At 34.8% G+C, this 62636-nt stretch overlaps 1 protein-coding gene across 1 annotated transcript; it reads right to left on the reverse strand.

Moving 5' to 3' along the window:
• Positions 1 to 27083: 27083 nt before the first annotated feature.
• On the reverse strand, positions 27084 to 60522 carry LOC143237597 (homeobox protein engrailed-2b-like). The gene is made up of 2 exons (XM_076477033.1): positions 59847 to 60522; positions 27084 to 29334 (listed from the first exon to the last, which is right to left on the reverse strand). Exons 1-2 carry the CDS (start codon positions 60292 to 60294, stop codon positions 29021 to 29023), a joined length of 762 nt encoding a protein of 253 aa, XP_076333148.1. The 5' UTR covers positions 60295 to 60522; the 3' UTR covers positions 27084 to 29020.
• Positions 60523 to 62636: the final 2114 nt, after the last annotated feature.

Genomic DNA, 62636 nt, shown 5'->3' on the forward strand with positions numbered 1-62636 from the left:
TATCTTTACTTCACTTTGATTACTTCACATATACAATCAATATATCGATAAAAAGCAGAATAATAAGGTATTGCGTTTAATAATAAAAAAGTATATTAAATAACTCTTCATTGTCCAACCTTATTTTTAGTCAATAGGGGGCTCTGTATAATGCAGATGCCTTGCAATCGTCTGTTAAGAGTTGAGCACAAATGTACACGATGGGCTCTCTGCACTCAGCCCAGCACGGGCGTAAAATATATGATTTCTCGCGTTGTATAACCGGAGACATATCGTTGTGCCACTGGGGGTGCTGAGTTATGATTGGAGGGCATTTTTTATTCTATTATAAAAAAAACTGATAAATCATTATTTAATGTGATGAAAAAAAAAAATGTTCACGTATCAATAAACATTATAATTCGAAGTACTACTCAAGTCCCTGCATAGATTATGACTCGGATGATACATTTTTTCCAGACAAAATAAGACAGCATTAGGTTAGGAGTGGTGTTTTAATATTCTGAGTGCTGAATGTTGCTCGTCACTTTCTTAGTGTAATGTTACACCGTAGCATATCTGCATCTTGTCCACCATAGAAACTCGAACCCTAAATTTTAACGTCGAACTACGTAAATGCATTACACATCTCCAGAAGATCTTTTTATAGGAAAGAAAAACGACACTATAGTGAGAACAACATATATAGGACATTGTTCCCATCTGTTCCTTGATTACTTTACAACCGCAAAGTTAAAAACAGACATAGCAAAGAAATTACCTTAAAGTTGTCACTCGATACATTAACTGTCGGCTGTAGGCAAAGGAGGTTTTATTCTGTTTTTTTGTTGAGTTTTTTTTATAACGTTTTATTTGTTGTTGTTACCTTTGAGAGAAACTAGCAGCGCCCCACAACGTCACTTTGAAATAATTATACGACGTGTAAATTGTGAATGTCTAGAACTGCCCCTGGTATAAGTTGTATATATATTAAATAAACTGAGCACGTTTTAATAGTTCTTCTTATATTGCCCCTCAGTGGCTCAGCGGTATGTCTGCAGACTTACGACGCTAAAATCCGGGTTTTGATACCCGTGGTGGGCAGAGCACAGATAGCCCATTGTGTAGTTTTGTGCTTAATTCAAAACAACAACAACATCTATTTATATTCTAGTATTAGACTCTTTGCTGCATAAATAATTACTCGCATTTTAAATTTAATAAATAAGTCCAAGAAACTGTTTTTTTTTTTCCAACAGAGATGATATTTATTTATAAATCAAATAGAAATATGTTACAAAGGTGTCTGCATAAATTGGCATATTTTAGAATCAAGCCACACTTAACCTATATGCTGTGTCTACCAAGTGAAATCGAACCTCAGATATCAGTGTTATAACTATGTAAACTATCTGCTATCCCGGCCATTGTCAGGTGGTTAGGAATGCTCAACTTTCAATCTGAGTGTCTCGGGTTACAATCCCAATATGCTCACCCTTTCAGCCGTGGGGAAGTTATAATGTGACGCACAATACCACTATTCGTTGCTAAAAGAGTAGTTCAAGAGTTGGCAGCGGGTGGTTATGACTAGCTGGCTTTATTCTAGCCTTTCGCTGTTAAATTAGGGATGGCTAGCGCAGATAGTCATAGTGTAAGTTTGCGTAAACTTCAAACCAAACTACAATTAATAAATAGTTTAATAATGGAAGAAAATATTACGAAAATTCTCTAGGAAATAAACGTTTTCACTGTGCTAATTTACTTCAAGCACAAGCTTTGGTAAAATAAACAGACGATAAGTTCACACCTACATTACGTAGAACACGTTATAAGTTAACCCTTATATCTTTACAGTTCACAACCAGAAGATAGAATACGTTGAGTAATTTTAAGTTTTTTGCCTACTGCAAAACTCATTGCAAAGAAATGACTAAAGAACGGAACGAAATATCTCATTTTCAACATAAAATACATGTAAAAGTAGTTGGGGAATTTTACCTGTAACCAAAGGATGCCGTCGTTTGATAACATGAAGGAGAAGGAAGATCAAAGACTACCGCTATTCTTTTAAGGTCTGGAGCTCACGTGCCGTCATAGTTCTACTAAATGGCGTCAGAGGGCAGATAGTTCCAAAATGTGTTATTTGAGGTAGAAAGTTTGAAAATGTGCTACTAGGGGCGAGTTTACACGGTGTACTTAATAATTTAGAAATATGCTAGTTTATCTCACGATTTACGTAACTATTTTTCATATTATCTTAAAATGTTCAATCTATATATATACATATATATCATAGGCATGAAATCAACTATATGACTACACATATACCAATTTATCTTGCAAATACGTAGGCCTAAAAAAACTTTATATTTAACATTTACAAGTACCATCACTATTGATCTAGGTACAAAACAACGTACAACAAAAGAAATTTCATTACTCATAAAATTGTCCTTTTAGATTCTGTTTAGTAGCTTTCATGATAAAAATGTTTTCTCATCTTTCCCATCTCTCAAGTTCATCATAAAAAGTTATGCCGTGTCTATATTTGCATCACCTTTAACCATTAATGATACCCTAAACATCGACCCCAAACTAGGAACAACAAACGCGGTAGGATACATTAAATATGTCAACATCAGCTCTTCTTTTAACCTTCCGAGTTAGACACTAATTCGATAATGTATCACGATCGAATTATACTGAAAAAAAAAATCGTTTAAAAAATACTAAACATGATATTAAACACAAACAACTGCAGAATAATAAACATATATTGGCGTGAATTATCTATACTGAACTACAATGTAATTGACTTATAACCGAAGTTTGTTTTTTGCTTACAATATTACATAAATGAGTTAGTGTATTTTTTCTAACATCATGAACAGATGTGAAAATACATTAAAAATTTCTTTCTAAACAAGTACATGCGCTATCAGAACATTACAATTATTATACCTCCACGTGGATTACACTTTTCTTGAAGAAAAAAATTATCTTTTGATTCACAGGTTTCCCGGCGCACCTTAATGATAAAGCAGCATGTCTGGGCACTTACAGCTATACAAAGCGGGATTCAATACCCATGGTGGGCAGAGCACAGATATCACTGATAGCGCTGTGTTGCTTTGAGATCAGCTACAAACAATCAGTTTATTTACAATTCACTAGCGAAGTACTAATATTAATTAAACTTGAGGGACAAAAACCTGAAATATATTTATTGAGTCATGCGGACGTTTTGTGAATACACTTTAAATAAGTTTGAATGAAAAATGCACGAACCTGGGATCCGTACGTACCTAAAGTAAAATGTACAAACTTCTGTTTATTGGTGAGTAAAGACAAACTTAAGCAATTCGAAACAATCGAATACTTTATTATCTATGTGAGATATTGTAAATTTTATACAACAGATTTGAACACTGGGTATGTTTGTGAAATCTTTATCCTATATATAAACAACTTATCTTATTTGGATTATATAAACGAAATACTAGTCGGAACAACATGATCATGTTGAAAAGTCAAACGTATTTATTGTATCTAAAATAATCTGTGAACGAGCGTACAAAATGTGTCAAACTTCAAATATGCATACACTTCTCAAGGTGTATACACTACGAGTATAATAAGAAACTTGAAGGAACTTATCCAGTGTTACTAGGACTATACGCTCTGACTCATCTGACAAGATAACTTGACTGAACTTTGAATCATAACTATCGATGCATTTGTATTAAACGAATGACTGGGGTTCCTGTTTGTAGGTATGTTTTTAACTAGTTTAATTATTTATATTGAAAGGTTTTGTTTCTTTAAAATGAGTTGTTTATGACTTAGCGGAAGAAGTTACACTGACCAATCAGATCTTGTTTGTTTGTTTTTCTTATAGCAAATCCACATAGGGCTATCTGCTTAGCCCACCGAGGGGAATCGAACCCCTGATTTTAGCGTTGTAAATCCGGAGACATACCGCTGTACTAGCGGGGGGCCCAATCAGATCTATCAACGGTATAATTTTTAAAGTTGTGAATTTCGCACAAAGCTACACAAAAGCTGCCTGCGCTAGCCATCCCTAGTTTAGTAGTGAAATAATAGAAAACTAGTCATTACCACCCCCCGCCAATTCTTGACCTACTCTTCTACCAACGAATAGTAGGATTAACCGTAACGTTATAGTGTCCCCATGGCTGAATGGACGAGTACGTTTGGGGGGACAGGGAATTCGAACCCGCGCCCCTTAGATGGGAAGTCGGGCGCCATAACAACCTCCATGTTGAGCCAAAAGTTGTCATATCCAAAGAGATGCTGTATGTCTTTGACGAAACTTAAAATAATAAGTGTCGCTTCTTTTTTCACTTTCTTCACACAACAGCAGGAAAAAGTTATTGTTTGAAAGTTTACATTGAATGGTATATTTGTTCTATAGTTGGTCATTAACCGTTTGCTGAAGCATAAGAGCAATGTTACTGTACTTAATTGATGTGAAACAATTTCTTATGGACTTTATTAACAATTTGGAATTATACGCTCTCTGGTGCCACTGTATGTATGACGTTGCCTTACTCCAAGTTATTGGAGTAGTACCACAAAGGAAAAGCTTTGATCTAGATTCATGCCTTCAGGCGTTAGCGTACTCCGATTACTTCCATAAAAACTTAGGCATACTTTGATTAAAAGTTAGGCCCCCTAACTACTTTTTTGAACCTAAATACTAAATAGTAGCTTTTCTGTGTAACTGTTTTTTGTTAATTTAGTGGAAAGATAGATAAAGGCATCTGCCCTAGCTGTCCTTATTCAGCAGTTTAGAACTAGAGACAAAGCATCTAGTCATCACCACATATCGTCAAATCTTGAGCTACTCTTTTCACGAGGAATATGGAAATTGATCATAACATTGTAACACCCCATTGGCAGAAAGAGCGAGCATGTTTAGTGTTACGGAATTCAAACCCCCAACCCTCAGATTAAGAGTCGAGCTCCCTAATCACCTTGCCATATTTGTAATACCTACTTTATTAGGCACCCTGAAATCCTAGAAACTTGAAGTTTCACAACTAATTTTGGTGCAAGAATAGTTTTCAATCTTGTGTTTAAAATCTTTTTGAATTAACAGGTCACGAAAAAACGATACGTTTTAAACTTAACACTTATTCTGCCACTTTACTACACGTGTGTACTCCAATTATGCAGACTTCCAGAGACACGGTATTTAAAAAAGCTTTAAAAGAATTGTTAATTTTATCATTTCTTCAGTATCAGTTATAGTGCAACACTTTGTTGTGATATTAGGATACAATGTGTTGTGGTTATAATGCTTTATTCTGCAATAATATTATAGAACAATATTTTCAGAAACGGGATCGCCCTATAATTGCAAAATCGCAATAATATGAACCACAACAGTGAACATTTATTTAATTGTAACAGTGTTAAACATGAATTAAACGTGTCTGTAAACATTTTCAAATTGTTAGTGTATAAAGGTTGTTGCTAAAATAAACTCAGTCGGTAGAAAGTTATCACTAGTTTTCGAACTAAACAACTTCTATAATTGGAAACTTTTTATATAAATATAAGTATTTTAAAACTTATACTCTTTTTAGATTTCCAAAAGAGTTTCAAAATAAAGAAAAATTGTCTTCGATATGTTATTTACGGAGCACATTTCAGAGAATTATAATAAATATCAGAACACGTTGTTTAAGAACAAAAATTGCCTGCTCGTAATAAAAACTATATTGTTTTAAGAACAGTATGATGTACCGTAAACATCTTTTAATAGTTTTACGTAAACAAATTTTAAAAGATCTTTGTAAACACCATGTAAACAATACATTTATTTTTAATACAACATCAGTGAAAATGAAGGAACAAATGTGACTGTTTGACTGAAAACAAAAACAATGCCAGTATAATCAGTATCTGTAAAAGTGCAATTCAATTTGTTTTGAAAGACCTAAGAAATTAATCTTGAACCTTTTAAATTTTGTCATTATCAAGTTATATATTATTTTAAATCAGACACGTTACGTCATCATTCAGGTCTCGTAAATGCTTTGGACTCATCGATGGCACTCGTTCCATTTAATCTTCTCAAACAATGACATACTCAATTTTTTAAAGAACACGAAGCTCCCCCTATAGGGCTGCAATCGCAGTTTATTGGATACAGAAGGTAATTGTTTCTTTTAACACGCTTCAAACCCCATTCAGTTCTAGCACATCCAACTTGGATGTTGTCAGTTCTTGTAGGAATGAAAGGTAATGTTGATTTGACAGACCGGTCGTTGTTGTTACAAGCTAAAAAATAAAGGATTTGCTTCCTGGTGATCTTAATTTTACCTAATACGATATTGAAGACCTTCCCTGAACGACCTCTCCTGGTCAGGTTCACAAAGAAATAAAAAAGTAACTGACCAATAGCTGACCACATATTTGAAGGTGACTGTGTAATTGAGTGTAGGAATGTAGAGGACGTGCTTAGATGTTGGATTATATGAATATAATCAGTTACATCTTTCTTTCTTTGTGAACCTGACGATGACCGAAGAAGATCGAAACGTTCTTTGCTCCTCTACTAAGAGATTTCTATACTCATACCAGCTATTTTTACTTACAATCGTCCTTCTACTGTTAAAAACGACCAATTGAAAGCATTAGTGGAAAGAAACACGTGCCAAGCTCTTCGAGAAATAGAACAAGAATTGTGTGTTGGCATTTTCACAATTTCGGATCATGTCGAGCATTTTCGAAAGTTAGAAACCTCTACAAGTAGGTTTCATGCTAACTCTGTAAGAATCAGTAAACTCGCCGTGTCGAATTGTACTTTGTGTTGGTTTCGTGCAACAGAAATAACCCATTTCTTGATTTTATTATGACCTGCCGCGAAGAGTGGGCTCTTTACGAGAACAGAAAGTAACCTTTACAATGGTTCAACCGTGACGAGACTTCAAACCATTTTCTACAGCCAAAGTTGTACCAACAGAAGGTTATGATCCCTGTATAATGATCTGTGGACGGTATTGTCCATTACAGTTTGTTCAACCAGGACCAGAATATTACTACAGAGAGTGACTGTCAAGAAATGGAAGAAATCCATAGAAAGTAGCGTAAAAAATGTCAACATCAGTAAATCTATTTTTAATACCAATCTTACTTAATAATAATATTTGTCCACACGTTACTCATATGACACTCCAGAAGCTCAACGAATTGGGCTATGAAACATTGCCTCATCCTCCTTACTCCCTAGACGTGTCGCACACAGACTACCACTTTTTCGATCATTTGAACAACTTATTGAAGGACAAACGATTCAACAACTGAACAGCAGCAGAGAATGGCTTTAAAAAATTTTTGAGTTCTAGAACTTCAGAGTTTTATCGTCATGATAAAAATAACTTTGTTTATCATTGACAAATAGGTTTTATTTTGATTAATAAAATTGATTTCGGTTTGTTTTATTTTTTAATAAAGTAAAAATTTAAAATACATCATTATTTTTTGAAATAACGAAGATATTAACAAGCAATTTTTATAAAACCGTCATCATCTCGTGAACTGGACTAGGATAACAAAGCAGGACGTTTAATAGCTCATAGCACTAAAATCTTGGTTTCCAAAACTACTTTCGGGTTTAAAACGAATAAAAATCGTTCCAAGCTAACTATCATTCGATTATGACGATCGTTTTAAAACGACCTTAAAACAATATCTCATGTCTTAAAGACATGCCCCCCCAGTGGCTTAACAGTATGTCTGCGGACTTACAACGCTAAAATCCGGGTTTTGATACCCGTGGTGGGCAGAGCACAGATAGCCCATTGTGTAGCTTTGTGCTTAATTCAAAACAACAACAACATCTTCTTATATTTTAGTATTACTCTCTTTGCTGCATACATAATTACTCGCTTTTTAAATTTAATAAATAAGTCCAAGAAACTTTGTGTTTTTTTTCAACAGAGATGATATTTATTTATAAATCAAATAGAAATATGTTACAAAGGTGTCTGCATAAATTGGCATATTTTAGAATCAAGCCACACTGAACTATATGCTGTGTCTACCAAGTGGAATCGAACCTCAGATATCAGTGTTATAACTATGTAAACTTTCTGCTATCCCGGCCATTGTCAGGTGGTTAGGGACGCTCAACTTTCAATCTGAGTGTCTCGGGTTACAATCCCAATATGCTCACCCTTTCAGCCGTGGGGGAAGTTATAATGTGACGCACAATACCACTATTCGTTGCTAAAAGAGTAGTTCAAGAGTTGGCAGCGGGTGGTTATGACTAGCTGGCTTTCCTCTAGCCTTTCGCTGTTAAATTAGGGATGGCTAGCGCAGATAGTCATAGTGTAAGTTTGCGTAAACTTCAAACCAAACTACAATTAATAAATAGTATAATAATGGAAGAAAATATTCCGAAAATTCTCTTGGAAATAAACGTTTTCACTGTGCTAATTTACTTCAAGCACAAGCTTTGGTAAAATAAACAGACGATAAGTTCACACCTACATTACGTAGAACACGTTATAAGTTAACCCTTATATCTTTACAGTTCACAACCAGAAGATAGAATACGTTGAGTAATTTTAAGTTTTTTTCCTACTGCAAAACTCATTGCAAAGAAATGACTAAAGAACGGAACGAAATATCTCATTTTCAACATAAAATACATGTAAAAGTAGTTGGGGAATTTTACCTGTAACCAAAGGATGCCGTCGTTTGATAACATGAAGGAGAAGGAAGATCAAAGACTACCGCTATTCTTTTAAGGTCTGGAGCTCACGTGCCGTCATAGTTCTACTAAATGGCTTCAGAGGGCAGATAGTTCCAAAATGTGTTATTTGAGGTAGAAAGTTTGAAAATGTGCTATTAGGTGCGAGTTTACACGGCGTACTTAATAATTTAGAAATATACTAGTTTATCTTACAATTTACGTAACTATTTTTCATATTATCTTAAAATGTTCAATCTATATATATACATATATATCATAGACATGAAATCAACTAATTCTATTTCAGTACAGCTTGACTTTAGGATTTACATATGTGAAGATTTACATATATATAGACATGAAATCAACTATATGACTACACACATACCAATTTATCTTGCAAATACGTAGGCCTAAAAAAACTTTATATTTAACATTTACAAGTACCATCACTATTGATCTAGGTACAAAACAACGTACAACAAAATAAATTTCATTACTCATAAAATTGTCCTTTTAGATTCTGTTTAGTAGCTTTCATGATAAAAATATTTTCTCATCTTTCCCATCTCTCAAGTTCATCATAAAAAGTTATGCTGTGCCTATATTTGCATCACCTTTGACCATTAATGATACCCTAAACACCGACCCCAAACTAGGAACAACAAACGCGGTAGGATACATTAAATATGTCAACATCAGCTCTTCTTTTAACCTTCCGAGTTAGACACTAATTCGATAATGTATCACGATCGAATTATACTGAAAAAAAATCGTTTAAAAAATACTAAACATGATATTAAACACAAACAACTGCAGAATAATAAACACATACATTGGCGTGAATTATCTATACTGAACTACAATGTAATTGACTTATTATAACCGAAGTTTGTTTTTTGCTTACAATATTACATAAATGAGTTAGTGTGTTTTTTCTAACATTATGAACAGATGTGAAAATACATTAAAAATTTCTTTCTAAACAAGTACATGCGCTATCAGAACATTACAATTATTATACCTCCACGTGGATTACACTTTTCTTGAAGAATAAAATTATCTTTTGATTCACAGGTTTCCCGGCGCTCCTTAATGATAAAGCAGCATGTCTGGGCACTTACAGCTATACAAAGCGGGATTCAATACCCATGGTGGGCAGAGCACAGATATCACTGATAGCGCTGTGTTGCTTTGAGATCAGCTACAAACAATCAGTTTATTTACAATTCACTAGCGAAGTACTAATATTAATTAAACTTGAGGGACAAAAACCTGAAATATATCTATTGAGTCATGCGGACGTTTTGTGAATACACTTTAAATAAGTTTGAATGAAAAATGCACGAACCTGGGATCCGTACGTACCTAAAGTAAAATGTACAAACTTCTGTTTATTGGTGAGTAAAGACAAACTTAAGCAATTCGAAACAATCGAATACTTTATTATCTATGTGAGATATTGTAAATTTTATACAACAGATTTGAACACTGGGTATGTTTGTGAAATCTTTATCCTATATATAAACAACTTATCTTATTTGGATTATATAAACGAAATACTAGTCGGAACAACATATTCATGTTGAAAAGTCAAACGTATTTATTGTATCTAAACTAATCTGTGAACGAGCGTACAAAATGTGTCAAACTTCAAATATGCATACACTTCTCAAGGTGTATACACTACGAGTATAATAACAAACTTGAAGGAACTTATCCAGTGTTACGAGGACTATACGCTCTGACTCATCTGACAAGATAACTTGACTGAACTTTGAGTCATAACTATCGATGCATTTGTATTAAACGAATGACCGGGGTTCCTGTTTATAGGTATGTACTAGCGGGGGACCCAATCAGATCTATCAACGGTATAGTTTGTAAAGTTGTGAATTTCGCACAAAGCTACACAAAAGCTGCCTGCGCTAGCCATCCCTAGTTTAGTAGTGAAATAATAGAAAACTAGTCATTACCACCCCCCGCCAATTCTTGACCTACTCTTCTACCAACGAATAGTAGGATTAACCGTAACGTTATAGTGTCCCCATGGCTGAATGGACGAGTACGTTTGGGGGGACAGGGAATTCGAACCCGCGCCCCTTAGATGGGAAGTCGGGCGCCATAACAACCTCCATGTTGAGCCAAAAGTTGTCATATCCAAAGAGATGCTGTATGTCTTTGACGAAACTTAAAATAATAAGTGTCGCTTCTTTTTTCACTTTCTTCACACAACAGCAGGAAAAAGTTATTGTTTGAAAGTTTACATTGAATGGTATATTTGTTCTATAGTTGGTCATTAACCGTTTGCTGAAGCATAAGAGCAATGTTACTGTACTTAATTGATGTGAAACAATTTCTTATGGACTTTATTAACAATTTGGAATTATACGCTCTCTGGTGCCACTGTATGTATGACGTTGCCTTACTCCAAGTTATTGGAGTAGTACCACAAAGGAAAAGCTTTAATCTAGATTCATGCCTTCAGGCGTTAGCGTACTCCGATTACTTCCACTAAAAACTTAGGTATACTTTGATTACAAGTTAGGACCCCTAACTACTTTTTTGAACCTAAATACTAAATAGTAGCTTTTCTGTGTAACTGTTTTTTTGTTAATTTAGTGGAAAGATAGATAAAGGCATCTGCCCTAGCTGTCCTTATTCAGCAGTTTAGAACTAGAGACAAAGCATCTAGTCATCACTACCCATCGTCAAATCTTGAGCTACTCTTTTCACGAGGAATATGGAAATTGATCATAACATTGTAACACCCCATTGGCAGAAAGAGCGAGCATGTTTAGTGTTACGGAATTCAAACCCCCAACCCTCAGATTAAGAGTCGAGCTCCCTAATCACCTCGCCATATTTGTAATACCTACTTTATTAGGTACCCTGAAATCCTAGAAACTTGAAGTTTCACAACTAATTTTGGTGCAAGAATAGTTTTCAATCTTGTGTTTAAAATCTTTTTGAATTGACAGGTCACGAAAAATATGTTTTACATTTACAGGTATGTACATGTTACCTTAACACTTATTCTGCCACTTTACTACACGTGTGTACTCCAATTATGCAGACTTCCAGAGACACGGTATTTAAAAAAGCTTTAAAAGAATTGTTAATTTTATCATTTCTTCAGTATCAGTTATAGTGCAACACTTTGTTGTGATATTAGGATACAATGTGTTGTGGTTATAATGCTTTATTCTGCACCAATATTATAGAACAATATTTTCAGAAACGGGATCGCCCTATAATTGCAAAATCGCAATAATATGAATCACAACAGTGAACATTTATTTAATTGTAACAGTGTTAAACATGAATAAAACGTGTCTATAAACATTTTCAAATTGTTAGTATATAAAGGTTGTTGCTAAAATAAACTCAGTCGGTAGAAGGTTATCACTAGTCTTCGAACTAAACAACTTCTATAATTGGAAACTTTTTATATAAATATAAGTATTTTAAAACTTATACTCTTTTTTAGATTTCCAAAAGAGTTTCAAAATAAAGAAAAATTGTCTTCGATATGTTATTTACGGAGCACATTTCAGAGAATTATAATAAAAATCAGAACACGTTGTTTAAGAACAAAAATTGCCTGCTCGTAATAAAAACTATATTGTTTTAAGAACAATATGATGTACCGTAAACATCTTTTAATAGTTTTACGTAAACAAATTTTAAAAGATCTTTGTAAACACCATGTAAACAATACATTTATTTTAATACAACATCAGTGAAAATGAAGGAACAAATGTGACTGTTTGACTAAAATACAAAACAATGCCAGTATAATCAGTATCTGTAAAAGTACAATTCAATTTGTTTTGAAAGACCTAAGAAATTAATCTTGAATCTTTTAAATTTTGTCATTATCAAGTTATATATTATTTTAAATCAGACACGTTACGTCATCATTCAGGTCTCATAAATGCTTTGGACTCATCGATGGCACTCGTTCCATTTAATCTTCTCAAACAATGACATACTCGATTTTTTAAAGAACACGAAGCTCCCCCTATATGGCTGCAATCGCAGTTTATTGGATACAGAAGGTAATTGTTTCTTTTAACACGCTTCAAACCCCATTCAGTTCTAGCACATCCAACTTGGATGTTGTCAGTTCTTGTAGGAATGAAAGGTAATGTTGATTTGACAGACCGGTCGTTGTTGTTACAAGCTAAAAAATAAAGGATTTGCTTCCTGGTGATCTTAATTTTACCTAATACGATATTGAAGACCTTCCCTGAACGACCTCTCCTGGTCAGGTTCACAAGGAAATAAAAAAGTAACTGACCAATAGCTGACCGCATATTTGAAGGTGACTGTGTAATTGAGTGTAGGAATGTAGAGGACGTGCTTAGATGTTGGATTATATGAATATAATCAGTTACATCTTTCTTTCTTTGTGAACCTGACGATGACGGAAGAAGATAAAAACGTTCTTTGCTCCTCTACTAAGAGTTTTCTATACTCATACCAGCTGTTTTTACTTACAATCGTCCTTCTACTGTTAAAAACGACCAATTGAAAGCATTAGTGGAAAGAAACACGTGCCAAGCTGTTCGAGAAATAGAACAAGAATTGTGTGTTGGCATTTTCACAATTTCGGATCATGTCGAGCATTTTCGAAAGTTAGAAACCTCTACAAGTAGGTTTCATGCTAACTCTGTAAGAATCAGTAAACTCGCCATGTCGAATTGTACTTTGTGTTGGTTTCGTGCAACAAAATGACCCATTTCTTGATTTTATTATGACCTGCGACGAAGAGTGGACCCTTTACGACAACAGAAAGTAACCTTTGCAATGGCTCAACCGTGACGAGGCTCCAAACCATTTTCTACAGCCAAAGTTGCACCAACAGAAGATTATGGTCCCTGTATAATGATCTGTGGACGGTATTATCCATTACAGTTTGTTCATCCAGGGCCAGAATATCACTACAGAGAGTGACTGTCAAGAAATGGAAGAAATCCATAGAAAGTAGCGTAAAAAATGTCAAAATCAGTAAATCTATAAGTACCAATCTTACTTAATAATAATATTTGTCCACACGTTACTCATATGACACTCCAGAAGCTCAACGAATTGGGCTATGAAACATTGCCTCATCCTCCTTACTCCCTAGACGTGTCACACACAGACAACCACTTTTTCGATCATTTGAACAACTTATTGAAGGGCAAACGATTCAACAACTGAACAGCAGCAGAGAATGGCTTTAAAGAATTTTTGAGTTCTAGAACTTCAGAGTTTTATCGTCATGATATAAATAACTTTGTTTATCATTGACAAATAGGTTTTATTTTGATTAATAAAATTGATTTCGATTTGTTTTATTTTTTAATAAAGTTAAAATTTAAAATACATCATTATTTTTTGAAAAAACGAAGATATTAACAAGCAATTTTTATAAAACCGTCATCATCTCGTGAACTGGACTAGGATAACAAAGCAGGACGTTTAATAGCTCATAGCACTAAAATCTTGGTTTCCAAAACTACTTTCGGGTTTAAAACGAATAAAAATCGTTCCAAGCTAACTATCATTCGATTATGACGATCGTTTTAAAACGACCTTAAAACAATATCTCATGTCTTAAAGACATGCCCCCCAGTGGCTTAACAGTATGTCTGCGGACTTACAACGCTAAAATCCGGGTTTTGATACCCGTGGTGGGCAGAGCACAGATAGCCCATTGTGTAGCTTTGTGCTTAATTCAAAACAACAACATCTATTTATATTCTAGTATTACACTCTTTGCTGCATAAATAATTACTCGCATTTTAAATTTAATAAATAAGTCCAAGAAACTTTGTGTTTTTTTTCAACAGAGATGAAAATTTTGAAAATGAAAATTTATTTATAAATAAAAAGAAATATGTTACAAAGGTGTCTGCATAAATTGGCATATTTTAGAATCAAGCCACACTGAACTATATGCTGTGTCTACCAAGTGGAATCGAACCTCAGATATCAGTGTTATAACTATGTAAACTTTCTGCTATCCCGGCCATTGTCAGGTGGTTAGGGATGCTCAACTTTCAATCTGAGTGTCTCGGGTTACAATCCCAATATGCTCACCCTTTCAGCCGTGGGGAAGTTATAATGTGACGCACAATACCACTATTCGTTGCTAAAAGAGTAGTTCAAGAGTTGGCAGCGGGTGGTTATGACTAGCTGGCTTTCCTCTAGCCTTTCGCTGTTAAATTAGGGATGGCTAGCGCAGATAGTCATAGTGTAAGTTTGCGTAAACTTCAAACCAAACTACAATTAATAAATAGTATAATAATGGAAGAAAATATTCCGAAAATTCTCTAGGAAATAAACGTTTTCACTGTGCTTATTTACTTCAAGCACAAGCTTTGGTAAAATAAACAGACGATAAGTTCACACCTACATTACGTAGAACACGTTATAAGTTAACCCTTATATCTTTACAGTTCACAACCAGAAGATAGAATACGTTGAGTAATTTTAAGTTTTTTTCCTACTGCAAAACTCATTGCAAAGAAATGACTAAAGAACGGAACGAAATATCTCATTTTCAACATAAAATACATGTAAAAGTAGTTGGGGAATTTTACCTGTAACCAAAGGATGCCGTCGTTTGATAACATGAAGGAGAAGGAAGATCAAAGACTACCGCTATTCTTTTAAGGTCTGGAGCTCACGTGCCGTCATAGTTCTACTAAATGGCGTCAGAAGGCAGATAGTTCCAAAATGTGTTATTTGAGGTAGAAAGTTTGAAAATGTGCTACTAGGGGCGAGTTTACACGGCGTACTTAATAATGTAGAAATATACTAGTTTATCTTACAATTTACGTAACTATTTTTCATATTATCTTAAAATGTTCAATCTATATATATACATATATATCATAGACATGAAATCAACTAATTCTATTTCAGTACAGCTTGACTTTAGGATTTACATATATGACTACACATATACCAATTTATCTTGCAAATACGTAGGCCTAAAAAACTTTATATTTAACATTTACAAGTACCATCACTATTGATCTAGGTACAAAACAACGTACAACAAAATAAATTTCATTACTCATAAAATTGTCCTTTTAGATTCTGTTTAGTAGCTTTCATGATAAAAATGTTTTCTCATTTTTCCCATCTCTCAAGTTCATCATAAAGAGTTATGCTGTGCCTATATTTGCATCACCTTTAACCATTAATGATACCCTAAACAACAATTTCAAGACATATGAAAGAAATCAAATGTCGTTCTCTATCAACTAAGCAAGTACATCTTATTTGGAGCAAAACCCACAACAATCGTTTAAATTTTGCTTTTTGCAATAGAATATTGATTTTTTTATAAAGAAACGAAACTATCAAATAACATTGGAGAAAACATAGCATCAATAGTTGATTGCTTTGAGACTACGAGAAATGGGTCTGATGTTAAAATCTTATTATAAAAATGATTCGAGTGTAAACAAATAAACAATATTTACAAACATACATTTATTTTGTCAATGGCCCGACATGACCAAGCGTGTTAAGGCGTTCAACTCGTAATGCGAGGTTCACGGGTTCGAATCCCGGTCGCACCAAATATGCTCGCCCTTTCAGCCGTGGGGGCGTTATAAGTTAGATCAATCCCACTATTCGTTGATAAAAGAGTAGCCCAACAGTTGGCGGTGGGTGGTGATGACTAGCTGCCTTCCCTCTAGTCTTACACTGCTAAATTAGGGACAGCTAGCACAGATAGCCCTCGAGTAGCTTTGTGCGAAATTCAAAAAAATATAAAACAAACAGAAATAGGCTAACAGTGCTCTAACCTCAGAAGTGGCGTGGGAATTCTCTTGCGAAAATAACATTTAAGTAATGTCTACGTACACGAATCTTATGCTTTAATTCAGGCTTAATAGCGTCCCTCTAGTGTTACATTTAAATTTTTAACACCTTTACATCAGACAACCACAAAGTAAATGATATGTTTAGTGTGGAAAAGGTTAGAAGTTGTTGAAATTATAATAATTATGGACTATTATCAAACCAAGTGTAATTAAAAGTTATCTTTAATACAATATTTTAAAGTGTTTCTCTAGATAATGTGGAGAACGCACAATAGATAGAACTGTTTAGCTATCTTCACTGGCAACAGGTTTAGGTGCCAGACTTAAAATCCTTGGGCCCAAGCTATGTCCCACTGCGATTGTTAAACACCACAATAATCGATTAGTATATTCCTTGAGTTGGCGATGAGTGCTGTTATCTAGCTGCTTTTTCTCTACCCTGTCAGTCAAAATATAAATATATTTAATGGAGATAGACCTTGGATACAGTTTGGCGCGAATGTAAGAAACAAACGCATCATATGTATCAGTGTTAATAACGAAAAACTAAGTAACACAAGGAGATACATGTGAAAAAAACCTTTATTATGGCATGAACGCCTTTTGAAAATTGACAAAGCATAATAGAACCAATAAAATTTGTTATAACCCATTATATTAGGCCTATTATATTCTTAGCATTATATTCTTAAACTAGTGCCTTCGAACTTTCAGCAATTAGAAGAGCATACAGTAATAGTGTCTCAACAACAGCATGTTCATCATATCCTTAACACACCTTACCAGCCTTCTTTACATTAAGTAAGGTGTGCCCAATCGACACGTTGTTGTTAGCGATATGATTTCAACTCGTAACATGTAAACTTGAAGAATTTGTAACAAAATGATAATTAAATGTTATCAAAATCATTCCATAGGGACAGAAAGGAAGCCATGGGAGGTGGGGAATGTTTAGCTAGAGACCCCCTCCGTCACCATAATATAAATGTTGGCTCTAAAAAATAAAAAAAAATGAAAATTTCCCGACCAGTTTCTGCAACTTTAAAAGCAAGATATCTTTATCAACCAGACTTATATTTTGATTGATAGGATAGAGAAAAAACAAATATATAACAGCACCCACCGAATTCTCTTAGTATACTCTATTCGAATTGTGGGATTTAACTGCCATTTTTATAACGCACTTATGAGAGGAAGCGATACTGTGACAGCAAACTTCCAGTACGGTAAATACTGTACCGCTTCTGGCTCAGAGGTTTATGATAACGAGATCCTATTGTACATAGTACGTCGACATTTAACTCATTTCGACAAGTTATCTTTAGTATTTAGGTAAAAATAAAAATAAGGAACCAACGCTACGTTTTGTCCACTATCAGGAAAAATAGTAGATTAGTGACAATAGTTTATATCTGTACAACATGAGACATGAAATATAACTTTCATTCCTAATACTATAGTTTCGTTTGTTTTAGAATTTCGCGCAAAGCTACACGAGGAAAAGCAGCTAATGATCATCACTCACCTCCAACTCTTCCACAAACGAATAGTGGGATTTACAGTCACATTATAATGCCCTTACGACTGAAAGAGCGAGCATGTTCGGTGTGATCGGGATTCGAACCAGAGCCCTTCGGATTACGAGTTGAGTGCGTTAACCATTTAGTTCTGCCGGGCCTGCTTCACTTCCATATGCAGCAACAGTAAACATTATACTGTTAATATTAAACCTAAAATTCCCGATAGATAAGGTAGTTAAACAATTATATTTGTTGTGTGTTCTCCACAGTATCTAAATGAACACTTTAAAATATTGTATCAAAGATAACTTTTAATTGCACTTGGTTTGATAATAGTCAATCATTGATATAAAAGTCTATAATATTATAATAATGTCTAAGACTTTTAACTATTTCCATATGTAGAGAGATTATATGCTTTGCTGTTGTATTATTTAAAAGCGTTAAAATAAGATATGTAAAAGTCTTAATTTGTATTTATAAGTTTTGTCAACCATTTACTTTTACTTAAAAAGATGACGCCCTCTATATATATTCTTAAAAGCACCACGAAGGATGAAACATTTAATGTCACATTTGAAGGCAGACACTGCAAACGTATGCTTATGAATATTGTTTACCGTACCTTGTTTATACTTCTGTAAAATCTATAATACGATTTTCTACGTCAAAGACATTTCTAGTAGTCTCAAAGCAATCATTTCCCTCGACAACCTTTTATACCACAATAAGAAACAATAATATTTTATTTTTATCACAAGAACAAAATTTCAAAGATTTTCGATTGTTCTCATATCACAATCTCTCCACGTCAGGTATCCCCCTAATAGCCCTCATCTTAAACGTTTCAACACCAGATATCAACCTAATAGCCTTCCTTTAGAACTTTTCCACAACAGGTATCAACCTAATAGCCCCTTCTTTTGAAATTAATTTTCCACACCGGTGATCAACCTTAAAACCCTAATCTAAAACGTTTCAACACCAGATATCAATCTAATAGCCTTCCTCCAAAACCTTCCCAACAGTTCAATGTCCTTGAGGTAAGAAGCCCGATGATCGAAGACAATACTCCCAGCTCGTGCTATAGAACGACTTTTACATCGAACTTATAAACAGTTTCTCAGACCTATATGTAATGTTTCTATATATATATACATATTTTTTTTCATGACACTATTAAAGCTATTCTTAACAAATTTAAACTTTTAATTTAATGGCGCTGTACTTCCAATCTGAGAGTCGCGGGTTTGCATCCCTGTCTTATCAAAATGCTTGTACTTTCAGCCGTGGGACATTATAAAATAACAATCAATCCCACTATTCGTTGGTAAAAGAGTAGCTTAAGAGTTGGCGGTGGGTGGTGATGATTAGCTGACATTTCTCCTGTCGTACAGTGCTAAATATTTCAAGTAATGATAACACGAATGCATTATCTAATGTTTCTTGTAATTAGAAACCATAAGTTTTTTATTTGCCAAAATCATCAAGTTGTGTAAATATTTTTTCTAACGCATTAATATAATTATCAAAAAGTAACCGACTTACCATTATTTTATCCGTAATTTATAAAGATATCCTGCTTTTTTTTCATATAGTCATTTATCTCTCCAGTAACTAATTTATTCATGCAGCTATATGGATAATTTTTATCAAGCCTTTTATGTGGCACTTTATCCAGTGCTTCTTAAAAGTCTAAATTATCCATACCAATACTCTCATCTGTAAAAGTAATAACAATTTTTTATAAATGTGAACAGTTTCATAAATCAAGATTTTCCTTTCGTGAAATCCAACAATATTTTAAACTGTGTTAACTTACTTTATAAACTACCGTTAATAAATAGGACTTTCAAGAGTATTTCCCTTCACTGACCTAAGATAACAGGTCTCAAATAACCTTGATAAATTTTATCACTACTATGACGTTACAACTATAGGTGCATAACTGTCTAGAATTTTATCTTATATATATGATGTTTGAATCACACAAGTATCAGTGATGTAATGTGTACTTTGAAAAAAAAAAAAACAAGGCCAAAATGCAAGATAAATCTTGAGAAAAATCTTGACATTGGATTTATAGAAAACGTGGGAACAATAAAACATTTGCTAAGCCTTAACAACTGGTTTGGTATTTTGGATTCTACTTTGTATTAGGTAATATAAATAACAGAGATAAGTGTAATTTTTATACACTGTTCAACTTCAGTAACAATGAGAGGAAAGTACAAGACAGTTTACATTATGTGACATTAAGGAAGTGGGATTCCTTAAATAAAATCAAACTCACAGATACCGATTAAACTTCAGTAAACTGTAACTGGAACATCCAAGATATAAGGGATCCCCGCTGGGTTTTTTTGTAAGCCTTATCATCCACTCTTTAACACTCACACACTTATATATATATATATACATGACTTGAAAGAAATAAAATTATTGTATATTCTTACTATTTTCGCAGCAGTCAGGTGGTATTTCTGATTCTCATGATTTAAATGGCTTCTTCGAGTAAAATGGAAATATTTTCTATGTTTTTACTTTGTGTTTATTTTCTGTCTCAGCAAAAGATCCTCATTGTTGAATCGAAATCGAGTCGTGCATGCCCTACAAGGTAGGATTGAAAGATGTTTGAAATAACGATATTATTTAGAAATAAAGCAACTGACTTATACCATCATGTAAGAGGATTAAGTTACGTTAGTCATTTATTTTGATATAATTGTATTGAACTGAACATGTGATGAAAATAATAGACGTCTCTGAAACACTACATGTAGCACTCAATTGTACAAATAACGAGTGACCTCGTTCATATAATAATTAATAACATTATTATTTCATTATTAATAATGATTTCCGAGTGAATGTAAAGCGTGTATCTAACAACATATTATCAACACTATGTCTGCTATATTTAGTACCGACGAGACCTTTCGCAAATACCTGAGTTCTTTTAGGCAGTATGTAATACCATAGGTGAAGAAGGGTTAAAACACTATTTTCTATTACTCTAACTGTGTGAGGTTGACAAAATGGTGAAGTATTATTTTCATTAGTCATGTTCTCGAAACACAACTAGCAAGATTAAAAAAACCTTTAACACGGTTAACATATTTTCATGAAACACAGTGAAAATCTGTCAGATACTTAATGTGTCTTGCTTGAAATAATGTTACAAATAATGAGGCTTCTCTATGGTTGAGAATGAGGGATTTCAGAGACTCTTAACACGTCTTATACTAAAAGCACTATTACACATCTCGAAGTATTTCTCAAATACTTTAGGAATCTTTAAAAAAACACGATTATCATTTATTTACAATAAGCAACCAATGTTTATCATTTATTTACAATAAGCAACCAATGTTTTTAAGCATTTTAATTAGAAATGAAGAAACTTTTGTTCGTCATTAAGCAAAAAGAAGTCGAGATCTCCAATTTCAACCTGATCTCCCTTTAGCGAAACGTTGGCTTTGATTTGGTTTGGTTGGTTTTGAATTTCGCGCAAAGCTACACGAGGGCTATCTGCGCTAACCGTCCCTAATTTAGTAGTGTAAGACTAGAGGGAATGCAGATAGTTACCACCACCCCCCGCCAACTCTTCGGCCAACGAATAGATAGATTCACCGTCACATTATAGCGCCCCTACGGCATGTTTGTTGGGGATTCGAAACCGCGACCGTCTGATTACGAGTCGAGTTCCTTAACCACCTGGCCATGCCAGGAGCGAAAAGTTAGTCGGGTATTTTGCATTTCAACTTTGTCTCTCTTGCTAAACTTCACTCAATTATCCGTCACCTCAATTTGCTCTCACTAACGGAATGTTACTGAGGTATCTGTCATTTCAACCTTGGGTTCCTAAGTCAACTGAGGAGCCTCCCTTTCCCTTGTGGCTTAATGACATGTCTGCATATTTGTAACACCAAACATTAGCTTTCGATGCTTGTCGTGAGCACAGCGCAGATATTCTATGGCGTACCTTTATGTTTAAGTACAAACAAACTCATTCGATAAACATTATTCAGATAGCGTTTTTTCACCAGGCCTTACACCCTAATAACAGTTTGCTTCCTTTATCATCAAGAATAAAGTGGCGTTCTATATCACCAAATGGCTATCTTTCTCGTTATTAGGCTTGACTTGATTCGCCAGTTATTCTGAGTGATAATAAATTTAATTCAAATAAAATAAAAAATGTAAAAGAACAATAAATAATCGGTGTTAAAAGTAAAATTAAATAAATAATCAATGTTTAAAGTATCTTATTAATTCTTGTTGTACAAATCTGTTTTGTAAATGACTTACATAAAATTGATAACCATAACGACTTAGCTATGGAACCTAATTCACACCATAAGACTTAGCTACTGAACCTAATTCACACCATAAGACTTAGCTAGTAAACTTAGTTCACACCATAAAAAATATTGTACACGAAAATTGATGATAAAAATAGCACCAGCTTAGTTTAACCGTTTGGGTGAGCCCTTGTAGTGAGTAAAAGGTGTCGTCGATATTAAATATGATATATGTAATGTGGTTGATATATCATAAGATATTTGTCTGTACTTTCCCTCACATTTTTAAGTAAGTACTAAAGAAATCAAGTATTCTAATACTTAATTTCAAATATATGTGAATCTTATTACTTGTAGCTTGTTACTGATGTTTTCGTATTTTAGGAAAACGACAGAATCAGCAGAAATGATCCCAATAGGAAAGCTTACCTTCCATGTAATTCAAAGTGGTTGTGTTAATATTGTACGAAAGTATCCTGGATTCTTCCGTAAGAGAATGAAACTGAAACTATTTTTAACCAGGAGAGGTCGTTCAGGGAAGGACTTCAAACTCTTATTAGGTAAAATTAAGATCACCAGGAAGCAAATCCTTTATTTTTTAGCTTGTAACAACAACGACCGATCTGTCAAATCAACATTACCTTTCATTCCTACAAGAACTGACAACATACAAGTTGGATGTGCTAGAACTGAATGGGGTTTGAAGCGTGTTAAAAGAAACAATTACCTTCTGTATCCAATAAATTGCGATTGTAGTCCTATAGGGGGAGCTACATGTTCTTTAAAAAATCGAGTATGTCATTGTTTGAGAAGATTAAATGGAACGAGTGCCATCAATGAGTCTAAAGCATTTATGAGACCTGAATGATGACGTAACGTAGCTGATTTAAAATAATATATAACTTATTGATGACAAAATTTAAAAGACTCAAGATTAATTTCCACGGTCTTTCAAAACAAGTGGATTTGTACATTGACAGATACTGATTATACTGGTATTGTTTTTGTTTTTGGTCAAACAGTCACATTTTTTCCTTCATGTTCATTCATTTGAATTAAAATAAATTTATTGTTTACATGTTTTTACATAGATTTTGTTTTGTTAAATGTTCAGAATTTTTCCCACTATTTTAAATGATGTTGTATTAAAAATAAGTTTATTGTTTAGATGGCTTTTACGTGAATATTTTAAATAAATTAATGTAAAACCATTAAAAGATGTTTACTGTACATATTGTTCTAAAAACAATATAGTTTTTGTTTACAAAAAACGTTTCTTTTGTTCTTGAACAACACGTTCTAATATCTATTACAATTCTCTGAAAGTCTCTCCGTGAATAAGATGGTGAATATAGTTTTTATTTTCTTTACATAATTTTTTTGAAAATCTAAGAAGAAAATACATTTTAGAATACCTATATTTCTTCAAAGAGTTTTCAATTAAAAAAAATGGTTAGTTTGAAAACCAGTGATAACTTTCTACCGACTTATTGAATTTTAACAACAAACCTTATAAAATAACTATTTGAAAATGTTTTATTCATGTTTAACACTGTTGCAATTAAATAAGAGTTCGTTGTTGTGTTTTTCTGTTTCTTTGTGATTTTCTCACAAAGCTTCTCGAGGGATATCTGTGCTGGCCGTCTTTAATTTTCTAGTGTAAGACCAGAGAGAAGACAGCAAGTCATCAACACCAACAACCAAATGCTGGACTACTCTTTTACCAACAAATCGTGGGATTGACCTTCACATTATAACGCCCCCATAGCTGAAAGTTGAGTATCTTTGGTGTGACGGAGATTCGAACCCGCGACCCTCAGATTATGAGTTGAGTGCCTTAAACTTCTGGTCATGCCTGGCCTCACTGTTGTCATTGAAACTATTATTATTTTGAAATTATAGGACGATCCCGTTTCTGAAAATATTGCGCTATAAAATTACAATAGAATATAGCACTATAATCACGATGCAAAACATCAAACTTTAATATCGATACAAAATACTGCACTTTAATTGATATTGAAGAAACAATAAAACTAACAATTCTTTAAAACTTTTTAAATGTTATATTTCTGGAGGTCTGCAGAATTGAAGTAAGCACCTAAAGTGGCAGAATAAGTGTTAATTTAACACTTACATATTTGTAAGTTTAAAGAGGTCTTGGTGACCAATTAACTCCATTGGCATTTTAAACAATAATTTTGTGAACTATTTTAGCCCTAGAATTAGTAGTGGAAGTACACGTTTGTTGGAATACAGGATACCTAATAAAGTAGGTATTCAACATAAACTGATACAATAAAACTATCAACGATATTCCAATACTACTAATTACTTCTGAGGTTTCCAAAGTGGTCAGGGGTCTAACTTGTAATCAAATCATTTTGACTCTGATAGCAAGTAAAATACTACTGCACAATGAGCGATATCCCCTAAAACTCGGATCACGTGACATCATACCATGGAGAAGCGCCAGACAGCATTTAATTCCAAATTGTTTGATTTAACAAAAAAGTTTCAATGTTTTATATTTGTTTGCTTGTTTTTGAATTTCGCACAAAGCTACACGAGGTCTATCTGCTCTAGCCGTCCCTAATTTAGCAGTGTAAGACTAGAGGAAATTCAGCTAGTCATCACCACCCACCGCCAACTCTTGGGCTATTCTTTTACCAACGAATAGTGGGATTGGCCGTCACATTATAACGCCTTAACGGCTGAAAGGGCGAGCATGTTTAGTGCGACGGGAATTCGAACTCGCGACCCTCAGATTACGAGTCGAGCGCCTTAACCCACCTGGCCATGTAGGGCCTGTTTTATATTTTATGGCTAATTTATACTGAGAGGTTTGTCATGTTTGAAGTAAACAGTTGTTTTCTTCATGTAAAATTGCCACAGAATTCGTGGGAAAAAAAAATCAACAATGGTTTCCAAGCACCAGTTTCTATTGTTGTGTATAGTGAAGTGTCACATCAACAATGGTTTCCAAGCACCAGTTTCTATTGTTGTGTATAGTGAAGTGTCACATCCCTGACACTCTCCCCTCCCTGTTGCACCAACGGAGTAACTCAGTTAAACAGTCATCTCTGTTCAGATAATACAAAAACAATCATCCCTATACTTTCAGATTTCTCTTCCCAAGACCTTACATTTCAGCTACAAGACTGTAGTTGAAAAAGTTGTTTGAAGTCAGTTTTTCTGTTCCTGAAACATTTTACAGTTTGGTATAACAAATAAAACGTTTATATTCTTTAGACATTTCTCCATACCTGTAAAGTAAAAGTTCGAATATTTCCAGATTACTTTTAAGGCAGCTTAGAGACACGAAATAATATTTTGTACATCAGCATTCAACAATAAGAGTAGTGACGTCAAATAGTTTCTAATAAACCTCTTAAATAAATAAATTGGGATTCATTTTTAATCCAGATTTCCTGAAGGATTGTTTCACCCACCGACAGTCCTATGGTTTGGTTTAAATATTGCAAAGAAATGGTTTATTAAGAATGTTCGGATTTACAATGCTAAAATCAGGGGCTCAGCAGATAGCCCGATATGGCTTTGCTATGAGAAAACACATGCTAAGAAATATTATTTTCTCCATTTCCTCTGTTTTCCAATGTTACCAATAGCAGAGCAAAACCGTTGTTGCGAATTTATTTTTCATAAATGTAGATCGTTTGTTTCTATAAATTGTAATGTTCTTTCATGATGTATAAGTTTGGTTTGGTTTGAAGTTCGCACAAAGCTACACGAGGGCTACCTGTCCCTAATTTAGCAGTGTAAGGTTGGATGGAAGGCATCTAATCATCATCACCCGCCGCTAATTCTTGAGCTATTATTTTACCAACGAATAGTGGGATTTACCGTGGGTTATAACATTCCCCACAGCTGAAAGGGCGAGCATGTTTGGTGTGAAAGGGATTCGAACCCGCGATCCTCGAATTACGAGTCGAGTGCCTTAACCACCTGGTCATGCCGGGCCCCCTTCATTCTAACTCGGTTATGTTTGCAAGGGCAAAATATTTTGATCAGTTGTCGCAACTTTTCGTCTTGATTATTATTTTAATTGAATTAGAAACAAGATTTTATTTGAAGTTTCGTGTGAATTCTGTTTGTCAGGAAAGCTATCAACACACGTACAAAGTCTTAAGCCATTATACCATTCAGTTATTTCAGAATATACATCGGCCCGGCATGGCCAGGTGGCTAGGGGAGTTCTTCAATTCTCACTGCCTCCACCACGTCTTTTTCACTAGGCAATTTTCACTTCATGTTTTCTTGAATGAAAATTAGGATCAGTTCGTTTCTAAGAGCATTATCCATGTAAAATACTTTTCATCTGTGATTCCTTATAATGACTGCAACCAATATTTTATGTTTGTATTTTACACTATTATAAACTATTTCCTCTTTCTGAATCTATGGTGAGTATGGCTTATTAGGTACTGTATGACTTTCAATGCATTATACCTAAATTATGGGAAGGTAAACTGCGCTTTGGGTTGGTTCTTTTTTCCTGACGTCTGTACGTGGGACGTCACAGAAGAAGTAGTTAATACTATACATTTAAATACATAAAAAAACCTTTTATTCATCTGTATTTAAAGTTTTCTATACGAAAAACTATCTTAAAAACCATTAATAATATCTTCCATTATATAAACATAAGAAACTGTGAAAACTGATTTCAATTATATTTATTTATATCTAACGTTAACTGATATGGTACAACTGATAGTTACCAAGGAAAAAGAAAATAAAAATGGTCACCCAGTGAGGAAATTGACCAAAGACTAAAAAACGTGGAGATGGAATCCAGGCATTTGGTCCATAGGCTCTTCCTTTCTATTCCATATATATATATATATAGAGAGAGAGAGAGAGAGAGAAGGATATAACAAACTAATGTAAAATTGTCAGAGGTTTGGATTTGCTGTTTTTAACGAGGTCCTTCTTTTTTATTTGTTTTAATTTACTTTCTCTAGTATTAATATTCTATATATATATATATATATATACACCAGGAACCAATTATAATTTGTTCAGAGATATGATTGATAAAATGAAACAATATAAAACCTTAAGACATTTTTAAATACTCTTTGTTATTGTTAATTTAAAACCGTTAAATAAAAACACCCATACATAACTGTAGAGGACTGACTTCGGTTCTTCCAAAACTGAGAATATTTTTTAATCACAGAACTTATATTTATGTTTCTATGTATGTGTTTTTTATTTTACGCTAACACTAACAAAGCGTTTCTAATTTTTTATTACTATTTTATTTTTATTTCTTAATTTACATACATATCAAAAACACCTTTCTGTTAACAATACTTTCCAATGTTCACTGTAGCTGCATATTGTTAACAAACAATTAAATTGCACGTAGTTTTTATTGTTTTATAAACCTGAGTAATGAAAACACCGGAGAACATAAACGTATCTTAGCTTCTTCTTTCGTGTATTTTAGTGTTTATGAAATAACAAATAAAATGTAACACACGGACAACACATAGTATCGTTATTCAGTGTTTACTTCTGTAAACTTAACGTTTAGTCGCGTTTAATTTACACGTTCTCCTTAAATAAGGACAGCACAGCGTAAGATAAAGTGGAATTTATTTTTAACACTATAGATGGCGTCTTTTGGTGATAAATTGCCTTATAAAGTACTACCCTGTTTTATGTTCTCTATATATATTATTTACAACCGATATTTTCATACGCACTCAAACACTTCACTGTAGCCTTAATATTTTAATAAAAATAGTATAATATAAATATTATTATTACATAGTAAGTTTTATTTTGGTCTTGGGTATAGAGTAGTAAAGAATTAATTAAGCGCCATCTCGTACTAATGACAACTTATCACGCTATTCTGGGCAGTCAGAATGTATTATAATTCTTGTCTAATTTTAATATTCAGTGACATATTTCAATATACTAGACAATAAATAATATATGTCGCTTATATGTGTGCATGAAATTTTAGTTAATGTACAACCTATATAATTTAACATCAAAATCTTAATGGAACTAACCCTAACTCAGGTTTACTTCATCTTCATAATTTTGGTTTTAAATTGAATTAGACATATCGAAATATTTTTCCTTGTCAACATAATTTGAGATGAATAATGTATTTAAATACAGAGTAATATGTAAGGTCAAGTAATATGTTGTAATTATTAAAGCTTCTAGGTCATCAAGTGTAAGTTCAAGTAATGCATTGCGATCACTTCTATAACATTAAATGTAAGGTCAAGAAATGCGACGTGATAATTAGAGCTTCTAGGTCATTAAATGTAAGGTCAAATAATGTGCCGTGATTGTTAGAGCTTCTAGATCATTAAATGTAAGGTCAAGTAATGTGTTGTGATTATTAGGCCTTCAGAGCAGGACAGGTAATTTGCTATGATTATAGTGTTCCTGGTCATCACCTTTAAGGTCAATTGTGTGTATAGAGCTCCTTGGTCATCAGCTGTAAAGTTACGTAATGTGCTATGATTATAAATCCCCTTAGTTCATCAACCAGTAAAGTGTTGGGATTATATATATAACCTCTGTCATTATCTGTAAGGTGAGTAACTTGCTACCGTTACAGACCCTGGGTCATCAGCTGTACGATCAGTAAAGAAATGTGGTTATAGTTCATAGGTCATCAGCTTTAAGATCAAGTAAAATGCTGTGGTTATAGAGTCCATCGGCCATCAGCTGTAGAGCCAAGGGGTTTTTTTCACCAGTGGCCTTTTTAGTTTTAGCCCGCTTATTCTGGAACCATATTTTAATTTGAGATTCGTTTAGCTGAAGTTCCTTGGCCAAACCTTGACGTCGTTTTTCCGTCAGATATCGGTTCTCTTGGAATTCTTTCTTTAAACGCGCGAGTTGATCCAAAGTGAAGGCGGTTCTCGGCTTCTTTTCTTCCAGAACTTTCTTCGATGTCTTCAGTTTTCTTGGACGAGGTCCTACAAACATGGAAGTAATATCTAAAAACATGCTAATGAATTTAACATCACGACATCCACATATTTCTCTTTTCAATTTCACAATTTCAGTTTTCATTTATTAGTTTCGTGGTGAATAGAATTAATTACGAATTCGTGAAATACATTCAAATGTTTGGGTAAAGTAAAAACCGAAACTAAAACCATGAATTAATTAATGCCTAAATTTCCGGTTATGTCAAGACACTTTACTAACCAGAATGTAAACCAGTAGTTTAATTGATTTCGGCACATTTTAAGCCGTGGGTGGTCAGTATAATTTCATGGTCAATGGTCACCATACTCTTTGTTTCTTTCTTTTCAAGCTCTTTTAGCAATGACTTTTGACATAGCTATGCTATTCCAACTCATTAAATCAATACAGTTCACGCTACATATTTATCGGACACTAATGATGATAGAAAAGCTTTTTACATTTATCCCTGATAAAAAAGCTCTTCCCCCTGATAGTTTTCGGGTGACCGATTCTAATTGTAACTTGATAATAAAACTCTTCCCCCTGAAAGTTTTTGTGTGACCGCTTCTTATTGTAACTTGATAATAAAACTCTTCCCCCTGAAAGTTTTTGTGTGACCGGTTCTTATTGTAACTTGATAATAAAACTCTTCCCCCTGAAAGTTTTTGTGTGACCGGTTCTTATTGTAACTTGATAATAAAACCCTTCCCCCTGAAAGTTTTCGTGTGACCGGTTCTTATTGTAACTTGATAATAAAACCCTTCCCCCTGAAAGTTTTCGTGTGACCGGTTCTTCTTGTAACTTGATGATAAAACTTTTCCACCTGAAAGTTTTCAGGTAACCGTTTCTTATTGTAACTTGATGATAAAGCTCTTCTCCCTGAAAGTGTTCCGGTGACCGGTTCTTATTGTAACTTGGTCAGTGCAAGTAACAAGGAAGGTTTATAGAAATGGCATGTATAATACATACATAAAATATTATTTTACATAGATAATTTTACACTGGATTTATCATTTTCTAAAATATGTACATGACTCTACGGTGACGTTCGTCTCGCTGTCTGGCAATTTATTTTAACAACTACATAACACGTATTAGTTTCAAATTTAAGTTGATTCCTTTATGTCGTTTTCTTCGAATTTAAACATAAAACTACATAAAGTGTTCTGTCCAATGTGGGTGTTGAAACGCGATTTCTAGCATTTAAGTCCGCAGATATTCGGCTGTGCCACTTGTTGGGGGATGGGGGGTAAAAGTTATGTTTTACAAAATCAGATTATATTTGACGTGGATTTAAGAAACATCGTGTTGTCTCGTACAACAACTGTTGTTAAATTTTAAAACAAGAGCAGACAAACTCGCTTAACCCTAAACAAAAACGTTATTTACAAAATATTAACCCTAATACAGCGAGAATGTTGTAGGTGGCAGCATCAGTTCATCATGGCCGCCTTTTAAGGGTTAAATTTTAACAGACGTTCTTATCACAAGCACTATTTTCGTATGTAGTTACGGTTTAAGAAATATAATTTTACACGTTTCACATACGGTAAATACGAACCATCTTTCCGGTTGGTCAGCAGTGAGTTAATGCATTACTCGATAAATCCGAGGTTCGGTTCCCCACAGTAGCCAAAGTGAAAGAAACCTAAACTATAATGCAATCTACGTGATTAAGTAAAATGGACGAATAAGCCCAAAAGATATAACATATACTTCATCACTATAAGATTCCTAATGATATATCATTTGTAGGCTGGTCCAAGTTGGTCCTTTAATTCTTGGATGTGTAAGACTTCCGTATCATAGATTACTGCCAATCTAAGAGTGCATTAGGCCTCTACATCAAAAATTATATTTTCAGTTTCTCCTGTGGTGAAAAATTAAAAACATTCTTCAAAACACACACATATATATATACAACCATTAAACAATTGGTCTGCTATATAATATAAAATAATAAATTCGACAAAATACGTAACATTATTCATATACCGATATTAATTTATATTGCTATATGAGGAAGTAAAACTGACTCCAAAACTTTGTGGATAATAGATTATTATAGTCATCAATGGGAATAGGTTGCCATGGAGATTTTGTCATTAATTAGTCGTAACGCCAATTACGTGTCTGAACGTGAACCAAATCGAAGTATAATCCTGAGGTAACATCACTGATGTTTCATGTCTTAATTTCAACTTCACTTTGACCAGCCAAATATTTAAGTAACAATGATAAATCCAAAATTAATAGACATACTTGAAATCGTTATGTCATAACTGAGAATATTTTGTTATGAGACCAGCATTATAATCGTAATAACTAAGACATGGACTGAAAACACATCGTATCACTCGAATATTTGATTTCAGAAAGAAGAACACCTGTTGTGTTCTGAGTGTTATTGTGTTGAGTAGAGTAAAATCGGAAATATAAGATGGAAGGCAGCTCGTGCACAAACACAAAAACTACCTTTGATAACAGTTTATGTGTAATTCATCAGACCTCTTGGATATAATAGTTTTACCTTACATGGAATGGTGCAGAATGGTAGCACAGAAAAGGTTAAGGGGATTCCATAAATAAACACAAGACTTGAAAATACAAACACAGAAACACTGTTCTTATCAGGGGCAAAATGGCACAGAAGATGCTACCAAAATAAAGTCAAAAATTAAGTCTTGAAGGTGCAAAAAATAACAATGAAGCATCTCTAATTCGATGATCCTCGGATATTTCATCTTTCATATTCAAAAGATCAAATTCTTTATCGTTTAACAAATTACATTGCTTTTTTTTTATTATGATGAGGGTACAAAAAAGAAACCTATTGCTCAAAGCTGTTCGAGAAAATGCCGCGAAAAGTCTTCGCGAGCAATAAAAAGGAAACGTGACGTCTCGTTAGAGTGCAGTTAAGAACTACAACAGATTTTATAGATACTGACACCACAGACATTCAATACTTCAAAATTTGTCGGGTTGTCAGTGTATAAAAAGTGACAAAAAAAAACAAGCTCCACTTGTATCTGAGGTTCCAACAGAAATTCAGTTTACTAGTCTTCTTTAGAAAGGACTCTGACAAGAGCACACATCTCAATTACAGGACACATATTAACTCGGTAGTCAAAGGAGAGATCGAAATAAAACGAAGAAAGAATTTACTTAGAACAAAATGGCCGCGGTGGTCAAGGAATTAAACACATTAGTGAAAAATATCAGAAACTTCGCTAGTGCTAAAGATGAAGAAATTACCACTAATGATGATCTTTATGTCACGTTTAGTTGCTATGGTAAAAACAATCATACACGGATGCATTTTCTGACACTAGGACTAACCCTAAACAAGTACGAATGGATTCTGTACTTTCAACTATAAAGTCTCAGGGCATTAGTTTTGTCCTCTAACTATATATCTGATTATACAGCGACCCTCTCGAACTATCTCTTGGTAAACATAAGAAACGTAAATAAGGGATATTTTTATACGCTCCTCAGATCGTTCCAACTAAACATCAGAAACATAAATTCCAATAGTTTTGTCCCTCGCTGGTACAGCGGTAAGTCTATGGATTTACAACGCTAGAATTAAGGGTTCGCTGGACTCAGAAAACATCACAATGTAGCCTTGCTATAAAAGAAACGCACACACACGCACCAATAATCTTACAAAGTGATAGATATACGCTCCCTATGGAACCTCATGAAAAATATTTACAAAATATCAAGATAGATGTTAAAATACAGCTACAAGGAAAAACAAGCTATGTTCTCTTATAGCTTTTAAAATACAATAACCTTACGGGGTCTACAACAAATCTGACTAATGATTAAACACACATAACAAAGCTCCTGTTTCGTTAAGAGTTTTCCAACTATAACAGACCCGGCATGGCCAAGTGGATAAGGCACACTAGTCGCAATCTGAAGGTCGTGGGTTTGAATCCCCCTCACACCAAACATGCTCGCCCTTTCAGCCGTGGGGACTTTATAATGTGACGGCGAATTCCACTATTTGTTGGTAAAAGAGTAGCCCAAGAGTTGGCAGTGGATGGTGATGACTAGCTGCCTTCCCTCTAGTCTTACACTGCTAAATTAGGGACGACCAGCGCAGATAGCCCTCGTGTAGCTTTTCGCGAAATTCCAAACAAACCAAACAACCATAACAAACCACAATATCACGTTTATATCAGTAAGATATATAACAGATATGTATATACATGTGTGGGTGTAAAGCATTGAAATCTATTTTACTAATAGATAAAAATGCCGACTTTCTTTCTTTATTATACGCCCAATAAGACTTATTTTACACACACAATATATGGTGTTAATCCATCCGTAATGTATAATTAGCAGTACCATCTTCAGTTGTAAAGCTGTTTCATACAGCTCTCATAGTTTTACATTACAGTTCAGCCATAAAACATGATACTAACACAATATTCCTTTTCGGTTCTCATACATCAAGTTATAATATTTTTATTAGAAGTGATTCAGTTTAATATTCTTACGTAGTCTTAGTAGATAAGTACTCCCAAACTGTTACTTCCATGCTTCATGGTAGATGAATTGAAGTATTTTTTTCACCTTTTTAACTCCGGACGTACAACTTACTGTTTGAACCGAATATTTCAATCGTGGTCTCATCAGTCCATAACATTTTTTACAATCATAAAAAGTCCAGTGTTTCTACTTTTTCGGACTCTTAACAATATTTAGATATCGAAGTAAACGTTGTTTTAACTGCTACATAACCAAATATTCCATTCTCATTAAGTCTTCTTGATACTGTAGATCTGGATACTTCACTGTCAGTTAGTACCTGGTTGTTTATCTCATAGTTGAGATAAATACCAATCTTCCTTCTATTCTGAAAGCTTCATAAACAAAGATACTTAACATCAGTATCATTGAGTTTAGGTGTTCTATCTCTTCATTTCATATTTTCAAATTTACCTGTCTTCGTCTCACAATTTAGGGTTTATTTGATAATGTTTGGGAAGTATTTAAAGTCTGCAGCAATTTATCAGAGAGTTCAACCAGCATCACGTAAAACTGTGTTCCAACTCTTTTCTCTACTGATAATTCCTTACGCGTTTTGGGCCGTAGCATGAGAACAAAACTTAATATACAGTGCAAACACTGTTTTTATCAAAGTTATGGAGTGCTATTAAATTGATTTCTTCAAGCATATACTGCTACCATATGTTTGCTCCCTTGCTAGCTTCTTTCTATATAGTTAAGACACTGCATGGGATACTATGACAGTTATTTCATACCCTATATTTAATCAGTATGTTCATTCAAACAGAACCTATATGATGGTCCCTTGATACAAGTATATGGTAATTCTAAAGAATGATAATTATTTTAACCCTGACTCATGCAGTTGTCAACATGGATCAGTGAAACTTTACCATAGTGTTAAAGTTTACATTCTGTAATGACACGGAATAATTAGCCCATAAAATGGAAAGAATGATAAAATATTTTTGTGCTAACACTTTTACACAGAAATTGAGTAAGTTTTTGTTTTAAAGTTAAGCACAAAGCTACACAATTGGTTATCTGTGATCTGCTCACAACAGGTTTGGAAACCCATATTGTAACGTTCTAAATCCGCAGACGTACAGCTGTGCCACTGGGGAGGTGCACTGTAATCCGAGAAGAATCATCAGAAAATATATAGTTGTGAAGCAGTATCATGTAAGAAGACGAAAAATATATGATTCTGTGGGGTGAGGTGAAATAAGAGAAAAATACATTGATATGTAATATCATGTGGGGGTATCAGAAAAGGTATTGCTGTATCAGATGAGGTGTCGGAAAGTAGTTTGTTGCATAATGTCAAATGATAGAACAGAAAATATCTTCTTGTTTAATATTAGTAAATGAGATGATGGATAACAAAGTGGTATAAGGTAACTCATACTTTAAAATACTAGATTCTGTATCTAATATCAGAATTGTTAGGTTAGGTTAAAAAACGAATAAATAATGAGAAAGAACAAAAACTTTAATCTGTAAAACTTAATGCCTGCCGAAAAAAAAAATAATAATTTGAATATTTTCTTAATTGTTTCGATTTTAAATATTTTTAAACATAGATAACTAGATTTATGGTAAAATAATTATATTATCGGTAACAGAAAAAAGTTTCACTGTTAAGCCTTTTAAAATCGTGAAGGTTGAAGTTTTTCATGGTTGGACGTGTTTCAAGCATGTCGAATGCTGTGACTTCTGAAAGTAGCCGCTATCTGTTAGTGCCCTCTCTTGTCACGCTTTATTTTGAGTACCATACGTTCCCAGGTTTACTGTAAGTCACGCTTTGACGAAGCTACATTTTCAGGAATTCGGATGATGCATGCTTCAGGCCACACCGAAGAAAAACTAAAACATTATCAGTGGTCGCCCACCCTGACACTGAAAAAAGTTGTTTTTATTGCATATAAAAACGTATTTTCATTGCGCAAAAAAACAACTGTACATGTTTAGTTAGCACACCCGGGTGCTTCTTTACAAACAATAAAACCTGGAGTTTCTTTGTGGGGTTATGATGAAGAGTGAATATTTGTATATAGATTTGTAAACTTCCCACGAGGTGTCGATATAGTGTGCAAAGTCTGAAAAACAGTTAAATTAATTACGCATATTTTTTTCTCCTTTATAAATTGTTTTCAATTAGTCTTGTTCATTAAAATTATAGCTTTATAGTACGTGTGTTAGTGAAATAATAAGAAATTCGTAAATAGATTCTTGAGTGGCTAACTTTAGAAGTTAAAGAATTTATTTGAAACATTTTTGCGCGAAAAATAAATAAAGGTTGAAGACCTTACGACAAGAGTCACAAATAATGTTTGAACGCAATGAGATCGTTATGTATAGTTTAAAGTAAAATCAGCCGTGACTTACAAGTTAGCGTTTTCAGACCGTGAACTTAAAAAGTGATGGTTCGCATCCTGCAGCTGTTAAAAAAGAAATTTGGGACGGCAGGTGCGTTATAAGAGTGGCTGTTCGGATGCATAAGAATAACCCAAAAGTTGGCGGTGAGTGCTGTTGACTAGCTACTTCTCCTCCAGTCAAGTAGACAATATTATTATTATTATAACACGGATCATTTTTTTAGAAAGTCATAATGATCGGTTGAATGTATCCATGTTTGTTGTCAAGGGTTACAGCGAGATATGTTCATGTATCTTTCTTTAATAAAACTCCGTGTTTCTCTTGAAGTGGATGTAAGATTTCATTAATAAGTCACCACTAAGATGTGCAGATGAAGGGTTTAATTTAAGAACAGTATAAACAAATAACGTAATAATCAAACTTTATTTGTTTGTTTATCTCGTTGCTTGAAGTGTTATCGTCCTGATGAGATAGCGGTAAGTTTACGGACTTACACTGTTAAACCCCTATAAACCAGCTAAACAAACAAATTTGTACCGTTTCTGTGATTGTACGAATATGTATATATATTAAACATTTCTGTCCAACATTTAAGTGTTTTATATCGCCCAAACAGATTAAGTTTGTTTGTTTTTGAATTTCGCACAAAGCTACTCGAGGGCTATCTGTGCTAGCCGTCCCTAATTTAGCAGTGCAAGACTAGAAGGAAGGCAGCTAGTCATCGCCACCCACCGCCAACTCTTGGGCTACTCTGTTACCAACGAACAGTGGGATTGACCGTGACTTTATAACGCCCCCACGGCTGAAAGGACGAGCATGTTTGGCGCGACCCTCGGATTACGAGTCGCACGCCTTAACACGCTTGGCCATACCGGGCCATAACAGATTAAGTGTTGGAAATATTTGGAAATTCTATCACGTATTTTCTTCGTTGTTTCCACTGATCAGACTATAGATTTACATATTACATATCTAACTGAATTGTTCTTTAGTGCTTCAGGGGCGAGTTTCAAGACTTACGATGCTAAAAATTGAGTTTCTGAACCTGTTGTGAGGAGAAAACAGAAGGCCAGTTTGGTATATTTGTGCAAAACAACTGACCAGCCTCAACGAAAGTTAATGCTTTCAGAAAAAAAGTGAAGTTTTTCATACTTTTCCCCATCACACGTTTTGTTATCCCTCTGAAATTCACATTTCTTACCTGTCTTATATCTATACCAAAGTCTTACCCCAAATGTATGACAATAGTGAACGGCAACTGTTAGTGGTATGAATAATTGTTTGGATAATTGTTTTGTGAAGCTGAAAAGAAAACTATTTTCAAGGGTCAAACGGGTTTGGACTTTATTGTGGCCAGCTATCATACACTAGAATCTCGATTCTTACAAGGTATATAAAACTGATGGCACAACTAGACCGTTGTCTTAATTATAACGCCCAGAACAGCAGACACTCGTGTGAGAGATGTACTAATGACACAAACACACTACTGTTTCAATAATGATTTAAATTGATTTATTTTTCTTGTGAAAATTATTAATATTTTATACACTCGTGACACCGCTACTCCTAAAGAAAGCAACGTTTGGAAACGCTTCTCTCGGTATGATAATTACCACTCAAACAATCTTGTCTTTATTAAATGAATTATGCAACTTTTCATTAATGTACAATTATATGTTTAAATCTACATAAAGACATATAAACACGTGCATTTGTATGTTTACTAAACAAAGAATCTGAAGCTTGTTTTTTTCCCTGAAAGGTGAACATAACAATGCCCCTACCTCATGAATGCCCTTTCACAACAATGATGTACCGTGAACATAACAATGCCCCTACCTCATGAATGCCCTTTCACAACAATGGTGTACCGTGAACATAACAATGCCCCTACCTAATGAATGCCCTTTCACAACAATGGTGTACCAGTAAATTTCTTTAGTGGATTACCAAGGTATTTCTAATTGTTTACAAATTAACGTTGTTCGTTAATAATTTAATACTTTTAACCATACATATACATAAGAATAAAAGAGGTTAACGTATGATATAGCAGAAGGTAAGACTTATTTAAATAAATAGTGTATTTCATGAGTCACAAACCCTATAGCATCAATGTACAGTACATTGGAAAACTGTGATGTCCTTTTTCCTCTTACTATTGTAAAAATCGGACCCCATAGACGCATGCAAAACTATCATATTTAATTCTTTCCAATGTATCTTAATAAAAAAAAAACTATCCTATCAACGACTGACTTACACAAGATGGAACAGTGGTAATTTTAGAGGGTGGTGGCCAATTCACCTTTTTATTTTGTTTAAAAATGTATGTCACATTTCTTTTAATAATACCTTTACAATAATGTGACATAAATTATTTAAGCAACATAAAAGAGGGAGCAGGCTTAGGGAACAGTACAACATTTCAACCACTAATGGGCGTACTACAGAGGATGGAAACAAACTTGACGGCTGAAATTTGTCACTTATATTAGTTATTCGATTTGTGGTTTCCTGTTAAAAGCGACTTGTTAATGTACATATTCATAAGGACCTCGTAGGTCGACGTAAGGAGACCGAACAAGGTCTATGGAGCCACCAGTTGAATCAACTTGGATAAAAATAAAACACTCGCACGTGTGTTTTGGTAAATGTGCTTATTCTATTTTCAATGATTATATTAACTGCATTCAGCATTAGGAATTTGTTGTTAGTCCAACAATAAATGTGGCAGGCACTGATCAAGCAGCTGCTTAATTGTGTGCTTTCCTTTCATCATTTGTCGATTCGAGTTCGTTAAAATCGGGTAGACGGAAACAGGAAGAGCATAACGCATGAAAAACTGAACTTTAGTCTAATTTGTTATAATGTACAGGGTGGTCCAAAAAGGATTTTGAAGCTACTTATCACACACACACACACACACACACGAAACAGATAATTAGATTAAGCATTATAATTAGTACTAACACGAGACCCGGCATGGCCAGGTGGTTAGGATACTCGAATCGTAATTTTAGAGTCGATGGTTCGAATCCTCGTCACACCAAACATGTTCGCCCTATCAGCCGTGAGGGGGTTATTATGTGACGGCCAATCCCATTATTCGTTGATAAAAGAGTAGCCTAAGAGTTGGTGGTGGGTGGTGATGAATAACTGCCTTTATTCTAATCTTACACTGCTAATTTAGGAATGGCTAGCGCATATATCCCTTCGCGCGAAAATTCAAAATGAACAAACAAATTACTTTCTGCGCATGTTTAGTGACAGCGGAAATAACTTTCCCTGTTAAGTGACAACAGACGTGAATTGATTTTGCTGATCATTATAAACCACGACTTTCCCCGCTTGTTGAATAACTTCTGAACTTACAAGCAAAGCAGCATTAATCTTCTTTTTGCTTTCTTTTTCTTAACATTCATAATATTTCATGTTTGTATTCCAGTTCAATTTTTAATTTGTGTGTTTGCATTTATATATTGTTACGTATCACGATTTCAAATAGCCTGAAATTTTTAGTTTGAATTTAGAAGTTAATTGAATGTCGATATGTATCATACTTTTGATATTTGCCAACAAGATTGATACACACAATTTTATTTCATAACACAAACATATTTTAATGTAGAAACAACAATATAATTTATAACAACGGTTATTAAAAATAGTGATTTACATGCAGACTTACAAACAATACTAAATCTTCTCTCTGGTCTGGAATTGAATATTTTGTCGGCGGTTCACGATGAGTGAATTAATTTTATGTTGATACATAGTTACGCTTTACTTGACGAGAAACCAACTAGCTTCTTCACACGCAAGTTTTTCCCTACGAAAATATCTAACATCCCAGGAGAAATACTAGCGTCCGAAGTTATTTCACTGAAGTTACATAATTCATAATGTTCGAAATCTATAAAAATTCCTCGCCAAATCGTCTGATTGTCCTCTGCAATTGTCTGATTAATAAGTGTTTATCACAATTATTGCTTCCGACGTTTATAGTATAGACTGTAGCAAACTATCAATATTTTTAAAACTGTTTCTCAGCATTTTGCGATGGCTTGCGTTTTATACTCATTGAGCGAGATTCTCAAACGTTCAACAATATTCGAAGATACGCTAGTGTTTTCTTAAAACGTATATTGTTTTTTATCACACTCGAAAATCTTCTACAAATTTAGAGAATAGGCGGGATTTTTGCAATACACATTTAACAATATAAGTTAATAAGTTTCTAAATATATATTAAACTGAAACAAACATAGATATTAAAAGAAATATATAATATTAAATCTGTTACAAAGCAAAGCAGCATTAATGGGCTTGTTAATTTGTTTTTCTAATACTTTGACACCATTTGATGAAACCAGTTAGTATTCCAGTTGACCTTTTAATTTGTGTGTATACATTTATATATATATATATTTATTTATTTAGAGAATATTAATACCGATAGAGTTAAGTGAATTAAAACAAATCAAAAGAAAGAACTGTGTTAAAAACAGCTAATCCAAACCTCTGACTAAATACATTAGTTTGTTATAACCAAAAACAAGCCAAATCAAAAATAAACTAAATTGGTGCTCTAATTGAAAGGATCCCAGGTTGCAAGCCATAATGTGGGATATAAAATGTATCATAGGTTTTGGAGGTGACTGTGAAAGTAGGACCCACATTGCGGGGGATACACCCTCTATCAAGCTTAACCTCCATTCCGATTTACACATCTCCAGCAACCAGTTAAAAACCATTATAGAATTAACCAAAAGTAACTTTTTTTAATGACGAAAACTACCAAAATGGGCTAAGTTTGGAGACTCTTGTGTCACCAGTTCTAGCCAATATTTTTATGTCAGACTGAATCTCAAGCGATCAATTCAGCCTTACACCCACCACTATACTGGTACAAATATATTGTTGATAAAATTGCTGGATTCACATCTATAGAACACACACTTAGTTTTTTTTTCAACTATGTTAACTCCATACACCCTAACATTAAGTTCACCTGTGAACGAGAAAAACTAACCAAATAGCATTTCTCAATCTCAACATCACAATAATCGATCTATAATTCAAAACAGAAATCCACAGAAAAATCACCTATACTGAACTATACATTCCCTGGGACTCAACACATCAAACAAAACAAAAACTCAACTTATTAAGAAACCAAATAAACACAACTACAAAATTATGCTCAACAGATAAAATTAACGATAAATTAGACAAAATAAAACACTACTTCATCAACATCAACAAATTTTCTCAAAAACCGTGGAAATATTATACGCCCAAACCTAGATCAACAACAAACAAATAATAACAAATCCCAAGATACAACAAACTACAAAACCTTATACTGCTGCGTATCATATGTTCCCGACATCAGCGAAAAAATAACCAACATTTGGAAAAACTTACAATAAAACACAATATTCCAATAAAACCAAATTTTTTAAAAACTAGATACTAAACTAAAGACTCCACTATGTAAAAACTACACTGACAAACACAACACCGACATTATTTATAAAATAAAATGAAACAACTGCTACAACTTCTATATTGGAGAAAAAAACAGAAAAATGGAAACCAGATTCAAAGAACAAAAAAAAAAGACTTTCACACGTTTTTGAACACTGCAAGTCAAATAAACACAACACAACCATAGAAAACATCCAGATACTAACCAGGGAAAAAATATAAACAAACACAAAATCAAAAAGCCCTACTTACGCAGTAGCTCAAATCAGAATTAAACCAATATGAAGAAACACCTTGATACTATACCAATTAACAGGCCCGGCATGGCCAGGTGGTTAAAGCACTCGACTCATAATCTGAGGGACGCGGGTTTGAATCCCCTTCACACCGAACATACTCGCCCGTTCAGCCATGGGGGCGTTATAATGTGACAGTCAATCCCACTATTCGTTGATAAAAGTGTAGCACAAGAGTTGGCAGCGGGTGGTGATGACTAGTTGCCTTCTCTCTAGTCTTACACTGCTGAGTTAGGAACGGCTATCGCAGATAGCCCTCTATTAGCTTTGTGCAAAATTCAAAACAAACCAAATCAATTAATAACCTAACGTTCAATTGCAGCGCCCACTACAACTTCGTACCCGTTTACACTCCTCTCTCTAAGCCATATGCCCGGCAACGGTCAGTTGCAAATTCTGCTCTTGTTAACCTGAAGATGACCTAAGAAGGTCGAAACGTTGTTCTCTGCTTTATTAGTAAAAGTGTTAATACCCATACCAGCCATCCTGAAGTACATTTTTACTTCAAGTGGGTTTTTCGTCATCACGGCTTAACCTCCATTCGCCAGTCTCACATTAAAATAATAGATATAGGAATAGAGATTAGAGAGAGATATGGGTGCTCAAGCCCACAACGTCCCAGACAGCTGTGGGAAGGTGACTGCTTTCCAGGTTAAAGAAGAAAAAAAATTCATTGAAAAATAAAAATAAGAAAATAAGGTAATACAATTTGGGGGGTAAATAAACTAAATAAACTTACCTCTTGAAATTAGCATTATTTTGCTATATATATATCTACATATACACACATTTGTAGGTTATACAACTTACTGAATGCATTTCTAGGTTATACAACTTACTGAATACATTTTGGATTATACGACTTACTGAATACATTTCTAGGTTATACAACTTACTGAATGCATTTCTAGGTAAAACTTATTGAATACATTTGTAGGTGATACAAATTACTAAATGAATTTGTAGGTTATACAACTTACTGAATACATTTGTAAGTTATACAAATTAGTAAATGAATTTGTAGGTTATACAACTTACTGAATACATTTGTAAGTGATACAAATTACTAAATGCATTTCTTTCATTTCTACTTGGGCTTTAATATATGTTGCACTTCATCAATCAGAAGTTTAGAATTACTTTTCATTTTGCATCACCACATGTGCAACACATCCAGAAACGCAATCCTAATATAAACTATGGCATCTTTGCAAAATCATTGCGTTCGTTATCTCAATCAACTGACAAGATACCAGCATTTAGTTTTGCTTTTGATCTAGTGTAAGAAACGTTTCACGTAGATACTACGTCTTCAGACAAACACTAAACTTACGACGTTTCATAACTGAAGAAAAATTTATTTTAAGAGACTACATTCTGGCAGCTCTTTCTCTATTTCTATCTAATAAAGTCGTTCTGAGCCCAGTTCGAACATATAGATTTCTTGATAAACACCCATTATGGGTTCAGATCACATTCAAAACATATTCAACTTTCAATATGAAGAGCTAAAGTAATAAATAACCGAACAGATCTCTGATACAGAATGTGTTGATGACAGATTTCTGATACAGAATGTGTTGATGACAGATCTCTGATACAGAATGTGTTGATGACAGATTTCTGGTTCACTATATGCATTGTGTCTTTACCACAATCGAAATGAAAAAAAAAAGACTGCCTTCCTTATATTTTATCAAACAATTAGGAAAAGTTAACAAAGTTTCAACAGCAAACTACTTTTGAGTAGAAAGAAACAAACTCGATTTTATTGCTTATGTTACGCATATATTTTATGCCCCATTCAGAATTACTCATACTAACTCCTTTGCTACCGGATGAACTATATATATATATATAAACAACTCAGTGTCAACTCAGACATCTTTATTCCAAACACTGTATGCCATTTACAACATTGCTTCTTCTTTAACCCCACAGTGGCACAGCGGCATGTCTGTGGACTTAACACTAGAAACAGAGTTTCGATACCCACGGCTGGAAGAGAACAGATAGTTCATTGCGCAGCCTTGTGCTTAATTATAAACAAACTTTTTCTTTTTAATTCGGTTCTTAATGAACAACTTACTGAGTTAAAGAAAAAAGGTACCCAGTAGACTTGAGGATATATGATTTATATTTGTTCTGATGTTTATAATTCGAGTATTCAAAAGTGTAAATGTCATTCTACATGCAGTATTAATTAATGTAAAGTTTAATATCTGAGGACACATATATATTAAATAAATGTCTGATAACCCTTTTTTTTTCTGTAAAACACCAAATACAAAGATAAGGCCAGAGAATATGCAAATATAATTAATTTTGTTATGTTTTACCTAATAGTGATTAATAACTTAGAAGACAGCGACACATCACACCAATTTAAAGAAAAACGAAGTTAAATATTTTGTAACTGTATTGAACAGTCAATGATCAGGATCTAAGTAGAACATTTTCCGGTCAATGTTGTGCATTATTCAGGAGTCAAACCCTATAGAACCACTTCCTCAAGTTGTTGAGTGAATTCTGCAGCGTCCTCTTCATTGCGTTTGACGAGGGAAACCCGGTACTTCTGAAAACGTTTCATTGTTTTTATATACAATTGAAAAATAAGTATTTTGTATCAAGACGTTTCACTTTTTCTGCTACGTTAGTTTCTGAATTGGTTAAATAGAAGACACACAATAAGGATAAAGGATAATAAATCCTTCATGAATACTTATAATAGTTGTGTTCTTATTAATAATGCTACCTTAATTTCTTCTTTTTCGCGTGTCTGTGTTTTGTTATAGCAAAGCCACATCGGGTTATCTGCCGTGTCCACTGAGGGGAATCGAACCCCTGATTTTAGCGTTGCAAATCCGTAGACTTTACCGCTGTACAAGCAGGGAACAACCGGGAGGGTGAGGGTGTTTTGTTTTAGCAAAGCCACATCAGGCTATCTGCCGTGTCTACCGACGGGAATCGAACGTCTGATCTCAGCGTTATAAATCCTAAAACTTACCACTGTTCCACCGATGAACGTTTTTGTATGTACCTATTTCTTTTTAAACAATATTTTTATCTTTTGATATTTTATTTCATAGTTAAGTCGGTTTTTTATAAGTTTGAAGTGTCTACTAGCTTCACCAATATGTATATGTAAGTCCACAATTTTCGCGGTTAATTTACTGGAAAGATCCGTTTGTTTAGTATTTAATAAAACCTTCAGCTTCAGTTTATTACGTATCCTTATTAGCTCTCTTCCCTTGTTTCTTATGTATATGATCAGCCATATAATTTGTTTCTTTTAAAATTACTTTATTATCTTTCGTCCAGGTTAGCTCTCTTCATTCCTTTGTCGGATCAGAGGTAAGTCTTCGGATTTACAACGCTAAAATCAGGTGCTCGATTCCCTTCGGTGAACACAGCAGATAACCCGATGTGGCTTAGCAATGAAACACACACACTCAAAGCTCCCTTTCCTTGTTTCCCATGTATATTATGAGCCGTTTAATTCAGTTCTTTATTATGTTTCGTATTTCGTATGTCGTTGGTGAGTGTTCATTTTTGTCTCACTTTTCCAGAACTTTTGTTTGTTTGTTTTCATTCTTAAAGCAACAGCAAATAATTTTTCTTCTTATATTTCTTTGTTATGAACATAAGGGGAAACTACTATAATAAAAATAGTTTTCTCTGTCCATGTTCTGATTGTTCATGTTTGTTTATTGTTCTTCTATTAGCCGCGTACATAACGGAACAGTCCCTGCATACCTACAGCAGCCTGAGCATTACTTGCAGTTGTGCCCTCGGGAAGATTGAAATGAACAGCTTTTGTTATTTTTTCGCATCTTTACAGAGGCGAACAGCAAGGTATTCATTTAGTTGTCTGTGTCCACCAACACGATTTACACCAGTATTTAGTTCATAAATGGGCTTTTGTTCTAGGCTCCAAAAAATGACATGTAATTATTCCGTCTTTAGACAAACAGAAAATTTACGAGGCTTTATTCCAGAGAAAAGTAGCTGAAATCCGCATAAGCTCGGTAGGGAATCGTTTCCTGAACTTAATTGGCTCCTGAAAATTAAGGAACCGTACAGCGTTTCGCCATAAACCACCGGTTCTCTTCCTCTCAGTCGCCTTCATCCTTGTCATGGTTATAGCACAAGTTGGGAGAGACGACAGCTTAAAAGACATGACACAAAGAGATATTTAGAACACAAAACTTTTTCTTTCTATTGTAAGTTGTCTGCTAGCCCAACATCTAAATTATGTTATGTTCAAATCAGGCCCAGTGCCAGGTGGGTGCCTGGCCCATCCTATTCTCTTTTGTAGTTTTGTACCACACATACAAAGAAAAACGTTTCTGGCGATAGCAACCCAACAAAAGATGCAGTTTTTATTTTTTCTCTGTCTTTTATTTTTTATCAATTTATTTGCAAAAACAATTAAACAAAGTGACACTAAATCTATTACATGTCCAACAGTATCAAACCTAATCCAATATATATCCGGTTTCAGCTTTAGCGTGAAATTTCATTTTCTTTGTAAGATCATCAAACTGGCCTCTAAACGATTGGTACGTATTGAATACATACCGATGCAGGTTCTCTGGTTAATTAATTATTTGCTTCTTTGTTGAATTTTGCTTAAACCTACACGAGGGTTATCTGGGCTAGCCGTCCATACTTTAGCAGTGTGAGACTAGAGGGAAGGCAGCTAGTCACCACCACCTACCTTGGGCTACTCTTTTACCAATGAGTAGTGGGATTATAATGACCCACGGCTGAAAGGGCGAGCATGTTTAGCGAGACAGGGATTCGAACCCACGATCTCAGATTACGAGTCGAGCGCCTCAGCCGGGCCGTTTAATTAATATTTATTGTTTCGAAGTTAAAAGAAATTTTAAAAATTACTATTGCAGGCTCTTCCAGAATGATCGGACCACCAGATACCACCAACCTATTCGTGTTATTGTTAACCTCGGTGCTCCAGATACCAGCTTTTTTAGTATTATTGTTAACTTCGGTGCTCCAGATACCAGCTTTTTTAGTATTATTTTTAACCTTGGCGCTCTAGATACCAGCTTTTTTAGTATTATTTTTAACCTTGGTGCTCTAGATACCTGCTTTTTTAGTATTATTATTAACCTCGGTGCTCCAGATACCAGCTTTGTTAGTATTATTTTTAACCTCGGTGCTCCAGATACCAGCTTTGTTAGTATTATTTTTAACCTCGGTGCTCTAGATACCAGCTTTGTTAGTATTATTATTAACCTCGGTGCTCTAGATACCAGCTTTGTTAGTATTATTTTTAACCTCGGTGCTTCAGATACCAGCATTTTTAGTATTATTGTTAACTTCGGTGCTCCAGATACCAGCTTTTTTAGTATTATTTTTAACCTTGGCGCTCTAGATACCAGCTTTTTTAGTATTATTTTTAACCTTGGTGCTCTAGATACCTGCTTTTTTAGTATTATTGTTAACCTCGGTGCTCCAGATACCAGCTTTGTTAGTATTATTTTTAACCTCGGTGCTCTAGATACCAGCTTTGTTAGTATTATTATTAACCTCGGTGCTCTAGATACCAGCTTTGTTAGTATTATTTTTAACCTCGGTGCTCTAGATACCAGCTTTGTTAGTATTATTTTAACCTCGGTGCTCTAGATACCAGCTTTGTTAGTATTATTTTTAACCTCGGTGCTCCAGATACCAGCTTTGTTAGTATTATTATTAACCTCGGTGCTCTAGATACCAGCTTTGTTAGCATTACTATTAACCTCGGTGCTCTAGATACCAGCTTTGTTAGTATTATTTTTAACCTCGGTGCTCTAGATACCAGCTTTTTTTAGTATTATTTTTAACTTCGGTTGTACTTTTATGCTGAAACTTCTCAAACTAAAAAATAAAAATAAACTGTTTTCCCCGTTGTGTTTGTATTTTATGGCAAAGCTACGTCAGATTATTTGCTACGTCCACCAAGGGAATCAAATCCCTGATTTTCACGTTGTAAATCTGTAGACTTACCGCTGTCCCCCCGTGGGAGTCCTGGTTATGTCCACTATAACTTTACATACTTGTGCCCACTACAACTGCACATATTTGTGTTCATTATAACTGTACATACTTGTATCCACTATAACCGTACATACTTATGGTACAAGAAACTGTATGTACGAAGAGAAACCCGAAATTTAGCATTTTAATCTGCAATAGTTTTGTTCAGTATGTGTGCGCGCGTTTTAAAAATTATGATGTTTCTCCGACTTGTGTACTGAACGTGGTAAACTAATATACGTGGATGTCTTATAAAAGTAACATCGAAACTCCATTGTTTAACTAAACAAACAAGCAAACAATACTTCGAACATAAAATACTGTTCTATTGACTACTCCAGCCAAATGCAGCTCAAATTAAACCCATCTATTACATTCTAAATAAATATACAATAAAGTTTCGGTCCTCTATGATTTATTTTTGTTTGTTTGTTTGTTTCTAATTCCGCTCAAAGTTACACGAGGGTTATCTACGCTAGCCGTCCCTAATTAAGCAGTGTAAGACTAGAGGGAAAGCAGCTAGTCATCACCACGCATAGCCAACTCTTGGGCTACTCTTTTACCAAAGAATAATGAGATTGGCCGTCACATTATAACGCCACCACGGCTGAAAGGGTAAACATGTTTGGTGGGGCAGGGATTCGAACCGCGACCCTCAGATTACGAGTCGAACGCCTTAACCCACCTGGCAATGCTGAGCCTTTTGTTTGTTTTTGTCGTTTATATAATTTCTTCTGCAGATAAACTAGCATTGTATTATTTTGAAGCGGGAATGTCATATAGAGTGCGTTGAATGCTGTATTGAATATTGCTTTTTAAAGCCACATTGAGACATCTACTGTGTCTACCGCAGATAACTTAATCCCGAATAACGTTCTAAGTACGTAGACTTAACATTTTTTCATCTGGGTCTCTATTTAAAAAGACGGTGTTTGTACAAGTTATTCGCATGGGCTCTTCGTCTGTAGTTTCTCGCCTCTTAAATAAATTTATTTGACGCTCGTTTCTTAAAAAGAATAAAATCACGTTCACTACTTTCTTTTTTTTAAACCGAGTAATGCTACTTTCATAAAAAGTTTAATTTAGAATGAAAACGAACCGGGAACTGGACAAGTAGACAAAACATACCTGTCTTTCTGGCGGGAAGACCCAGGATTAAATCCTGAATCCTGCATGTCACAACATTAAACATCTATCACAAGTCACTTAAAAACGCCAGGAGATTAGTAATTGCTAAATTAAATGATAACTGATAAAAAATGTATATTAATTACATTTAGATAATGCTACATACTACACTACTTACACTAACTGTAAAAGCAAAAAGGATGTATAGTAGTATGTTAACTACACTATATCTGCTATATTCATCAGCAACGAAGCCTTTTTCCTAATACCAGAGCTCATCAGAGCGGCTGGGATACGACAAAACACAGTAAACGCTGTTTATATTATTAAGTAAACTGTATAAACAGCAACTGTATTGATGTAAAGTGAACTAAGTAGGTGCACATTCTCTGAATGTTTATCAGAATTAGTTTACAGATTAATAACGCGATAATGTTTGTTCGTTTTCACTGTATCACAAATTAGCAAACTTCATTAATAACCCTAAGAGACTATTAGTGAAAGTAAACAAGAATGTATAACAATGTGTCAAACACAACATCCACTGTAGCTGCGCCGACGAGGGTTTTCGCCCGAAACCAGGACTCGTCAGGATCGACTGAGACACGACAAACACAGTACTAGTCTAGATTCTATTTGTATCATTAAGTTCATAAAAAACACAAGTGTTAAGATGTGAATTAGACTGAGAAAGATATGTATTATAAACAAGTTTGTTCTATTGTTAGGTCGACGTTATGGGCCTACTACCTCTTTAGTTAAAATATTATAAACAAGCTTGTTCTATTGTGAGGTCAACGTTATGGGCATGCTACATGAACCTGTCTTGTACATCTAAAAAGTTGGCTTACCACCTCTTTAGTTATAGCCTACTATATCTTTAATTAAAACATTTTTTTTAATTATTGTATATTGTTTTTTTTTCAATTTTATTAACTTGTTCACATAGCTTCGGTCAAGTACTAATTTTGATTTTCCTAGTTTCGACAAAATACAAGGTGGGGGTTCACTGGTTGGCTGAAAGTTCATTTTCTTGCACGAAATATAGCACGTAGCATCCAGGATTATAATGCTGTCTTTCCTTTCAACGAATTGAATACTCGACGCCTTAAATAAGTTACATCTTTTAAACATTCTGTCGACTTGCTTTTCCTTTAACTAGAAAGACTTTACACCACGTTAGTGTTTCTAACTCTTTCAGTCAGAGTGCCAGCGTCGTTTCTGGCTCGACGCTACGCAATGGACAATCTGCACCTGTTGCCACAGAGAATCAAAACAACTTTTAGCGTTGAAAATCCGTAAAGTTACTGCTGACCCAGCAGGGCAACTCGGGCAGGGAAGTATGGCTTAAATTAAAGACAGAAATTTATGTACTTGGAGTTTGTTTAAGTAAGTTTGACCTACAGGTTGGCTAGAGTTTGCCCCCACCCTCCCAAGTGGCAGAGCGATATGTCTGCAAACTTATACTACTAGAAAACGGGTTTCGATATCCGACGTGGGCAAAGCACAGGTAGCCCTTTGTGTAGCTTTGTGATTAATAGCAAACAACAGCCGCTAGCATTTGACCTAGTTTAAACATTAACTTTAGCTTTGACTTAGGCGGTAAAATAAATTCAATGGCTTTAGGATTTTAATCTTCGCTAAATGTTAGTTTTCACTTCAAGTCTAAGAGTTTACTTTAACTTGCAAGGGGTACACACCAAGTTGATAGTCTTTATTTTGTTTTATCGACATACACAACGAAACACTCGCCTTGGCTTTGTATTATTGTAACTGTGTTTTGCTTGTACGCCTGTGACTGATCCCACTTGAAGATCACAGACAGACCAATATATACCGCAGTTCCACATTCTCCAAACCACTAGTTTGTAGGCCTAACTGACTGCCCTGTAGGAAAACAGTTTTGTCACGATTGTTTGTTTGTTTGTTTTGAATTTCGCGCAAAGCTACACGAGGGCTATCTGCACTAGCCGTCCCTAATTTAGCAGTGTAAGACTAAAAGGAAGGAAGCTAGTCATCACCACCCACCGCCAACTCTTGGGCTACTCTTTTACCAACGAATAGTGGATTTGACCGTCACATTATATCACCCCCACGGCTGAAAGGGCGAACATGTGACAGGGATTCGAACCCGCGACCTTCATATTATGAGTCGAGTGCCTTAATCACCTGGCCGTGCCGAGTTCCTTTCATCAGGAGTGCCACTGAGTCAGGTAATCACAGCGTCAATGGAGAAGACTACATTAGCAATTCTAAGAGCTTATGAGTGAAAATAGAGAAAAATATGCCAATCACATATCCTCTGAAATAACAAAGGCTGGCGTTCAGTTATCACAGTCTTACCGTAAGTGGGAACAAAAATTAAATTCTGAAAATATAGGACACAATCGTCAAATACCGAGAAACAATGACGACTCCTGATAGCTGGGGTCGAAAATGCCACACCTAATTTGACATCCCAGTCCCGACAGATTTTATCAGTGCCATAATCTTTGCTGATTAACCACAAATTTATCTTCCCTTGTAAATATTGCAAGGTTCAACAGCTCAATCAAACCACGTTGACAAATTTAGAGGTAGGATAAATCTGAGATAACTATTACATAAGGATAAAAATATATATTTTGTAAATATAACGCACTCAAAAGAAACAAATGATCAGTTAGTTACGTCTGACCACCATCTGTATTCAATAAAAGAAAACACGTGAGACTTACGTATCAACTCTTCAGAAATTGTTTGTTTGTTCTTTGTTAAGCATAAAGTTGCACAATGAGTTTATCTACGCTGTGCCCAATACGGGCGTCGAAACCCGATGGTTAGAGAGAGAGGGTTACTCCAAAGAAAATGTGAAGAAAATTGTCTATCATTCTGTTTAATTTATAAATACAGTTATTTGCTCGATTCGTTTGGTAAGTTCGTTTAGGTTTGGCCAAGAGTTATTGTGGATCAGAGTTCTTAGCTCTGTCATCATCAGTGGCAATTATATTCAAGAAAATATATTTAACACATTATTTTTAAAAATAAGAAAACTGTAAGATATTGAAAAAACAGCAACAATAAAAGCCGAATTAGAAGCACAACATGGGAATCTCACAGTGTTGTTCCATAGTATTCTCACAAACTCGTCTTGTTATTGTTTTGTTGTGGTTTTTTTTGTATGAAATAATAATACAGTAAATGAGTTTTACTGGTTTTAGCCATCGATCAAAATTAGCCAAATGGGCCAAAGAAAACCTCCCCTCCTCTCAGAGCCAGAATTGTTTACTAGCGACCTCACACGAGTTGGCCTCAAGAAACCATCTGATAGTGTCTCGTCGGTTGTGCATGGTTAAAAACTGACCTATAATTACTTTTTGGATTACTTAAGCATAAGGTGTTGTAGCATGTAAATTGTTTATATAGATAGTATAAATTTGTCTTAGATCACATGATTAGTTACTATTATGTAAACAATAAACAAGATATTTGTCTTCAACCACACAATTGGTTACTATTGTGTAAACAATACAGTTATCTTCGATCACACGATTGGTTACTATTATACAGTCAGCAAACTAAATATTTGTTTCGACAATACGATTGGTTAGAATATAAATATTAAACAAATCTTTCAGATATAACTCAAATGGTGTGTTATTTGATCAATTAATGTATGATCAATGATAATTAATTTTTATCTCTTGCACCTCTGTGTTTATCTGACTTATGATTTATGTTCAGACAGCTCACGTCAGTGGCTCCGATCTCCCATGGTTCACTGTCGACTTGTTCAGTAATTTTGATCTCCGAAATAACAGCCAGACACAACGAGTCTTCTAGGTGAAAGCCGTTACCTGGGGGTGGGAACGGTCCTCAGAAATTAATGACCCCAACTGAGCGAGCATGAAGGGCAACGTTCCACAACTGACTTACGCTAATGTTTGTTTTAGTTGTTGTTTTTTTTATTTTGCGTGAAGTTTCATGAGGGCTATCTGCGCTAGCCGTCCCTAATTTAGCAGTGTAAGACCAGAGAGAAGGCAGTTAGTCATCACCACCCAGCGTTAACTCTTAGGCTACTCTTTTACCAACGAATAGGAGGATTGACTGTAACTTTATAACGCCCCCACGGCTGAAAGGGCGAGCAACTTCGGTGACGGGCTTTCCAACCCGCGACTCTCAGATTAGGAGTCGACCGCTCGGAGGTAACTCAAGCCTAAAAGCTATAATGAAACTAAAATCCACAAGACGCATGACACAACTCGGTTATTACAGTAGTTACCAACTTTAGTACGTTCTTGTAATTACAAATCTACGATCTGAAACAATTTCATCAAACTTTAGTACATTTTCTTCACAGATCTGGAACTCGAAACACTCTCAGAATGGCCCGGCATGGCCAAGTGTGTTAAGGCGTGCGACTCGTAATCTGGGGATCGCGGGTTCGCATCCCCGTCGCGCCAAACATGCTCGCCCTCCCAGCCGTGGGGGCGTTATAATGTGACGGTCAGTCTCACTATTCGTTGGTAAAAGAGTAGCCCAAGAGTTGGCGGTGGGTGGTGATGACTAGTTGCCTTCCCTCTAGTCTTACACTGCTAAATTAGGGACGGCTAGCACAGATAGCCCTCGAGTAGCTTTATGCGAAATTCAAAAAACAAACAAACAAACACCAACACACTCAGAAATTTTAGCACGTTTCTATAGTAGGTCTGAGATATTACGTGACATTTTAGATTAGAGGGAAGGCAGGTAGTCAAGATTGCCCACCGCCAATTCTTGGGCTACTATTTTACCAATGAGTAAAACATTTGGCAGAATCGAAAAGCCTCAGATATTGGCTGAAGTATAAGAATGACCAGCTGATATAAAAATAACGTTTTAACAAGAAATTTTCTTCGCCAGTATGAAATTATTGTTACTTCATAAAATATTATATAAAGAACGAAGTAGAACACAGGTGAATGAATTAAGGGCTAAGTCGCAAGCCACAGAGAAAAGGTAACAGTCAGTACCAGATTAACATTTAATATCATAATTTCTTGTGAAATAAAGAGAACAATATTATATTTATAATTACTGGTATATAATCCTTAACACTATGATATAATAAACGTGTTTGAACTTAAGCGGTAATCTACACAATGGGCTATTTGAGCTACGTGTCGACCATAGATGTCGAACACAATTTCTTACAGTGCTGGTTGTACACTCTAGCCACCAGGCCAAGTCCGGCCGTCTAAATGTAATATTACTGTTAACCGAACAGGAATGCATTTCTAACGTTCAGTTCTTTATTATACGTTAACATTATTCTTGGGGGTAACTGCTTACAACTATAAAACATCTGTTAACACAAGGGCTCGATTCCCTATCTGCTAGTCGCGAATTCGAATTCCTTCACCTCATGCTCGCTCTTTCAGCACCAGGGACGTGTTATTTAACGTTCAATCCTTTTTTTGTTAGTAAAAGAGTAGTCCAACATTTGTCAGTGTTAATTAGCTGTTTTCCTTCTGGTTTTATCACTTTTAACTTACCGATGTCTAATCGTAGGAAAAATAAGCCTGTAATAATCTTGCGCGAAGTTTCAAAGACAAACCATTGAAACACGTGATGTATTTATGTATGTGCTTTTCTTATATCGAAGCCACATCAGGCCATCTTTTGTGTCCACTGAGGGGGGTCTAACCCCTGATTATAGCTTTGTAAGTTCCATGAATTACAGCTCTTCCACCTGGGGATACACATGGTGTATCTGGTTGTAATATACACGTATATTCCTACAGGATCTACGTATTCTTATTTAAACAGCCTGAATTTTCTCTGGTGACGTAGTTTTCAAGCTAAGAATGCTTCTCTGAAATACAGTATAAAAAATGGGACAACTTAGAAAGGATAGTAGTTACATGTATTTCCTGAAGAGATTTTCATGACATGAATGAAATGCCTTAGTCGTTGTCACTGAATTATTCAGCTGATGTATAATAACCTTACACGACAGGGTAAAACACGTCTGTAGCATACCGTTAACTTTACTAGAGAAGGTAAAACATCTTTGTATCATACCATTAACTTCAATAAAGAGGATTAAAAAAAACCTTTGTATCATACCGTTAGCTTTACTAGAGAGGGTAAAAACACCTTTGTTGTATACCGATGGCTTTACTATAGAGGATAATACACCTTTGTTGTATACCGATAGCTTTACTAGAGAAGGTAAAATACCTTTGTATCATACTATTAACTTTACTAACGAGAATAAAAAAAAACTTTGTATCGTACCGATGGTTTTACCAAAGAATATAAAACTTCTCTGTCACAAACCGATAGTCTTAGTATTGAAAACAAAATACATTTGTCACACATTAATAGATTTATTATAAATAAAAATATTTTTGTGATATACCGATAGCTTTGGTAGAAAAGAGGGGTACAATTCACATCAGCTACCGACTGTTTATTAGTTTTTGAGATTTCGAGGATCGAACCTGCAGGCTCAACGGTACAATTCAATTTGCAGCTTCTTTGTTCTGTATTTACACATTGAGTAACGACTGCTTATAGTTTTTGTTCCCTGGTACATCATATATCATCTTCTGTTCTCATGTTATTATTAAATCACGTAGTCATATTTTGGTCCAATCGGTGCCGTAACTGCACCAATGCTGTGTTGGCATTGGGGCCCGCATCTGAAAGGGGCTCATCCAGGAATGTCAGTAATAAATATAAAAACCATTGAAAGTGTACAAACATTTACGCGCCTGCGTGACACAGAATAGCTTAAGAGTTGACGGTAGTTAATGATTACTAGTTGCCTTCCCTCTTGTCTTTCAGTGCTAAATTAAAGACCACTAGCACACACTACTATTATGTAGCTCTTCTATAATGAAACAATGGAGCAATACTGTTAATAAAACAAAAAACTCAACGTTTCGATTGGTCGATATGTGTTTCTAAAACAGTATATATTTTTAATTCCAAAATTCATCGCTTGTTAAAAATATCTTCTCATTTCTATAATAATACATTTTAGTTTCGGTTTTATTTTCAACACGAAATGGCGTTCTTTTTTTGAGATTAACTCTACTATTGTGGAGATTATTTACTTTTCAAGAGTCACAACCACGGTCATTTCATCTTTCGTCTCGGTATAATACATGCACAGAACGAATTTCAGAAAAAAAACTGGAAAATAACTTTCAAGAACTGGCATAATATATTTTTTCTCGAAATCCGCACCCTAACTTCACTACGTATCTCCGAATGTATAAGTAAAGAGTAGAATTATTATGAAAGCTGGCATTCCAGTGAAGCAAGACAACCAGAATGAGGTTATTATTCACAAAATTTCAGCAGACATTATTTCCAGTATTCTGTAAACACCACAATGTAGCTTGTATAAATAAGTATAGTCTCGGTTTTTTATAACTAACACCCCCCCCCAAGATGTATCATTAATACAACGATAAACTTATAAAAGGCAGGAAATTTGTTTAAGGGCTATTTATTACAAACAATCACAACTGAATTGGTGCTGTGAGTGATGCACATTTAGCACATCTGACAACAGAATTAGAAGAGTCTGCAATTAGAAGTTCGCTTCGCTTCTCCTTTGGATTTTAGATACCCAGGAGGGTCACGTGCAAAAGACCTCTTCCTCCGTACCTATCTTTCATGTCTGCTACTACTATGTTGTAGTTGTAGCGCTTTAAAGCCAGAGAAACCGACAGTACTCTGACCCTTTTCAGGGCAATGTATATGTAATGTCATGAGATGCCTTTTTTATTTTTTTCTTCTTTTATTATTTTTTCATTATTATTTTTGTATTTTTAAATCTATTCATATATATACATATTTAATAAAAAAAACTCAATATTATACTAATTCTAAATGTCTAGTGCATGGTGGCCAGCTTGATTTATATTTCTTAAATATATATTCATAGGAGAGAGATACTTAGGACTAAGTTCATCATATACGTGATATCTGTCGAGATCACACAATAAATCATTTTTATGCTAATTTTAATCAAAATAATTTAGTGCATCATACAAGACTCGATCAGATACTGTCTCTAAGTTTGCGTACTTGTGTATGAATGCGGATTAAATACTATGTGGTACTTTATAAGTTGAAGTTAAGATTAGAAACGAATCTAAATTGAGAGAGAGGTATTGTACAATTAAAAGTTGTGTTACTTGGTTCATTCCATTTGAAATAAATGCCAATTATTCGTGTCTAGCTACACGTGCCGTATAAATATATGTCATCGTACACAGTTATCTTGATATGATACTAATTAGCTATTCGAAGGCACCCCAGTGGCACAGTGAGTGGTGTGTCTGCGGACTTACACCGCTAGAATCCAGGTTTTAATACCCTTGGTGGGGAGAGCACAGGTAGCCTATTGTGTAGCTTTGTGTTTAATTCTAAACAAACAAGCTATTCACAGACGTCTAGGATAACCTCACAACTGGATATCTTGCCATCTCTGTCTTGCAAAAATGTCATCACAATGTATGACATTAGTAAAGTAGAATAAAACGACATACAAGTATAAAAAGAAACGGTGCCGGAGAGGTACATGTTTAGTTGTGTTTCCTTCTAGAGACAAGTAGATTCAGGAAGACAAATCTAACAAAGTTATTATATTTCTATTACACACACGTTGATAACATTTTGATGGGAAATGTTTGTTTGTTTTTAAATTTATCGCAAAGCTACTCCAGTATTATCTGCTCTAGCCGACCCTAATTTAGCAGTGCAAGACCAGAGGGAAGGCAGCAAGTTATCACTACCCACCGCCAACTCCTGGACTACTCTTTTAACAACGAATAGTGGGATTGAACGTAACATATAACGCTCCCAGGCTGAAAAAGCTAGCATGTTTGGTGTGACGGTGATTCGAACCCGCTACCCTCAGATTACGAGTCGAGAGCCTTAACATCCTGGCCATGCCGGACCTGATGGGAACTATATCAACATAAAACTCCTTTAGTTATTTCACCAACTATTTTGAGTCATTTAGCCCTGAAGAGTTGAACAAGAAATGATATTTACGTAGCAGTATTTAACTATGTATAATGCACGTTCCTTAAAATCGACTCCAAGCTAAATTTTGAGAGATATATGCGTATCTAGACCGAAACAATAGGATACCGCTGAACCGAGAATATTTTAATTGCACCTGAGACATTTCAGAAGTTAAATTCCAGGGAAAATTAAGACAATCCCCTATCAGTAAAACGACAACCTCTTTATAACATGTCATGTTATAACGAGAGTGAATTATATGCAAATACCGTTCGCGTAACCTCGTGCATTAATACAATGGTGGATAGGCTTGGCTGAAGACAACTGTGACTGTTTCTTAACTTTGAGGTTAGCACTGTAAAGTTATTATAAGTACAAAATAGATATTTCAGGAATTCTTAATTTATTGATTTCAAATAATGAGGAATGATAGACAGCCGTAAAAGAAACGCAGTTCAAGTTTACTCATGTTTTCTTACGGGCGATCGCTTTACTATTAGTATCTGAGGGTAAGACGACCCCTGGAGCTATATTTTCCTACACTATTATCCACATTCTTATGCGCCATTGTACAAAATAAAGAGCATTTTGCAGTCTTGAGGGTGCATTTAAATTATTATTTGAATGCAGCTAAATTGCAATTCCTAGCAGTGAGATTGGGTCAATTTCATTCAATCTTATGGATCCGTTTTATCTACAAAGCTGGATAAAACGGACCCCAACTATGAGAAATGCATTTTTTCAATATCTTAAAAAGCTTCCTGCACAACATCTGTCTTATTAGAATTGTTATTATAAGGATTTATTTTGCATTTTTTTGCATTTTCATGGCATTCACCTCAATTCTCGAAAACCGCGTTTAAAGTAGCCGTCTACGTTACCTTCACCTATATTGCTGACCCATGGTTTGCAACATTGACTCATAAAAGTTTAGCGAGGCAGTTTCTCATGGAATTAGCTAAGAACGTTAAACGAGGCGATTATGCTATAAGTGTATATTTATATATTTTTTACAAATACGTCACACGCTCAAAAATACACGTGCGTGGGCATGATTTCGCTTCAAAAACAGCTATTTCAACCAGATATCACACACAAGACTCAGCATAATAAACTAATTCTCATAAACTTCGGATCAAATTTAAAGAATTCCCAAGTGATAACACAGAAGCGTAATAATGGTTTGTTGGAGACAAGGGTGGACAGGGTCAGCTTCCTGCCCTAGATTAACTCATCAACGGTTAAAACAGGAAACTAAAAAATGTGGAGGTACGTTTTTGGTGTTAACCTGAAGATGACCTAGGAAAGTCGAAACGTTGTTCTCTGCATATCAATAAAAGTGTTAATACCCATACCAGCCGCTCTGAGATGCACAAACATTTTTTTTTGTTCTAACAACTAGAAGTGACTTTAAATGTCATCAAATCGTCTGTTGGTGTAATTTACGGTTTTAAAGGCGGATATTAAACCACCTTTCACAGAAACATAATTTTTCGTGAGTGTTCATTAGCTAAACTTTTTTTTCAGTTCTCTGAAGTTTTCAGAAATATATTCTATAGTTAAACGTTCTTAGCCTTAAGATCGACAGAAAATACGAAGCGAACACATGTATGAATAGAGTACAAGATTGGTCTTGAACTCACCTGAAGCCGGCCTGTCTGAATATCTCGTGCAGAAAACCCACGCTGGCCAGAAGTTTGGTTGAGCTAATTGCCGAGAACGGAGGTTAATTGATTTGTTTTTAGTATAAGACATACCTACAGGTTTTATTCGACTATCTATATGCGTACCTGACCCTTTATCGACAGGAGATATCTGTCTAGATATTTTTGAGGTCTTATCAAAGCGGCTCCACTGACCACGATCAGCCCTGCCGAAGTTTGGAGACAAAATATTTGCAATAGAAAAACTTAGTGATTTTGTATCTTCAGTAGGTGGCATCACATCGTGTCTGGAGTTTGAATATGAGATACGATTTGTATCGTCAAAAGAGGAACTAGTTAGTTTTTCTTTTTTTATTACTTTTCTTCTCGACTTGCTTGGCTCTGGAGAGTATGCTTTAATGTCTGTGTGGTCAACGTCTAGTGCCATACCTCAACCACTGCTGGAAACTGGTCAAAAATTTTTATACGCTATATCAATATAGAAAATTAAAGACACACTATCTAAATGTTATTCATCAACTAATAACTGTCACCATCGGGAAGAGAGACTTCTAAACTATATGAGGAGCACAGCAATAGATTAAATCATGCCTCGCATTTTCAGACACGCGTGACTTCAAGGCCAGAACTGTTGGTCAGTGTAGAAAAAGGCTATGACAAAATTTCAACAGATTTTTATAGCATGGTCCATGAACCGTAGACATAGTAACCTCACAATAGATTTCCCAGTGGGTTTTCACGACAGCTCTGCAGACGCCGCCACGTGGCGCGAGCCAATCAGAGTGGTAGTAAGATGCATCAGTGTACATTTCAAACTGGTATTGGCTGTCATTAGTAAACGTAGGAGAAGAATGGGCGTTACTTCTTTTGCATCACAACAGACACAGACTTTTGTTTTTATTATACTCTCGATACACTCCACACACAGTTCTTTAAGTCGGAGCCCCTGACGAATCATATGCATAATTGGGTGAGGAAAAAAACTGAGGGATGTGATAAATTTCGCTGTTGTGTTTTGGGAACATGATTTTCTTACCTATACAACCAACTACTTTGATAGGTTCTATGCTAATATATACTACAAGATTCGGTGTTCGCTTACAAAATTTGGTAACAAAGTTGTTGTCCCTGTGTATATATGTTCCGTAAATTAAGCTCTTATGCGCTTTTTTGTGCGTGTTATAATAATCGAAAATCGCCTGCCTTTCGGAAGACTTTCGAAACGACATCCTCTACACTCGTGTCTCCACAACAGGCAGTTGCCATCCATTCTGCAAAGTTTCATCATGAATACTCTGCCTAAACAATCTACCAAAGAATAATTTATTTTTTGTTGTATGCTAAACAGTAGCAAAGATATTATAGTATACCTTACTCTTTTATATATGGCCCAGCATGGCCAAGCGCGTTAAGGCGTGCGACTCGTAATCCGAGGGTCGCGGGTTCGCATCCCCGTCGCGCCAAACATGCTCGCCCTTTCAGCCGTGGGGGGCGTTATAATGTGTCAGTCAATCCCACTATTCGTTGGTAAAAGAGTAGCCCAAGAGTTGGCGGTGGGTGGTGATGACTAGCTGCCTTCCCTCTAGTCTTACACTGCTAAATTAGGGGCGGCTAGCACAGATAGCCCTCGAGTAGCTTTGTGAGAAATTCAAAAAACAAACAAACAAAACAAACTTTTATATACCTACATTTGTCACATAACTTCATTCTTGCAATCTTAAAGTAATTATAGTTGATGATTAATAAAAGTTTTGGTTTAAGTAAAAACCTGTTTAACATACTTTATTTTTTCACTAACGCATTTATTTATTTTAGGAATTTCAGATAAACAAACTTCAACTCTTTATTGTTCAGTGTTTTGTTGTCGTTCGTTTGTTTTTCAACATAAAGTTCGAAATGTGTCTACCCCAAGAATCAAAGCATCCAAAATAGACGTTTAAAAAAAAATCATTTTTATATACTAAAAACTTAGTACTTTTTGTTTTATATGTTTATGTATGCGTGTTTTCTTATAGCAAAGCCACATCTGGTTATTTGCTGAGCCCACCGAGGGGAATCGACCCCTGATTTTAGCGTTGTAAATCCGGAGACTTACTGCTGTATTAGCGGGTGGCTGTTTTATATGTGAAAGGAACAAACCAATTTTATAAAACATTAATATTATCAAAATATCTCCGTTATATACCTTGCATTATTTCGTCCTTGTAAAATTAATTAGACCACGTAATTAACACCTTTTTATTTTTTGATTAATCTCCAGTGCTTTGTTTCAAAATATATGAAATCTAAGTCTTTGCTTATATCATATATTATAAAGGTAACAGTAGGTTATGCATCAGGCCAATCCTTGAGTAATGTCCGATTTTAGGTTCCGAAAAAGAGAGAGGATTTCAAACGCTTTTAACATTATTTAATCAATAATGTATGTTCCATTATTACTAATTATTTCCTGCCAGTGATTCACAAGCTTCTGAATGCCACTTCTATAAAATTCTTGGGGTTTGGTGGAAAAGAATGTAGAGATGGTAGTTTTGACATCTTCATGTGTTACAAACTCTTTTCATCAAGCTAGATCTGCAAACCTGAATTAACCTTCTGTGCTAGTTTTTCAACTGTTACAGTATAATCTTCATCAAGTGCAACCAGCAGCAAGTCATCCTGAACTTGTGAAACCACCTTCGACACTTTCATTGAGAGACTCTACACCATAAACACCTTGAATGTTTCGTGTAGTTTCTGCTGCACTATTGCCTTTTTTAAACTCAAATG

The sequence above is a fragment of the Tachypleus tridentatus genome, chromosome 13 (genome assembly GCF_004210375.1).
Source record: "Tachypleus tridentatus isolate NWPU-2018 chromosome 13, ASM421037v1, whole genome shotgun sequence".
Classification (NCBI taxonomy): domain Eukaryota; kingdom Metazoa; phylum Arthropoda; class Merostomata; order Xiphosura; family Limulidae; genus Tachypleus; species Tachypleus tridentatus.

Bases quoted from the DNA above. Each gene is read 5' to 3' on its own strand.
- LOC143237597 (XM_076477033.1), bottom strand. From the start codon at position 60,294: ATGGCACTAGACGTTGACCACACAGACATTAAAGCATACTCTCCAGAG. The intron at 29,335-59,846 runs GTGAGTTCAAGA...CCATGTTTGTAG, and splicing joins TTCAGACAGGCCGGCTTCAG to GACCTCGTCCAAGAAAACTG.